Source organism: Petaurus breviceps, unplaced genomic scaffold (genome assembly GCF_028583685.1).
Source record: "Petaurus breviceps papuanus isolate PSGF00001 unplaced genomic scaffold, PetGlider_PUasm1.0 225, whole genome shotgun sequence".
Taxonomy (NCBI): Eukaryota; Metazoa; Chordata; class Mammalia; order Diprotodontia; family Petauridae; genus Petaurus; species Petaurus breviceps.
Window position 1 is genome coordinate 9,062,728 of NW_027185889.1, and position 72,089 is coordinate 9,134,816.

The 72,089-nt window shown below is 41.1% G+C and overlaps 1 protein-coding gene and 1 long non-coding RNA gene across 2 annotated transcripts; one reads left to right on the top strand and one right to left on the bottom strand.

Moving 5' to 3' along the window:
* Positions 1–2,594: 2,594 nt before the first annotated feature.
* Positions 2,595–7,382, bottom strand: DUSP6 (dual specificity phosphatase 6). The gene is made up of 3 exons (XM_069095128.1): positions 6,350–7,382; positions 5,222–5,662; positions 2,595–4,123 (listed from the first exon to the last, which is right to left on the bottom strand). Exons 1-3 carry the CDS (start codon positions 6,747–6,749, stop codon positions 3,816–3,818), a joined length of 1,149 nt encoding a protein of 382 aa, XP_068951229.1. The 5' UTR covers positions 6,750–7,382; the 3' UTR covers positions 2,595–3,815.
* A 905-nt stretch (positions 7,383–8,287) lies between these two features.
* Positions 8,288–45,045, top strand: LOC138166617 (uncharacterized). Its single transcript, XR_011169648.1, has 3 exons — positions 8,288–8,329; positions 8,884–8,940; positions 43,044–45,045. It is a non-coding gene; the product is annotated as an uncharacterized lncRNA (long non-coding RNA).
* The last annotated feature ends 27,044 nt before the right edge of the window (positions 45,046–72,089 follow it).

The following is a 72,089-nucleotide window of genomic DNA, read 5'->3' on the forward strand; positions in this document are numbered from 1 at the left end:
AACTACTTGAGCTGCAGCTGGACAGGATATTGCCAGAGCTGTTTGCAGATTTCCACTTTGAACAGTCCCAGTTTAGGGAATGCCAGGAGCGGAAACCGTTCAAAACTGGATTAACACAAGCCAAGTTTAACTGCATCCTACTTCTTCCCAGCTCATGTGCTGGGCCCAGAGACACTGACCCAGAATGAGAGGCCATTGTTTTCCTTTCTGACATACTTTAACGGCTTAGAAAGGCCTTTTGATGGACCTAAATTTCATAGTATTTCTGGTTTCCTCTAAACGTTCTGACATCCTGACATTACATATGACACTGGGATTATAGAATCATAGGTTTCTGAGCTCTTAGAGACAAATCTGGGCAAATCTTACATTACAGGAGGCATCTGGGTAAAGTGAAAAGCATTCTGGAGTTAGAGGACCTGGTTTCAAATTCCACTTGAACCTCAGATCCACATCTATAAAATGAGGAGGGCTGGCCTCTAAGGTAGGTCTAACCTTTTCATCTCTTGATATAGATGATATAAGTCATCTAAAGGGCACAGGGTGATATTCAGGATTTGAAGCTAGGTCCACTGAGTTCAAATTCACTAGGATGAAAGGCCCAAGTTTTTAAGAGGAAGAGGCTGTGCCACATGCCTAAAAAGTTAGGAGTAGCTCAGCTCTATGACACATCACACCTCTCCTTTTGAAGTTTTGTCCTGGGTTGAGGGGTGGGGGTAGAGAGGGAGAGAATATTGAGATTGGCCCTTCTTTCCACTGGGTAGTTCAATTCCTGTTCCCAGGGACAAGGAAATCTGTGCAAAGGAAGATCAGTTGGTTTTTGCCAGGTAATAGAATTCATCTGTCCTTTGTGCTGTCAGGAGGCTTCTCTTCATAGAGAAATAGCAAAATAAACCCTCCTAGAGAAGCAAAGGAAAGGGTAGACTCTTGGGAAAAGTCACCGGATACAGGGCCTTGAACTTGAAGGAATCAGTTCAAAGCCTCGCTGCAGGGGTTTCAGGGCTGCCTTCTGGCCAAGCTCAAACACAAGGCCCACTGGACTGACCAGCAGAAGCAATCTCTGAATGCAGCAGCCCCAGGCTGCAAAGGGTCTAGGCAGCCTTGACCTCTCCCCAGTGTAACTCTCCATTCTTCCTCACAGAGGATGCTGGCAGGAGGAGAAGGGGAAGCTGGCACTGTGTTTGTCCTGTTCTGTGAATAAACAGAGGAAGTCCCAGGCTATCATTTTTGGCACCTCTCCTTACTGCTATTCACTATTATACAATCCTTGATATTTTGGCAAGGTGTGTTAAGGGCAATTATTGCCATTATTATTCATTTTTTTTCTGCAGGACACTGGGGTGAAGGCCTGAGTCTTTCTATACCCAGTATACAGTCCCATGAAATGGAGAGAAGTGTAATTTCGACTTCTCTTCAGAAGCAGGTGGCATAGACTCTGGATGCTGGACATCTGGGTTTAAATCCCACCACTTTCCTTAGCCTCCCTTTCATTTGTAAAATGGAACGGAGGTTGGGGGTGGACTAAGTGAGCACAAGTTCTTTCCAGCTGGGGGTGAGGGTGGGGTATCTAGAGATAAAGATCTATGATTTCCAATGAGATAGAGCTTTGTAAACCTTTAATGCTATGTAAAAATGAGCTACTGGGGCAGCCAGGTGGCCAGTGGATAGAATGCTAGGCCTGGAATCAGGAAGATTCCTCTTCCTGAGTTCAAATCCAGTATCAGACACTAGTTGTGTGACCCTGGGCAAGTTCCTTCATCCTGCTTGCCTCAGTTTCCTCATCTGTAAAGGAAGGGAAGGGAAACCACTTAGTATTTCTGCCAAGAAAACACCAAATGGGATCATGAAGAGCCAGACTCCCTATAAAAGTTGAACAACAAATGAGCAACTATTATCATATAATGGCAGCTAAGGCAAAGTAGATAGAGGATCTGTTCTGAACCTGCCTCAGGCAATAGCTGGGTGACACCAAAGAAGAAACTAGACCTCTGCTTCAGTTTCCTTAACTGTAAAATGGGGACAACAGTAGTACCATCTCTCAAGGTTGTGAGGATCAGATCTAGTATTTTTAAGGTGCTTAACACAGTCTGGCATATACATATACATATATATATATATATATATATGGTGCTATATAAATGTTTGTTATTTCCCTGTTATTATTGTTGTGAAGACCAAAAAAGAAATAACATTTGCAAAGCAATTTGCAAACTTTAAAGGACCATACAAATGCCAACCATTATGGTATTTAGCTGTAAATATCACTGAAGCTATACCTTACCCTTTGAAAGTAGAGTGCTATAGATATCACCCCCATTTTATAAAGAAATTGAGGCTTAGGACCATTTTAATACTGGTCAAAACCTTGTTTCCATTCAGTTTCCATATGTTTGAGAGCTTTACAGTAGTGCATAAGTTAGCTGATCATCTCTCTCTACAATCAGCTGTTGGAAAGTAAAGTAACTTTGAAAGCTTAACTCTACTGCCTTTCCTATGGTGCTTACAACCTTTAAGAAATGCTGACCCCCTAAAATGTATCACCCTCTTACATGATAGAGAACTTGGTGGGAGAAGGGGAGAAAAAATTAATCAGATTTTCAATAACCAAAATAGTTATTTATTAATAACTTAAGATAACATTCTCATAAAATTCCAGCTTAAAATTTTACAACACGAACATGATCGAGCAAAGTAACTCTCCCTTCTTGGCAAACTGTGCCACTCACCTCTCAAACACAGGGGTACCCATGCTCACACACACTTCCAGTTTTTTATTTTTATTTTTTTACAAAAAAAGAAAACAAAGCAAAATATTGCATTTTGAGGTGACTCTCCCTGAATTTTGTACAGAGGTATGCACTGTTGAATACAGCTGAAAGTTAAAAAAAAAAAAGTGAACACAGATTTTCCTTGTGTGTCTTTAAAAGAAAAACCCCTCCATGAGAACACAGGCCAATATATTTACAAAAGGTAAGGCATAGTCAAACTACATCAACAGAGGGAAAAAGCACAAGGAAAAGATATATATCAGAAGATAAAGGATTGCATCACACTCACAAAATGTGAGGGGCAACATTCTGTCTTTGAATTTCAACCCAGGAGGAGTTTGCCAGAGCTGAAATAACTTTTTTAAGCATGCTGCAAAATGTACCCTTTGGATTAGAAATTAAAAAAAAAAAAAAGCTAAATGACTTTGTAATGGAGTGACACCTTGATTCTTCCCTCCCTTTGGAGGATTTCTTTTAAGCTAATCAAAGGGGAGGAAAAAAAAAACCTCACAGGAACAACCATCATCAACTTGATTTAAAAGTGAAATATTTACAACAATCAAACATCAGAGTTCTTTGCAAACAGGTAGGTAACTCCAGATTCAGAGCTGACACCTCTCTTTGGCTCCTCTAATTCAAAAATGAACCAGTCTTCACTGAAGACAATTATGTAGTATAATTCCAAATGCAAAAAAGGAAAACATCCAGCCAATCCTTAAAGAATATAGGTTCCTACCCTTTAGTCCTACTCTATGCACTTGGAAGTCCTCAAGTCTCAATTCTCCTGCCTCCGCATAGGTAGGCTGGTACATACATGGGCCCAGAACCCTGCCAGGAGCTATGTACAGATTATCTCATGTTCCTCTGTAGAGAATATAACACTTTTCTCCCTTTTTGCAATAACCAATTCCAAACATGGTAACCTTGTCTAACAACCCCGACAGCTTTTTTTTTTTATCATTTTGACACCATGGGCCACAAACAAAGAAAAGCCTGCCCTAGATGACTAGGACCTCTCCCCATCGAGGAGGAACACAGGGCCAGGTTTCACGTGGACTGCAGAGAATCCACCTGAAACACATTCTGGTTGGATGGAGTGGTGAAATAAAGCTGTTGGGCTGGTACCCGATTGTCACAGGGGCTGCTCAGTCCCAGAGTCCTCTCAAAGTCCAGTAGTTGGCCCATGAAGTTGAAATTTGGGGAGATATTGGACTTCTTCATCTTGACAATGTCATAGGCATCATTCATGGACAGGTTAAGCTTCTGCATGAGGTAAGCCACAGTCACTGTGACTGAGCGGCTGATTCCAGCTAAGCAATGCACCAAGACTCCACAATTTTTTCCTCGGGCTTCATCTGGGAACACATATTAGAGAGAAAAAGACACAGTGATCAGAAAACTGGAATCAGCCTAAACAGAGAACTATATTTTTTAATTCATCAATAATTAATTGTCTGTGGCTGGCCAGCCATGCAGACAAGAGAAGCTATATCATTGAGATAAACTGTCTCTGCTGGAGCACAATTACATATTTTAGATGTTTGCTAAAAAGAGAGCTATTGTATGAAGTTTCTGCCAACAAAAAACTCCCTTAATGTGTACATTCTTTGCCTCAGCATGTGAATACCAGAAACAGTGCAATATGACCGTGAAAGCCTTTTATACAGACAAGCAGACTGCAAAGGTCTATTAAATTATTCTCCAACTGTTGTGGAACTAACAATGGAGGTATTCAGGCATTTTAAAAGAAAGAGGGAAGTCACTGGGGACAGCCCATTAGGAGGAACAGGATGTCAACACTGCTTGAAAATGAGTTCCTTTGTAATAGGAAATGCATTACAATGGCTGGGGATTAGTTTCTCGGTGGCTTCCAGCCCACATTTCTTCCTGCAGCGCTCAGATTACCTATACTCTCTTCACTATAACCGGTATCACAGTATCATTCAACTAGATTACAACATTTAGCATTCACACAGCTTTCCAACAATTAACAGGCTGTCCTAAAATAACTTCCAGGTCTTTAAAAAAAAAAAAAGCCTGCAGCAAGACGTGAGAATTCCTGCCTCCAGAGCTTTCTATCCTTTGCTTCAACTGGGAATCACTGTGTGTGGGAGGGAAAAATTCTGTGGTCTGATTATCAATAGGTCCAATCGTTCACATGGTCTGCTTTCAGTGCCTGGCAACACAGTAAGCGCTTAATAAATGCTTGCTAACTGACACTCATAAGCAGTCTGAGGCCGTTCTTAAAAAGGCACATTTTTTTTTCCTTTTCGGCCTAAACTAGTTTTAAGAGGGAAGGGGCGAATACCCTACACTGCCCTACAAACCATTTTGAGACAGGTATTTCCAACAAATTAGCATCAGTGACAAAGATTAAAGATTAACTCCAGAGAAAAGCTGGTAATTGTTTTAGCATTTAAAAGTTATTTGAACTTATTGCTAATTAGTCTCACCTATAAAAGAAATGGCCTCCGGGAAAAACTGAGACAAGTTTTGGCTCCAGTGATCTGAGATTGGAATCTGTTTATACTTAAACTCTCCCGCATTCTCGAAGAGATTAGGCAGGTTAGGGGTTACATTCAAGATGTATTTGATGCCAAACTCTTCTAAAACGTCCAGGTTGGTGGAATCCTTAGCACACCCCAGGTAGAGAAAGGGAAGAATCTCCACGGGGAAGGAAGGCTGACTGTTGGACAAAGGGCTGCCATCCGAGTCAGTGGCACTGTTGGGGTCTCGGTCAATGTCAGATTCAATATCCGAAGAGGAATCCGAGCTGATCCGGAGACCTCCCAGTCCTAGGACTGGCAGGGGAGGCGAGCTGCTGCTGCTACCGGAGCCGTCTAAATTGGTCTCACAATGCAGAGCGAACTCGGCTTGGAACTTACTGAACCCACCTGCCAAGAAAAGGAAAGAAATAATGTAACCTGAGATGATTCAGTAGTAGTTTTCGCGGGGTGTTATGTGTTAAAGGCGAGCTCCGGATACTGATAGAACCAAATAAGCAATTATACACAGGCACAAAATCATAACAAGTAATTTTTTATATAATCGATGCCACCAACTCTCGGCTTCTACAACCCAACACTCAGAATATGCACCCAACCTAACAACTTTCCAGTTTCAAGGAGGAAAAATAAAAACCAATCTGGGTGCAATTTGGTTCCCATCCGCCACCCCCGAAGGTGCTTTGCTCCCTAACTGCAGTTTTTAAAGCAGGAGAGGAGTGCTGCGGGAAATTAAAAACATCTGACGCTAAGAAAAGCCTCCCCCCCCCCCCATAAATGTGCAATCCGGACACCGGAAGCATCAGCGCCTCCTTGGTCCCAGGCCCTGCCACCCGGGATCGGTGTTGCACAACTACACCCGGTGTATACCGCACGTGTCACCCCTCTCCCACCTTGAGAACTAGGGCAATGGTATAAGGTAAAAACTGCAACCCAGGAGTCTTTCCGGTCGTCCCCTTCTTCCCCCCGGGGCGTTGACCCTCCACCCGCAACATTTCTCTAGATCCTAACTTCCTCCCCCATCTCCCTATCCCCAGGGTTGCAAAAACTGGGAAAAGCGGTCCAACCAGTCCTTACCTTCCAAGTAAAATGCCCTGCAGCCTTCGTCCTTGAGCCTCGTGAGCAGAAGCCCCAGCACAGACTCTCCCCCCGTGTTCTCGTTCCATTCGCTGCTGTTCTCATCGTACAGGACCACTGTGTCCGTCCCGCAGCGCCGCGTGAAGCGGTCGCGGTCTTCTCCTCGGGAGAAGAGCGAACGCACCGGCAGGTTGCCTTTCTGCAGACGCCTCAGCATGATGCCGGGAATGGCCACGTTGATGGCCGACTCGATATGGGACGACTCGTACAACTCCTGCGGCCGGCAGTCCAGCAGCAGCAGCCGGTCGCTGCCCAGATCGAGCTGCTCGTTTAACCACGCCACCGTCTTACTAATCGCCATTTCCGACACGAAAGACACGGGTCTGAACGTATCTATCATGAGGATAAGCGGAGGGCCAGGGAGAGGTGCCTAACAGATGCTTCCCGCTGCAGGCATATGCTAGAAGGCGGCTCCCCTATCCGGGGCTCGCCCCCAAAGCAGCAACCCCTAATAGCACCGGAAAATGAAATTTGGATAATGAAACAGACCGGCAACCTCTAAGTCCAGAGTTGAGAGATTTGGGAGGAAAGGGAAAGTAAACCCTTGGGTTTTCAGAAGCATAGGCTTGCAACACCTCGGACCGTCGTTCAGTCTAGGTCTCCCGGTCAATGGAACTCTGAATGAAGCGCCGTAATCACCCCAGTACAGACCGATTTCTTTTCTCCCTGAGTGAATGAAATCCAATTAGTTTGGGGCCCTGCGATCCGGCTCCGGGGCTACCGCAAAAAAGTCCATTTGCTCTTAATCTCTTCTGGGTACATACCACAGTCAACCCGGTAGTCTTCTCATAATACGATTCAGTCCTTTATTTGAGCAATGTCCCTTTGACTAGGGCTCGCACACCCCCTGCGCGAGGCAGCTCCTCAATGGATACAAACATGGAACGTCTCAATGGATACATTCTCTCTGCCAGCCAATGAGCGCCCGCGGAAGGGGCTGTTGCCGTGGGGACGGGCCGGCTGGAATGGTTGTGTTGATGAATTGTTAATGAGTTTGTCATTCACAAAAACGGAAAGGAATTTCCGTTCCGGATAAAGCCGAGAGCAAACAAGAAGCCTCTGCGGCTCAGCGGGAGGAAGGAGAAAGAGGAGGAGGAGGAAGAGAAGGAGGAGGAGGGAGAGGGAGGAGGAGGTGCAGAGTACCTAAACCAGGGCATTTCTGTGTCTCGTTTTCTTCTCCTAAAGTTCACACTTAGCATCAGAACTTCTGCACACAAACAGTTCAATTATCAGACCCCAAAGCACCCCAGCCACCTTTAAAAAAATTGCTCTGACTTCTTTTTTTTCCTCAAACTCATTTGCACCGGAGGTTCCTTTTTAAGACCGTTTCCCCCATTGAAGAGGAAGGGGGAGAGGGAGGAGGGGATGTGTGTGCGGCATTTGATGTTTGAGAGCAAAGCTCTGGTGTTCATTTAGTTGGCGCTTTGTTTGGACTGGCGCTGCTCGGAATAGTAGTGTCGAATACTGCAACCAAGGTCTCCGGAAACAAAAGGAGATTTTGTTGAAACAGGATTATGTTGTTGTTGAAGCAAGCAAACGCTGGGGCAGAAAATCAACTTCGTTTTAAAGCTAATATTCAAAATCCAAAGAGAATATATAAGCGGGGCTCTCTGGAAGACGTCCCCTCCACCCTTTATAAAAGCAAACTCAAAGCCCTTTTTTCTGATGGAACGTGTGGTTTTGTTTTTTTTTAAGTTCGATGCTTCTCTCTCCATCCACCCCACCCCGTGCTGGTGGCATTAAGGTTTACTGCCCATTGTTAAGAGGAACTTAAGTCATTCGTTTCCCCCCACCCCCACCCCCTTTCCACCACCATCCCACCCCCCTGCAGTCTCCACCCCCGATCGCTACCCAGGGTCACTCTCGTTAATCATTTCTATACTGAAAATCACTGGAGCGGGAGCAAGGCTTCTAACAAAGGTGCAGACGAGTTGACAGGGGGCTGTCTGGGTTGCGGCCCCTTAAACGCCCTGGCCCGAGCATATCTTGCTACAGAACATGCAATCTCGACCCCCACCCCCTCCAGCCCGAGGAGAAATAAACCAAAAGGGAAATTCTTTAGCAGGGATTGCGGATTTTCTCTTGGAGGGGAGTGAGAAACCTGCTACAATTTTAATCAGCAGAGTGTAGGGAGTGGGGGCTCAGAGAAGCGGAGTAGCCATTGGCTACTGTAGCTGGAGGGAGTCGTGACTGTAGGAAAGCCTCTCCTCCGCCCACCCGGCTTTCACAGCCCGCCCCCCGCGGCCCTTTCTCTTTCCCTTCTCCTTCGGGCGCTAGGATCCCCCACGCCTGCGCAGAACTTTCCCTCTGCCTCCTCCCGCAGAGGGGACTGAATGTTACGTAACTGAGTAGACAGGTGCTTGGAGCAAAGGGCGGGATATTCTTCTCCTGCTGGGGGTAGGGAAGGGTCGAGGGCTACCGGGTGAGGGCGTGTCCTATAGCTGGACAGGCTGATTTTTTTTTTTTTTTGCCAGGTCTGAAGGAGGAAAGGACCCCCTAGAAATGCCTTCTTTGGGTTGCATATGGAGCAGGTAACTAAAGTGAGCTACCTTTCCCCTGCCCCCCACTTCCAATAATCCTGTACCCTGGGGCTTGGCAGAGATTGGGGGAAGGGAGCAAAGCCGTCTGGTTGGGAGGAGAAATGGGGACGGAGTGCCCCTACCTCACTCCTTCCTCCCCCTGAGGTGCATTCCAGGGGATCAGCGCTTGTTCCTTTAAAAGTAGCTGGGGTCCGCCTCATTTCTGAGAGCGCCACCTGTGTGCTGTGCTGGCTCGGCAAGGGGCCGGAGGGTTTCGAGGCTCAGTTCCGAAGGCTTGGGGCCTCCTAATTCTCCCTTTCGAAAAATAATCGCACCCCCTGCAAACCGGAGTGTTATTGATAGGGGAAAAGAATAGTAAAGCCATCCGGCATTTATTAAGCACCTTCTCTGTGGCGCTTAATAGTCGAAGGACCGGGACAGGTTTACTGCAGAAAGTGTAATTTGAGCTACTGAGTCTTGAGGGAATTCAGTAAATCTTCGATTTTAAAGCTGGAAGAATTTAGAGGTCACCTAACCCAGCTCTTCATTTTACAGATGATGAAACTGAGACCTAGAGAGATTAATTTATAAATTCCTTCAGTATAGGTATTGTTGCATTCTTTTTGTACCCCAGTTGCCCTGGTATATGGTAGGCGTCTAGTAAATGCTTGACTTGATAACCTTGGGCAGCAAATGATAGAGCCGGACTGCGAACTTAGTTCCTTCCATGTCCAATGAGGAGGAAGAAGAGGTTTTAAGCTAGATGGGAGGGGAGGAAGGAAGTATCGTAATTTACTGTTTTTCAAAACCTGGATTATTTTTGCTGTTCCTCATGAGTGGTGATCCAGTCAGTCTGGTGGGGACGGGGATTGGGGGGCTGCTTTGGCACTTGATTTCGCTCATGGCTGGTGCACTTGCTTGACCGCCTGGGTAAACAACCTGGGTCCCTTATTTCCAGTAACAGTCCTCTTATTCCTCCGTTTGCTTATTGCAGGTTGGGGGGGGGGGAGAGGAAGTCGCTGAGGTCCCCCCAATGCCATTTTTGATTTTTTCATTTAGGCAGGCTGCCCCTAAAAAGGAACACGTACACCTAGGTGGTAGTCGCAACTGTTTTGAATTATTCCTTTTTTGGGTAGCCTGGAAAAAAAGCAAACAGCAGTACATTCCGCTAAAATCATCTTCCAAATACTCCTGCCTATATATGAACCAGCTCAACCATTATGCTGTGACCCTGGGCAATGCTGTTTGACCCTTGGACCTCACTTTCTTCGCCTGTGAAATGAAACGTTTGTCTCTTAATCTCTTAAGGTCTCTTAATTCGCCAACAGCTTGTGATTCATAACTACACAATAGAATCTTTAATTCGATAGAGGAAGGAGGTTTGGTATTTACTCACCCATTAACAATACCTGTCCAGAGATGGAAGGAGGTCTATATTTACATTTAATTAGACATGCACCATTAAAAAAAAACCAACACAACCACCAAAAAAATTAGTCTATTCATGTTTTCATTCAGCCCTCCATAATCAGACTCCAACCTGTTATCTCAGAACATTGCCCATTGCATCCTCCACCTTTGACCAGATAATAACTCCCGTTTCCAGATCGATTTAAGGCTTGATCGTCCCCATGTCACATTTCTTCCCTCCCATACTATAGCTCTGGTCAAATAATAAAAATGAGTCATTTCTATATGTGTTAAGGCTTACAAACTTCATTCACAATAACCCTATGACTTATATGTAGACAAGGTATAAACAAAATTGAACTGTGTAACATGTCTTAGAATAGAGGCAGCTAGGTGGTTCAGTGGTTAGAGTGCTGTATCTAGGGGAAAGGGAGGGACCAGGACCACCTAAGTTCCAACCCATACTCCTCCGGACAATTAAGCATTTATTAAGCATCCACAATGAGCCAGTCAGTGCTAAACCTAGGGCATACAAAGACAAAAAATGACAGCCCCTGCCCCCAGCCTTTCTAAAAAGGGAAACAGCCTGTATTTATGTGTGTATGTGGACAGACATTGGGCTAGGTGGTGCAGTGGATAGAGTATCAGGCCTGGAGTTAGGAAGACTTCTCTTCCTGAGATAAAATCTGGCCTCAGACACACAACACTAGTTGTGTGATCCTGGGCAAGTCACTTTACTCTGCCTCAGTTTCCTTATCTGTCAAATGAGCTGGAGAAGGAAATGGCAAACCCCTCCAGTATCTTTAGTAAGAAAACCCTAAACAGGGTCACGAAGAGTCAGACACAATTGAAACAACTGAACAAATGAGGATAATGATAGCACCTGCCTCCTGGGGGTAGTTGTACTCTCAAATGAGATAATAATTATAAAGCCGATTAGAACACAGTAAACACTATATAAATGTTAGCTAGTATTATGACACTTGCTAGCCGTAGACACTGACAGTGAAACCAAGGCAAGTCACTTAACTGCTTACCCTCAGCTTCTTCATCTGTAAAATGAGTTTAAAAATAGCACTTATGTTCCAGGATTATTGTGATGCCTAACTACTTAAATGCTAGCTATTATTTTTATTATTATAAAGATTTGTTGAGTGTATGAATGAGTTAGAGAATGATCAAAAGTTTCCCATGTTATCTACCCCACTTTTCCTCTTCCATCCTCCTCTCTAAGACTCTCCTCAACACAAGGCTCTAGTTTTCCCCTCTTCTATTTTTACTGATTTTGCAACACCCTCTCCCTACCCCACACCCCACTTCTGCTCCGAATCTGTGGCTTTGTGACTTCCTCCACCATACCTCAGCAACTCCCAAGTAGGATTCAGAGAAGGCAGATGGGAGAGGTTACCAAGGGTTGAGGCTTATTGGGTTGAAAACTGTGGAAGAACCATTGAATGAGGAAGGCAGCTATGAAAAAGAGTACATTTCTAAAACCCATAACCATGGACTCAAGACCGGAATCATTGCCAACTTGAAGAGGAGGAGGAGTATGGCATAGTCAATAAAACTTTGGTTCCAGTCTCCCCTCAATTACACATGGGTCAAGTCACCCTGGGGAAGTCACTCAATCTCAGTATCCCCTGGCAACTCCCTAAGATTGTAAAGACCTGCATGGCTACAGGGGATTCTTTATCCAGGAGTTTTAATGATGAGAACTAGCAATTATGTTGCACTTTAATCTATGCAATACTTGCAGTCTGAGCCCAGGGCTTTCCCCCCTATTTTATGATACACAACCCTTACTATACATTATTTTACTTGATCTTCATCAACCCTGTAAGGGATGGGGATTTAGAACAAAGATTAGTCCTATTTTGTGAAAGAGGAAGCAGGTTCAGGGAGGTTAAAGCCCTTGCCTAGAGTCACACAGCTAGTGAATGTCCAGTCAGAATTTGAACCAATCTGACTCAGACCAGTGTTGTTTGCATTATACCAACACTTGGAACTGTGCTTGGTACATAACAATAAGTGGTATTTATTGAGAAGCTCCGTGGAAATAGAGTATTGGGCCTTGGAGTCAGGAAGATGAGTTCAAAGCCAGCCTCAGACTCTGACTAGCTGTGAGACCCTTGGCAAGTCACTTAACCTCTGGTTGCCTAATCCACACGAGAAAGAAATGGCAAACCATCCAAGTATCTTTTCCAAGGAAACCCCAAAAGGAAACACAAGGAGTCAGATACAGCTTAATCAATGAACAACCAATGCGCCAACCATGAACAAAACACCCCATCTCTTGGCTCCTGGCGTTGTCTCTGGCTGTCCCACATGACCTGGAATGATCTCCCTCCTCTGCTCTGACTACTGACCTCTCATCTAAAATCCCACCATCCAAAGGAAACCTTCCCCAACCCCTCTTAATTCCCGGCCTTCTAGAATTGTTATTTCCCATTCATCCTGTGCATAGCTTGCTTTGTATGTATTTGTTTGCATGTTGTTTCCCCCATTAGAATATATGCTCTCTGAAGACAGTGGCTGGTTTTTTTTTTTTTTTGCCTCTTTTTGTATCCCAGTGCTTAGCGCAATGGCTGGTACATAGTAAGTGCTTAACAAATGTTTATTGATTGATGTGCAAGGTGCTACACTAAGCACCAAGAACAGGGGAAAAGAATAAAACAAAACCCAAGAGCAAGGCAAAAAATAGTCCTTGGTCTTCCAGCAGGTCCTGAAAGCCTATAGACTAGAAAGTCTAAAGGGGTAGATGACACATGTACAACTAATGATACCTAGTATTTATACATAGTGTATATGTATTTGTGTATATGTGTTCTATATTCATATAGAGTATATATAATATATAGTGCTGTACTCATATATAGCACTTTAAGATTTTAAAAGTTCTTTACAAATATCTCATTTTTTCCTTCACAACAGTCCTGGAAGGTAAATCCTATTATTATCTCCATTTTATAGATGAGAAACTGAGGCAATTAGAGATTAAATGGCTTGCTCTGGGATCATACAACTAGTAAGTTTCTGAGGTTGGATTTGGATTCAGGTCTTCCTGACTCTGCCTAATTTAGCCACTGTACCACCGAACTACCTCTAATAAAGGCAGTTAATAAAATTTGAATGAATAAAATGAATGACCCTCACAGAAAGGAAGTAAAATCAATTCATGAGTTGATGGACTGAGAGAGTAGGGAGGCATTGAGTTCAAGGTTAGTCTTAGAAATGGAAGTAACCTTAGAGGCTGTCTGTTGAACCATACTGCTTTCTGAGAGAGACAGACAGACAGAGACAGACAGACAGAGAGAGACAGAGACAGAGAGAAGAGAAAAGGGATACAGATACACATACAGAGACTGTGGTTAGAGATAAAAGACCGTGAGAGTTCAAAACCTTGGAGGGGGAGCAGTTCTGCCCAGAGGTAGGACCAAACAAGGATATTGTAGGGGTTGAAGAGTAAAGAGGCAAGGTCACCAGTGGACAACATATATTGGGTGGAGAGGAATTCTGTAAACCAAGTACTAAAGTCACTGATGATAGTGGAAGACTATCCCACAGGTCACACACCATGATAGCACAGATCAGAAGAGGACTGAACCATCAAATGGAATGTGTGTGGCCCTGAATGGCCTAGGAAGTCTTGTCCAACTCTGAATTACAGAGGAGGGAAGATCATTAAAAGATGAGGAGAGAGTAAAGGTTTGAAAGTGGCTGCATGGAATGAGGGTTTGGCTGGCGATTACTTGGTCTTCAAGATGTAAGAAGGAATAGTTAAGTACCCAAGGGTAGATGAAGGCAGATGAAATCCTCAAGGAAAAAGGCAGGTTTTGCCTAGAGCCTGGGGGGATGAGACAAGTACTGTATAATGCGAAGATTTAGAGAACGAAAGGTTTGATAATAATGGGGGAAGGGAAGGAATGAGCCAGGAAGAAGGGGCTCTACTGGCACTGTGGAAAAGGCAGATGGAGGAATTTAGGGACTAGAAGGGGTAAGAAAGATTTTGAGGAATAAGAACAGGAGAGACCTTCTGGCTTTGAAAGTCAAAAGACCTGGTTTCAAATCCTGGCTCTGTCACTTACTTCCTGTAAGATTTGGGCAAATCACAACCCTCTTTTGTAACGAAGAGAAATAATCAAAACCAATTGACTGTGTATGCAAAATTCCGAGCCTGTAGCCACACACCCTAATTTCTTCCTAGAGAAGAGAGGGATAGCTCCTCTCCGGAAAGAGTATTGGTCATTAGAATTAAATCAGTGTTTGAGTTGGCTTACTTTTAATGTTGTTCTCATTTATTTATTCTAGTCTATACTGTTCTACTGGTTTTTCTTGCTTCAGGCTGTATCCGTTCATAGGAGTCTTCCCTTGTTTCTCTAAAATCCTCCTGTTTATCCCCTTTTTTGTTGCTCAGTCATATGCCATTATATCTATATATTACAATTTGTTCAACCTTTCTTCAATCTAGGGACACCACTTTTTTGCCACAAAAAGTATTGCTATGAATATTTTGGGCTCCATTTTCAGTCTTGGAGGTACATTGGTCAGTCTCCTTAGATTTAGAGATACAGGGAATCCTAGAGACCACCAAATACAACCTTCTCCATTTACAGTTGAAGAAATTGAGACCTAGGGAGGTGAATGGATTTGTATCACAGTTGGTCAAAGACCAACAGACAGTAGTTCCGTGACATTTATCTCATATCCAAATTGTTTTCCAGAATGGAAAATTAATATGCCTGTCTTCTTGCAACCCCTCCAAACACAGACCATTTTCTACAGTCCCTCAGTGTTGGCTAACTCTGTCCAACATTATCTCTGCCAGTTTCCTGGGGAGGAGGGAAAACCTTAAAGTTGTTTTGATTTGCGTTTCTCTTTAGAAGAATGATTTGGAGCATTCCCAATTTTTGTAAGTGACAATAGGAAGGGGGAGTGGTTGGGAGAAGATAGACTGTAATCTCTTTCCTAGCAAGATAATAAATGAGCCTAAATGAATTAACACAGCAAGGCAGCTTATCTCCCAGAAACTCATTCTTTTGATACTTTCATACTTAGACTTCCACTTGTCCCACTTCTCTATGAAAATAAAGAAGGGAAGAAGAACCTATGAGATTAGTTTTTACGTGGAGATACCTGCATCAGTTCAGACATTTTTAGTTGTTCCATTTGGGGTTTTCTTGGCAAAGATATTAGAGTAGTTTGCCATTTCCTTCTCCAGCTCATTTTACAGATGAGGAAACTGAAGTAAACAAGATTGAGTGACTTGCTCATGGTCATGCAGCTAGTAAGTGAGGCTGGATTTGAAAATTGAGGAAAATGAGCCTTCCTGGCTCCAGGCTTGAAGTTCTGTCTACTGTGACACTGTCTGCCTATACCTGCATCACTCAGTGCTAATTGAACCAAGTTCACTCACTGATTTGTTAGAAAACAGGTTACCACTCTCCCATCATACTTCCCATAGTGGCTCCCTGCCCTATAACTCAGGATAACATTCACTTAACCTGTCTTCTAGGGATTCTAGTCCTACTGTGGACCTAGGCCTGTGTGGAACAGTGCTGAGAAATGCTTAACCGTTTTATAAGAAAGAGATTTACCTAAAGCATAGGTCTGACCATGTCACTCTTCTCTTCAGTAGATTCCAGTGGCTACCTATTACCGTATACTGGGCAGTCTGGTGAAGCCTGTGGGACCCCTTCTCAGAATCATGTTTTTAGATACATAAAATACATAGGATTACTGAGGAAACTGATTATGTTAAAAAAAAAAGTTATCAACCTATTGAACAAATCAAGATGCCAAGTTGGGAACCCCTGCTCCAAGGTTCTCTAGATGGCATTTGTAGCCTTTCACAACCTGATTCTAATGGACCCTTCCAGGGTCATTGCGCATGACTTTCCTTTATGCATTCTGCGCTCTAGCCAAATTGGCTTTCTTGTCCCCCTAGTATTCTGTGTGCCTGTGTCTCTGTGTTTAGGCTGCTCCTGTGCCAGGAAGGCACTGCTCTCTTAGAACCAACCCTGAGCTTCCTACAAAGCTCAGCTGAAGCATCACCTCCTACATGAAGCCTCTCTTGATTAATCCCAACTGCGCCAGGTTATCCTCCTTTGTCTTGTCTGTGTTTTCCTCTGCTCATACAGGCACAGGTGTTTATCAGGATGAAATGTAAGCTCCCAGAGGCACAGGAGCTACATGAGTTTTGGTCTCTGGTCTCCATGGCTTAGCCCATCGGCCCCTTAACAAGTATTTAGGACCGACTCCTCATTTCTTGGAGCACACTTAGGAGCTGGCTGCTTGCCTCCATGATGCGGCCAGCGCTTCCTCAGCGACTTTACCTCTTTCACCAGGTGTCAAGGGCAGTAAATAGGCTGCTGGATCTGGAAGACTGGAGTTCAAATCTGGATTCAGACACTTAGTAGCTTGTGACCCTGGGCAAGTCACTTAACTTTTCTTGACCTCAGTTTTCTCATCTGTACAATAGGGATAATAATAGTACCTATGTCTCTGCTAGGTAGTACATGGCCCAGGGGATAGAGCACCAGGCCTGGAGTCAGGAAGAACTGAGTTTAAATATGACCTCAGGGGCTAGCTGCGTGACCCTGGACAAGTCACTTACCCCTGTTTCGTCAGATTCCTCATCTGTCAAATGAACTGGAGAAGGAAATGGCAAACCGCTCCAGTATCTTTGCCAAGAAAACACCAAATGGAGTCATGAAGAATCAGATATGAAGCAACTGAACACCTCTCTGCCAAGATAAAACATGAGATAATATTTGTAAAGTGCTTTGCAAACATTAAACTGCCATATAAATGGCAGTATATTAGTATAGTATAGTATTATGCAGGTATGTGTACAGTCTAACACCCGTATAAAAGAAATAATGACTTCTCTCAGCAGGGACAACTTCCAGCAACTCTCATTTTCTCATACCAAAAGGTGGAAATAAGATGTATGGGGCTAGGCCAGGAATACTTTGGTAAGCTTTGGTCGGGTGTCCCTAAGGTGTTGTGAACCCCTTTGGTCATCTAGTGACATCCATGGATCCCTTCTCAAAATCATATTTTCAAATGCATAAAATAGAATGCACAGGATTACAAAGAAAATAAATTAATTTTAAATAAAAATGTGGTTTTTTTTTCTCAATCCAAGTTCATAGGCCCCCTGACATCCATCCATTTAAGGCTTAGGGATCCCACATTAAGAAGTGGCTTAGAGGGTTAGTTGAATTCGTTTGAATTTGGAGATCCTACAGAGAGTTCAGGGTGCCTCTGAAACATCAAAACTGTGCAGTACAAACTTGTTACTTGGTTGGCCTCTAAGGCAGGTTTATCCTGTTGCCCAATCCCAGCGTTATAAAAGGTTTAGACTGTCTTTATTGGATAAATTTACACATATAGTAGGCATTTAATAAATAGTGACTTTGAAGTGAGTAGAATGGAGAATTTACCAGGATAAATGTGGTTCTCATTGGGAGCCCCAGGATTACAGTTTTATAGAGAAATTAACAAAGAGGGCACAGGCTTAAAAGCCATCTGGTTTTGATGTTGACTACCAAGAAATTGTGTTTTTTCTCCAACATCATGAAAAGTTTTGTTCAGTGTTTGGGAAGGCAAGGATAGTCACCCAATTTCTGGGGATTGCTAAATCATCTAGGAGTTGAATACTCCTACTTGGGTCCTCTTATACTTAGCCCTCTACCAAGCCTACCAAGAAAGAGCATTCTTACAGCCTACCTCAATATTCTCCCATTTGGGGTTTTGTTGAAGGGGACTTTGAAGTTCTGCTAACTGCTAAGGGGTCCTACAATACCAGTAGTGAACTATTCTCATCGTGAGCTCTCATTCTAATGGAGAAAGTAGAAAATGTGTGTAGGTAAGCTAAGCTTCAGGCATATGGCAGGGGCTTAGGGTCCTTTGTGGGCAGCTAGGTTGATAGAGTGTAGTGCCTGGAGTCAGGAAGACCTGAATTCAAATGTGACATTAGACACTTACTAGCTATGTGACCCTGGGCAAGTCACTTCACCCTGTTTGCCTCATTTTCCTCATCAGTAAAGTGAACTGGAGAATGAAATGGCAAACCACTCCACTGTCTTTGCCAAGAAAACCCTAAATGGGGTCATGAAGAGTCAGACAAGACTGAAATGACTGGACAACAGGAGTTCTTAGGGTGCAGTGTCAGGAAGAAGAAATTATGCTGGGACATTGTTAGGGGAGGGTATTGGGGGAAAGGGTTCCAAACCTATCCACACTTTGCCTATTTAGCACTTTTAGTGATGCCTGGGGCCATTCAGGCTGGGGCCATTTAGGGATGAAAGGTTTAGAGGATTTCTGGTCAATAGTACCCCTGTTTTATAAATGAGGAACATGAGACTTAGAGTGCTTACACGAATTTCTCAGGGTCACGGATCTACTGTCTAAAGAGGAATTTGGCTCCACATTCTCCTGACATCAATTCTAATGTACTACCCCCTAGACCAGAGATGTCAAACACAGGATTCACAAAACTCCCCATTGCCCCAAACCCTATTAACATGTAACTGGGAAAGATTAAAAAACAAACACATAAGACTACACAATACAACACAGATAATGTTAATCTGTGATTTTCTAAGTCAATATGCAACAGGGATCCTTATGTACTGTATAGGGGCTCTCATTCCTAGTTTAGTTGACTAAGTACTCCCCCAGATCCCAAGGCCTCCATACTAGGGTGAGTTCTGAGAAATCTGAGGTACAAAGCTAATAAGTATCAGGGACAGGATTTAAACTCTTCTTGGCTCTACACATAGTGTAATTTATTCAGTCATACCCCAATCAGTGGGTCCCTGCTTTGTTTCTAGTGTTTTGAATAACTTAAAATCATATTGTCCACAATACCAGTACTGTCCATGTGATTTTCTTGGCAAAGATACTGGAGTGGTTTGCCATTTCCTTCTCCAATGGATTAAGGTAAACAGAGGTTAATTGCCTAAGATCACACAGCTATAAGCGTCTAAGGTTGGATTTGGACTCTGGTCCTCCTGATTCCAATTTAGCTAAGCATGGTGCAGCTAAATTTGGAGTTGTGGGACATGAGATCAAATCCTGAATCAGCTACTTGTGTGTGACCTTGGAATTGCCTCATCTGTAAAATGAGGGTGAATATGTGTATTAGATAACTTCTAAGGCCCCCTTCCGATGCTATCTCTAGGATTCCGTGGTCAGGGATCATCTTGGGGGGGGGAGGGAGTATCTTTCCATCCAATGAGCTACTTAGCTGCCTTTAATAACATATAGTCACATGAGGCAAGACAAAATGTACATTGCTAAAGCAATGGAGAGAGTTCTAGTAAATGAACTTCATGATGGAAGGGACCCAGGTTAGGGAGAAGTAATTTGCTGGCTCATGGTAAACCTAATGTTTAAATACAGGCTTCAGGGCTGGGAGGGAAAGGAAGTGAGAAATGACATTTCTCTTCTTTCTAGAGCCTCTTTGAATGAAACCTTCCCCCTCCTAGTCTAAAAGGAGCCTATCTCTTGATAAACATCCTACTTCCTTAATTCTCTAATCTCTCCACCTCCCCTCCCATAGCACACAAATTCACTTCCTATGTCTCAGATTACCACGGCCTAGAAATGATAAACAAATCATCCTACTTCCTCCTCCCCAACCCAGCTCTTCTAGTGCTAGTTTAGGCATTTGGCCTTTCAGAGACTCAACCAATCAGCAAGCATTAATTAGTCCATGACTGGCTTCCCCCTACCCCCAACACATTTTCTATAATGGAAGATACTACAAATTTATCTTAATTCCTGTAGAGAAATTTTGAAAATGAATATAGAAGCAGTCTGGTCTAAGGGACACAGTTTCAGGTTTTTAGTCAGGAAGACTTGAATTGAAATCCCACCTCTGATCAACATGGTAGATGTTTAATAAATGCTTGTTGGAATAATATTTATTCCGCTTTTTAAGACTTATCCAGCTGGTTGTATACTACTTGTAACCTGCATTGTGATTTCTCTAGACTGAAATTACAGATAATGGCACCATCATCACCACCACTACTAATAAGAACTGCTGCTATTTTTGTTGTTGTTCAGTGTTATTCTGGTCTTCAAGACCCCGTGGACCATAGTATACCAATACTGGGCATGGAGTTTTCTTGGCAAAGGTACTAGAGTGGTTTGTCATTTCTTTCTCCAGTGGATTAAGGCAAAGAGAGGTAAAGTGACTTGCCCAGGGTCACACAGCTAGTAAGGTCTGAGACTGTATTTGAATATAGGTCTTCCTGACTGAGGCCCAGCACCCTGTCCGCTAAGCCACCTAGCTGCCACTACTGCTACTACTAATATTACTTTTACTAGTTATATGGTTTATAAGGTTTATAAAGTTATATGGTTTATAAATTACATAGTAACTAAACACTTATAAAGTACTTTATATCTATTATCTCATCTTATTTTGGTCCTCAACAGCCCTGAGAGGTAGACGCTATTAAAATCCCTATTTTATTGATGAGGAAACTGAGCCAATGAATTGGTTAAGTGATTTGACTGGAATCAAAGTTCTAGTGAGTGTCTGAGGCAAGATTCAAACTCAGGTCTTCCTGATCCCAGGTTCAGCATTCACTCTGCCACCTTCCAGTTAAGTCTCTAAGAAAAGAGAAAAAGGGAAAAACCATGAAGTATTACTCATTTTATAGTTTCTCCATTACAGAGTCGAATTCATAACCACTGAGAGGTAGTATGTAATTAAAAAGCTGTTGGACTGAAAGTCTCTCCACTTCCTGACTTCCCTGGTTTTCTTCAGTCCAAGCTAAAATTCCAATTTCTGCAACAAAGCCTTTCTTGATATCCAGTATCGGATACAACTGAAATGAGAAAAAAAAATGCTAGTATCCCTTAATGGGCAGCTAGGGGGTGCAGTGGTTGGAGCACCAGGCCTGGAGTCAAGAAGACTCATCTTTCTGAGTTCAAATCTGGCCTCAGATACTAATTAGCTGTGTGACCCTAGGAAAGTCACTTAACCCTTTGTGCTTCAGTTTCCCCATATGTCAAAAGAGCTAGAGAAGGAAATGGCAAGCCACTCTAGTATCTTTGCCAAGAAAACCCAAAAATGAACTCATGAAGAGTCGAATAGGACTGAAATGACTCAACAACAATAGTTATGTGGTTTGCAAAGTGCTTTACATATGTTATCTCATATTTTTACTAAAATAAGATATCAAAGGAACATGTATCTAGTAAAGAAGCCATATTAAAAATGTATGTATTTATTTATTTATTTTTTGGTCTGGAAAAATCCTCATTACTTTTCCCACATTCTAAAATTTGTTTTTTTAGAAAATTTTGTTGATATGTTTTATATCATTTTTATTTCTAATTACAACCTTGTACACTGTGCTTCCCAGAAAGACATGCCTTGTAACAAATTTTTTTTTCTTGCTTTTTTGTTTGGAGGGGAGAGGGCAGGGCAGTTTGGGTTAAGTGACTTGCCCAAGGTCACATGGCTAGTAAGTGTTAAGTGTATGAGGCTGGATTTGAACTCAGATCCTTCTTACTCTAAGGCTGGTGCTCTGTTCCCTGTGACTCCTAGCTGCCCCAACAAATTTTTTTAAGGAAAAAAAAAACAGCTGAGCTCAACTAACCAACACATCTGCTGAGTCTGATAGCATATGCAATATTCCATACTTGTAGTCCCCCACCTTAGAAGCACCCATTTTAACCAATATATGATCGTCACAATTAACAATTACTACTCTGAAGTACAGTATTAGCACACACATTTAGCAAAATATTGTACTACAGACAGTAAGAAAGTATGGTGTGGCCATTGGGAAGAACTTTCAGCTTCCCATCTCATGCTGACTAGCCATGTGGATAAATTTACTGAACCTGTTTTGTGGGGATTGAAGGAAGTTCCAGCATTGAAAAAACTGACCAACAGAACTGGTCTCCAAACAACAGACATTCAGTCTACCACTGAGTAGCCTTAGATCCATAGCCCAAACCTATTTTAGTCAACAGGCATTTATTAAGCACCTACTACATACCAGGTGTTGTGCTGAGCAATGGAAATGCAAAGAAAGGTAAGAAAGCAGTCCCAGCTCTCAAGGAGCTCACAGTCTAATGGGGGAGACAACATGCAGGCAACTATGGGAAAAAAATGGGGTCATGGGGGTAGTCTCAGAGGAAAGACACTAGTGTTGTTGTTTAGGTGTGTCTAATTCTTCATGACTCCTTTTTGGGGTTTTCTTGGCAGAGATAGCAGAGTGGTTTGCCATTTCCTTTTCCAACTCATTTTACAGATGAGAAACTGAGGCAAACAATGTTAAGTAATTTGTCCAGGGTCACACAACTAATAAGTATCTGAGGCCAATATAAACTTATGAAGATGAGTTTTCCTGTTTCCAAGCCTAGCATTTTATGCTCTGCACCACCTAGCTACCCATATAAATGGAACTGCTGATCCAATGGCTAATCCGGTCTACCAGAATAAGAACTCTTTTATATCATCACAAAGAAATAGGGCTATGATATTTTGATATGCAAAAGTTGTTTCAGCTATAGAAATTGATCTGTGCCTAGTTGAGGAGTAAAGATGTCTACAGAATTTATCAAAGATATGTTCCAAGTTTCTAGATGGAAGGCGTAGACCCCGGGGAGATTTCATTGAGTTTGAAGCCTGGCAAATGCAAGATAAATGCTTAAATGCTTTCTCTGCTCATTTGGCAAAAGCTTCTCTCACTCACTCTGCACGAAGTATTTGACTCAAATTGGGGATTACAAGAGCTTTCACGTTTGTGGAAGAGTGAGTAGAATTTTTTTTCCCAGTGACTGTTGGGGGTGGACGGTAAGGTGCTGGTGGCCATTGAGTAATCCAGTTTGCAGAAATTAGTGCTCCCATGAGGGCTGAGGTCTTCTTAGGGTGAGGAAGCACGTTCCCTTCAGGTGTCAGTATCGGAGGACAGATCCCCAGTTGGGTTATCCTAGTTATAGCTCTATAAGCTTGTAACTACCTGGCTTATAATAAGATTGGTTTCTTAAAATTACATTGGAGGGGCAGCGAGGTGGCACACTGGCCCTGGAGTCAGGAGGACCGGAGTTCAAATCCGACCTCAGACACTTAACACAAAACTAGCCTTGTGACCTTGGGCAAGTCACTTAACCCCAATTGCCCTACCTTCCTCCCTCCAAAAAGCAAAAATTTAAAAAAAAAAAATACATTGTAAATGGACTTTTCCATTCCCAACTGTTCTTGGTGAGTTTCCTATAATTATAATCCATTTATAGGGAAATGTTTAAAGTATTAAGTGTAACTGTTATTAAGATAATTCTGCTCTAACTGGCATCCTCAGATAATGATTAAGACAAGTTTTTGATCTGTTCTAGTGGAGAGAGGGTTGAGTTGAATTTGGAGTCGGGAAGACCTGAATTCCAATCCTGCCTTAGATTCTTATTAGTATGATCCTGGAAAAGTCACTTAACCTCCCTCAACCTCCATGTCCTCATCTGTAAAGGGAAGGGGTTGGACTTAATGGCCTTAAAGGTCCCCTTCCAGCTCTCAATCTATGATCCTAAGAAAGATGAAGGGGAAAGTTGGCCTTGAGGATAGAGCTACAGACCTAGAGTTTAGAAACCTAGGTTGTAACATTGCCTCAGATAGTTATTTGTAGCATATGATTATGGGCAAATTACATAAACTAGCTTCAGTTTCCACATCTGTAATATAGGGATAATAATACTTTACTAACCTCACTTACTAGCTGTGAGACCCTGGGCAAAGTCATTTTACCTTGTTTGTCTCAGTTTCCTCATCTGTAAAGTGAGCTGGAGAAAGAAATGGCAAGCCACTCAGTATCTTTGCTGAGACAATCCTGAATGGGGTCATGAAGAGTCAGACATTCCTGAAACAACTCAACTACAACCTCACAAATCGGTTGTACAAAAAGTGTTCTTTTAAGCCTTAAAGTATTATAGATGTGAGCTGCTATTCCTCCTCTGTAAAAAGAGGAGGATGGACCAGGTGATTGATGAGGGCCCTTCCAGACTAAAGCTACAATCCCCTCGATCAAGTCTTATTTATTCATTTTTAGGAAGAAGGAAATTTCTCTCTCCCTCTCTCTCTCTCTCAATGTCCCTATCCTTCTCTCTGTCTCTGTCTCTCCCTCTACCCTACACTGTCTCCATCTCTGTCTTCTTTTCGCTCTCCATTTCTGTCTCTGTCTCTCTGCCTTTCTCTCTCTTTCGCTCTGTTCCTGTCTGTCTTTCCCATTCTCTTCCTCTCTCACCCCCACCCCCCACTCTGCCCCCAAACAAAAAGCACTCTGACTTGGGCTTTTTACACTCATCTTACAGAGCTCCTGAGGGTTAGAATACTCCTTTATCTCACTGTGATTTCACTTTCCTCTAAGTGAGAGTGGCAGTAAGTGCTCTTTGGAGGAAAGCCTCCATGGAAATGCTGAGCACTCTCAGCTCAGAAATGTCATTTCTATTACAGTTTTCTAAGTAAAAGTATTTTAGCAATGTTGGATGTAAAGCAACGTTCTTTACAGAATTTTTAAATTTTTAAAGAAATGAACCCCAACTTCCCGTTGTCTTCCATTATAAAAATAGAGCCAGATTTACATGGAAGAACAGTGCTTGGTGCTGGGAATACAAAGGCAGAATTGAAATGACATCTTGCCTGTCCTCAGGGAGCTTCTATTCTCTTAGGGGAGATAATTGATACACATATATGTATGTGCAAAATATATACAATGTTATTTTGTGATGGAGACACTGACAAAAATGGACTTGTTCTGTGTGGCACCAGAAGACAGAACTGGGTGAATGTCACAAATAGATAAATTTGGATTTGAGGTCAAAGCAAAAAATACAAAACAAAACCCAAACCAAACAAAAAACCCAAAACTTCCTAACAACTAAAGCCATCCAACTTTGGGAGATAGTGCATTCCCCAGCTGGGGAGATCTTCAGACAAAATCCTGATGACCACTTGACAGGGATGATGGGACTAGGTAGTCCCTTATAAATCTATAATTTTGTGAATCCACACAGAAAAACAAAACAAAAGAAGTAAATAAGGAATGCCTGTTGCTCAGATAATGACTTCTCATCGGCTAGGCGATCCATTGAATTAGTCCAACTGCACATTGATCGTAGATGGGATTGCAGAGGGGAAAAGATGCCAAGCCTTGAAATGAAGAGGTTTGACAGTGGACTTTGAATAGCATTTGTAAAATTGTATGGTGATTTCAATGATCCTAATGTATTAACATCTACAAATACCCAGTCTTTAAAAACACAAAACCAAATAATTGTTTAGGCTCATTTTTAAACTACAAATCATATAATGTTCTCAGAAGAATCAAAATTACAGGCAACTCAAAAGTCAAAGATAAATACTAGTATGATGCAGCATATTAAATGCACATACATATGACTGGGAAGGCAGGCAGACTGGGCATATAGCCGGAGGAAGGGATAACAGATGTCCAGTGTGATTGCTACATCTAGGGGCTGTGTGATATAATTGAAAAGAGCATTAGAGTTAAAAGACAAGTGTCCAAATCCTGTCTCTGATGAGGTAAACCTTGAACAAGTTCCTTAGGGTCTCAATTTTCATATCTGTAAAGTGATATGATTGGGCTAAATTGCTCCTGATGTCTCTCCCAGATCTGGTTCTAGGATTCAGGGTGTTCATGAAAATATCAAAATTACCAGCTGAAGACCTCCTGTGTGATGGGTAAGTCCTCTATGGAAATATATAGGCAAGAATCACTCATGATAAAAAAGCTAAGATGCTTTCTGAGAAGACAGCCCAATTGAAACATCCAAGAAAGGAAAATGCTTTCAACAAAGGGCCTTGGGGCACCTTCCTCCCCCTCTTTTCAGGACACTTCCCCCAAGAGAGTAGAGTCAAAGAAACTTCCTGGTGGGTCATGTATTGATTTAGTAAATTCTTGTAACAAGTATTTCTACTTAAGCAAAACAAATTCATACATTTTCTGTGTCTAAAAATGTGTCTTATTCTGAATCTTTGGTCTCTCGCCCCTGAGTCAAGAGATAGGTACTGTTCATCCTCATCAGTTCTCTTGACTCATAACTGGTCATTTCATTAGTCAGAGTCTTTCAAGGCTTTTTTTTTTCTTTATAATGTTATTATATCAATTGTCTTCCTGGTTCTTCTCACCTCACTCTTCATGACTTCATATAGGTCTTCCAAGATTTGTCTTACATACCATCCATTTCATTATTTTTTTTAAAAAGTGTGTGTGTATGTGTGTATGTATATACCAGGTAGATAAAGTGCCTGCACTGGAGTCAGGAAGATTCATCTTTATAAATTCAAATCTGATTTCAGATACTTAATAGATGTGTGACCCTGAGCAAGTCACTTAACCCTGTTTGCCTCGTTTTCCTCATCTGTAAAGTTAGCTGGAGAAGGAAATAGCAAACCACTGTAGTATCTTTGCCAAGAAAACCCTGTATGGGGTCACAAAGAGTCAGAAATGACTGAACAACATACATACATATAGCTAGATATAGATATGATATGTATCATGGTAGTATAATATACCACATGTTATAAAATAATATTTCCTTGCATTCACATACTATAATTTGTGTAGCCTTTCCTCAGAGATATAGTTAAATAAATTCCCTAAATTTCCAGGTCTTTGCTATGACAAAAAGATCTAAGCAAACTATTTAACCTCTCAGTCCATTAATTTGCATTTCTCTAATTAGTAGAGATTTGGAGCATCTTTTCATACGTTTGATAGTTTAGATTTCTTCCTTTGGAAGCTTGCCTGTATGAGTTTTTTTTACCATTATTTATGGTGGAATGTATCCTTTTGGCGAGACTTGGACTGGCTATCTTGTCAGGGGTGCTAAGGGACTAAAGGCTTGGTACCCCCTTCAGAAGAGATGAAGCTATGACAACAGCAGAATTGGAGAGGGGAGTTTTTTCTGTTGCAACAGCAGTGTTAAATCTCTTTGGAGGAAGACTCAGGGAAAGAGTGAGTGGTGGTAGAAACAGATGGAGGATTATTTCCAGGAGACAAGTCTTTAGAGGCAGCTGTTGGTACAATGGATAGAGTGCTGGGGCAGGCGTCAGGAAGATCTGAGTTCAAATGTGACCTAAGGCACTTATTAGTGGTCTGACCTTGGGCAAGTTACTGAACTCTGTTTGCCTCAGTTTCCTCATCAGTAAAGTGAGCAGGAAAAGGAAATGGCAAACCACTCAAGTGTCTCTGCCAAGAAAACCCCAAATGGGGTCATGGAGAGTCATACATGACTGGAAAATGACTGAACAACAACAGCTGTGTGGGTCCTGGTTAGTTACTAAATGTTTCTCTGCTATCTTAAATTTTGCTTACTGAGTGTTCATATTTTTAATGATGGCTTTTCCAGATAAAGATAAGATCATTTTAATTGCATTCTGAGTTGGCATTTTTAGCTGATAATGTTGATAAAGGGGTGGGGGGAACCTATGAGCAATTCATTAAACCAAATTTAATTGACCAAGGAAATCTTTTTAGCCTGGTGATCAAAAGAATTGCCTGGGGGTTCAGAGCTTTATGAATTTTATTAATAATCTGCATTTTGAAGTTTTATCATTTTGTGGAGCCTGGCCCCTTTCCCTGGGCCAAAAACCACTAAATCCTAAAAGCTAATCTATCTCCCAGCTCTCAGATCACTGCATCAGGAGTCATCGGATTTTTCTCTCTTTCCTGTTGCCCAGATTAAAAAAAAAACGGTAGGGGAATAGAGTCCGGGACCCCCAAAGAAGGCAACACCCTGCATTGGCTTTTGTAGCTGAGATAGATCAGAGAGAATCAATTCTACTCACTCCCCAAAGGTTGGATGGGGAAAAACACTCCTTATCTTACTGCCCTCCACAATAGTATCTCCTGGGAAACAAGAATAAACTCAGAATTTGTGGTTTATTTTGAAAGCAAGTTAGAGACCATAGAACACAACCTTCACTGCATTTTAGTAGTTTTACATTTTAAAGCTTTTTTTTTTTTCCTGAAGAGCTAGAGAAAAATGGTTGACAAATGAATGTTTGTTTGTTTCCTAATTAGGGAGTTGGATTTGGTTGAAGAGGAAGAAAGAAAATCTGAGGGAAATTGTTTTTGTATCTATGAGTCTATCTATAAATATCTATAAATTACTTTTGATATGATAGTCTCAAGTACCGATGGGATACCTCAGTCACATCATCCAAACTACAGAGCCAGGCTTAAGCATTAGGAAGGAAGGAAACAGACATTTCTTAAGAACCTGCTATGGGCTAAGTGATTTGCAAATATTATCTCATTTGAACCTCACAACAACCCTGGGAGGTAGGTGCTGTCATCATTCCCATTTAATAGTTGAGGAAACTGAGACAGACAGAAGTTAAATGACTTGCCCAGGGTCACACAGCCAGTGGATATCTGAGACAGGATTTGAACTCAGGTCTCCCTAAATCCAAGGCCAGTGAACTATCCCCTTTACCACCTGTGCCTGATTTAGAGCCAAGAGTTGTCCACAATTTATTCATTAACAAGAGGCCTCAGAAGATCTAAGATTTCATTGGTACAGTTTTGCTAACACAGAGAAACATGATACAATGGAAGGACTGCCTTGGGAGGCAGAAGACCTGGGTTCAAATCTCACCTCAGTCAGTTTTGGTTTTTTTTTTGCTTTTTGGAGGGGGGAGGGTAGGGCAATTGGGGTTAAGTGACTTGCCCAAGGTCACACGGCTAGTGTGTGTGTGTGTGTGTGTGTGTGTGTGTGTGTGTGTGTGTGTGTGTGTGAAGTGTCTGAGGCCAGATCCGAACCCAGGTCCTCCTGACTCCAGGGCCAGTGCTCTGCTCCCTGTGCCACCTAGCCACCCCTCCGTTACTTCTTGCATAAAGGCCTTGGGAAAGTCCCTTAATTTCTCTTTCTGTCTTAATTTTCTCAACCATCAAATGAGGGGAATGGGCTAGGCTTCTGTTCTTTCAGGTTCCTTCTTAATCTGTGCTCCTGGGTTAACCATAACTTTTCTGCATCTTGGTCAACAACTTAATGAGTTCCCAGGACCAAAAACATTAACTTACTGACCAATCTTCTACTGATGAGGCACTATGAATTTAATGAGATTGGTCCTTTTGACCCCTCAGACAGTCCATTTCCAGGCCTGTACTGGAGGCCTTTACATTGGGTAAGTACATCAGTAGTTGAATTTCAATTGTCAGTACTTGAGTTCCATGGGTTACCTCTATATCAGGATGAGGCATGACAATGTCCTACAGTTTCATGTAGGATGACTTCCCATTTTAAAGCTATGATCATGTGAACAAGTACCAAGAATGAGGAGAATATAGTGGTCTTCAGGGAGGGGAGTTGGCGTTACTGTACCTAGATGTAGACAGGTTTAGCTACTGTATCATCCAGTGGCCAACATCGCCAGTAGCCAGTCCATGCAAAGAATCAGAAGGTCTTATCTCATTGAGTGACTGGAACTCCCTGGCCAGCTGATCAGTTCTCACTCACCAATGTTAGGAAAGATTCAGAGATTGTGTTTTTTCAACTAAATGGCAATTTGCCAAAGTAACGTCAGTTAGCATTAATGGGAATTATATATTGCCCATTCATCACTAGTTATCAAAAGGGAAATAGACTGTAGGCAGGAAGCTGAATTGAACAAGAAATGCTTTTGCTTTAAACTAGCTAGTTCTATATTATAGAGTATCCCAAAAAGTTTTAGTGCAGAAAGCTTTAACAGCTTTGGGACACCTTGTATTGTTATCATATGATATCATGTCACATCATAGATGTAGACCCAGAAGGGGACTCAGAGGTTATCTATGTGATTCTTATTCTGATTGTAGTATTATATATCATATCACCTTATATAATATTATAACAATTAATATTACTGCTACTAATAAGAACATTTACATAAGCACTTTAAGGTTTGTAAAATACTTTACAAATATTATCTTGTATCCTCACAATCCTGGGAGATAGATGCTATTACTATTCCTATTTTACAGATGAGGAAACTGTGGCAGATGGTAGTTGCCTTGTGTGACTTGCCCATGAACACACAGCTAGTAAATGTTTGCATTCAGATTTGAACTCAAGTCTTCCTGACAGCAGACCCTGAGTTTTCTCTGCTCTGCAGCTTTGGTGCCAAGGATGTAAAGTGACTGGAGGATAGTACAGAAAGAGTATGCAAATTTACTTTGGAAGGTCAGTTGGAGACAGACTATGAAGAACTTTGAAAAACAAGTTAGGAATCTGTATTTTATACTAGAAACAATAAGGAAACACTGAACATTTATGAATGGCATGTTCAAACCTGTGCTTTACGAAAATTATTTTGGTAACTATTTGAATTGGAGACAAAGTAGGGAGACCCATCAGGCAGCTTTTGTTGCAATCTAGGCAAGAAATGATGGGCCCAAAGTAGAGTGGTGCCTGAGTCTAGAGAAGGATTTGAGAGATGTGGAAATGTAATCAAGATTTGGCTGCTGATTGGACATAGCAAGAAAGGAAGAGGAAAAACAGGAACGGTTCTGAGGTTGGAAACTTGGGTGACTGATTGTAAACATGATGGTACCCTCAATAGAAATAGGGAAATTTGGAGGAAGGTCTGCTTTGGGGGAGTAATTAAAGAGTTTTGTTTTAAAGTGTTGAGTTTGTGATGGCTATAGGCAGCGGTGAGCTGGTAAATGTTTGACATCTGCTGTTATTCAGTTGTTTTTTGTCCTGTCTGACTCTTCATGACCCCATTTGGGGTTTTCTTGGCAGAGATACTAGAGTGATTTGCCATTTCTTTCTCCATCTCATTTTACAGACAAGGAAATTGAGGCAAACAGTTAAGTGACTTGCCCAGGGTCACATAGCTAGTAAGTGTCTGAGGTTAGATTTGAACTCAGGTCTTCCTGACTTCTGGCCTGGTACTCTATTTACTGGGCCATGTGGCTTCCCTTAACCCCTTAACATCTAGCTCTCCAAAAAAAAAGTTTTAATCCATTGCATTATGAACATTTTCGCTGCATTTTTCCTAAGTCTGCACAGTCATAAAAAACAATACGTCAAGCTTCAGTTTTCTGATTTTTGAGGTAGAAATTCTCATGCTGAGCATTTAACAATCAAGGAGGCAGAAGGATCAGAAGGCATAGGGATATTCAGGTTCTATCCAATAGGCAGTTAATGATATAGCACCAGAGTATAGGAGAGAGATGAAGGATAGATATATAGATTTAAGTATCATCTGCATAGAGATGATAATTAAATCCATGAACACTGATGATTTCATCAAGAGTGAGGGTAAAGAGAAAATCTAAGTGGGCCTAGAACATGGACTTGGGGATACCCCCAGTTGGGAGTGGGGGTGGTAGATAAATGATGGTTCAGCCCCCCAAAATATATATGAGAAGGAGCCGTCAGATAGCAGGAGGAGAACCAGAAAAGAACATTTTGACTTTTGAAACAATAACGGAGGCAGCTAGGTATACAGACCCTGAAGTCAGGAGGATGAGTTCAAATCTGGTCTCAGACACTAGCTGTGTGACCCTGGGAAAGTCATTTAACCCTGATCCACGTGTGCCACCGTCCCTCCCCCTGCCAATCAATAGATCTAAAACCAAAATAATAAATTAGCCTGTAGGAAATTATTAATGATAACTCACATTTATATAGTTCTCACTATGCTCTGGTCACTGTGCTAAGTGCTGGCCTTAGAGTCAAGAAGACTGCAGTCTGAATTCTGCCCCTGCCTCTTGGAAGCTATATAACACTGGGCAAGACATTTGATTTCTCTGGGTCAGTTTCCTCTTTTGTAAAATGAGATTAATAATAGTATCCACTTCCTAGGGTTGGGGTGTGTGTCCAATTAGATAATAATTGTAAAGTGCCTTGTTCACCTTAAATTGATATAGAAGTGCTAGCTATTTTGGTGATCACTGAAGAGTTCATATGTTTCACCAACCTGCCAAAGGGGTCTATAGGTTAAAACCCCTGCTCTATACCCACTAAGAACTTTATCATTACTAGGGCAATTAAAAGGACTTTACACAGACAGAGGGTATGGATGTGAGTCACTTTGGAACTATCTCCAAAAAAAAAAAATGAAGGGGTAAGAAAGATGAGCTGGGAGAAGGGGGAAGGGAGAGGTAGAATGGGGAAAATTTTCTCACATAAAAAGAGGAGCACAGAAAGGGTTTTTACAGTGGAGGAGAAAATGGGGGAGGTGGCAGGCAATGCTCAAACCTCACTCTTACTGGAATTGGTTCAAAGAGGGAAGACTACATATACATACTCAGTTCTGTATAGAAATATAACTTACCTAGTAACAAAATAGAAGGGAAAGGGAATAAGAGAAAGGCAGGGGAATGATAAAAGGAAGGACAGATTAAAGGAGGCAGTAGTTAGAAGCAAAGTAGACTTTGAGGAGGGACAGGATAAAAAAAAGATGGAAGAAGAAACAAGAAAATGGGATAGAGGGAAATACACAGTAATCATACTGTTGTAGTTTCTTTCATTTTTTTTTTTTTAAAGCAATCAGGGTTAAGTAACTTGCTCAAGGTTACACAGCCAGTTATTTCTGGGTGTGGTGCTAAGTATCAGAGCCCAGGTTATCCCAACTCTGGGGCCGGTGCTCTTACTCACTGTGCTACCTGGCCACCCCAGTTTCTTTCATTTTCAAAAAGGACCAATGACATTGGTGATGATGCCTTGACTTTTTTTTTTTTTAATTTGGAGGGCTGGGCAAATGGGATTAAGTGACTTGCCCAAGCTCACACAGCTAGTAAGTGTTAAGTGTCTGAGGCTGGATTTGAACTCAGGCCTTCCTAATTCCAGGGCTGGTGCTCTATTCACTGCACCACCTAACTGCCCCTGATGTCTTGACTTTCGAGTGATTGGATTTAAGAATGTTGTCATGATGGTCGACTTCACAGACTTGGCTGATCTGATGAGTACAGTGATCCAAGACAATTCTGAAGGGACCATGATGAAAAACTGCCATCCACCTCTAGAGAGAGAACTGATAAACTCTGAGTGCAGATTGAAGTATATAATTTTCTCACTTTCTTTATTTTTCTTGCTTCTTTAAAAATTATGGCTAATGGGGAAATATGGTTTGCATGATTTCACATATATAATTTCACATATATAATATATAACAATATAATATAATATATTGATGATATATTGCTTGCTTTCTAAGTGGGTGAGGGAGGGAGTGAAAGGAAGGGAGAGAATTTGGAACTCAAAATTTAAAAAAAAGAGAAGAATGTTTTAAAATAAATAGTAAAATTAAATTTTTTTTTAAGAATCCACAGAATGATTCCAGTAAAACAACAATTTTAAAAAAGCAAACCAAAACCAAAACCCTTTCTAGAGGTCTGCCAGTCCTCCTTTCACAGGCAGAGAGAGAAAAGGACTAACTATACTTACATACTCTCAGATCCCCCAATCTGAATAATAGAGTAACACAATGAGATTGATTAATGCCAGGAAAGTGATTAGAATCATTCAGATGAAACTTGGGGGGATGAGAGGGAGGGCATTTACCTTTCTAATGGGATATGGGTCTGGTGGGGTCGGGACAGGGTAGGGAAGGCAGCAGAAAGAAAGAGTCCTAGTAGATTTACCTCAGGTTACCTGAAAGGCAGACACAGCATCCCAATGCTGAATGAATGGATGCACAATTAGAAAGGAATTGATCCCAGCCAGTCAGGGAGGGTTTAGGGTTCCAAGGAAACAACCCTTTCCCCCATTTTTTCCAACACACATATTTCCTGCAGATGATTCATCCCTGTTCATTTCCACCCCCCCCCCCCCCCCCTTCTAGTAAAGGCATTAGGGCAAAATGTCATTAAACAAAGTGGAGCCCAAGGCTATGGGAATGAGGGAGGACTAAGCACTCTGGAATTTCTTAAAGCAAACACAGAGTCTTTCAGTCACAGGGCCAGGTCACAGGATCAGGTGTTTAGAGCTGGAAGGGGCCTTAGAGGTGTAATGCGAATGTAAATTTTAAAGATCTTCCCTGCCCCTAGGCTAAAGTGCACCAGAAGCCTGGGGAGGGAGGCTTGTTTTTCAGTAGATACTTTTTGATTGGCCAGTGGGTCAAAAAGGTTGTTACATTCTCTGAGCCAGGAGAAGGCTATATAAGCACTGATGTGTAGCTTTGTTTTGGGACTCACTTTGAGAAGTGTTCTGTGATTTGATCTGAATTCTGGGAAGCCGTTGTTGAGAGTCCCCCGGCTTTGAAAAACCCAGAATGTGGAAACCCAGATGTTGACTGGATATGGATGTAATGGTTGGACAGTTTGGAAATCTGTCTACTTGATGTTTCTGTCTTGATAATTATGCCTGTATACTTTGAGGTTCAGGGTGCTGACCTTTTCTTTTTGAACAAGGTAAACGATATATGTCTGACTGATTAAAGTAAGCTTGTTAACCCATTTTGAGTTGCTTTCCTTTAACAAAGCAGATCCAAGAACCTGTGGTAGCTGCAAACCCTGAGGACGCTTGGGGTGCTTGCTGCTACAAGAGGTCACACAGTCCAGCCTCCTCATTTTACAAATAAGGAAACTGAGACCTCTGGGCAGCCAGGTGGCACAGCAGATGGAGTGCCATGCCTGGAAATAGGAAAAATTAGGGATTAGCTTCATAAATTCAAACCCCGTCTCAGATACTAGCTGTGTGACCCAAAATAAATCAATTTAACCCTGCTTGCCTCACTTTCCTCATATGTAAAATGAGCTGGAGAAGGAAATGGCAAAGCATTTTAGTATCTTTGCCAAGAAAACCCCAGATGGGGTTGAGAAGAGTCAGACACAACTCAGCGACAACAAGGACAACAAACCCTGAGACCCAGAGAGATTGAGTGGCTTATCCCAGGTCACAGAGTCAGGAAGTATCAGAAAGAGCGTTCAAACCCAAGGCCTCTGACTACCTTTAATGCTCTCAGGTACATCATTCCCAAAAATTAATAGAGAGCTGGCCTCAAGGCAAGGAACGCTTGGCCACAAGCCCTGCTCCTGACGCCTACTGGCTTTGTAATTCAGGGCAAGCTCAAGAATTCTAGGCAATGCTCTACAACTATAAATTGCTGGCCTGCATTGGTGGAGGGAGTTTCTTCACCTGGGAGTGCCCTATATCAGTAAATCACAGATATACTCTTTATTTCTATCATTACTACTATGCCCGTGCATAAAGAACATTGGATTTGGAATCAGAAAACCTAAATTTGGGTTCTGACTCTGTTTTCTCTTGTGTCATATGTAGTCATGTGTAAATATATTTCCTTACTACCAGACTATAAGTTCTTTGAGGGAAAAGTCTGTGTCACATCTGTTGGTTCCCCACTCCCCCCAACACTTAACATCATGCCCTGTCCCGTGTAGGCTTTTTAACAAATGTTTATTATTGAAATGATCTTGGGAAGTCATAAACACCATGGGATCATGGAGCTAGAAATGGTTATCCATTTGAACACTCTCATTTTATAGGTGTTTTAGATGTTAAAGAAAGATGAAAGGGACCTGTCCCAAGTCATACATGCAGTAAGTGCATTTAGACTCAGATTCTATGGCTCCTCCCACCCCCAACTTGATTTTAAGAGACAGCAAAAACATACACACACACACACACACACACACACACACACACACACACACAAAACCTGAAGAGATTGAGGGATAACCCCTGCTTCATGGCTAGGCCAAGCAAATATAGGGGAAATGTCAGTCTTTCCCAAACCAATTTAGAGTCATTTTCTTGAATGTTTCCTCATTTGCCAAATGGAGAATAATAACACTTGCCATTTTAGCAGGACTGAAGTCCTAACTAGTGACCCATCAAGGCCTGGAGATGACCTGGCTTCACCAACATATTTCAAGCTCTGGTAGGCACTTCAAGATGTACTTCATGAACAGACCATGCCTATTAATAGATTGTGGGTCTGTGTTCTGAGGATCAGCCTGTCTAATTTAGAGAGGTGGTTTTTTTTTTTTTAATCAGGTAATGAATTTTTTGGGTCAAAGTAACTTCCAAATAATAATTTGTCAAGTAAGTGTGGTTTCATTGGTGTGGGTATTCCATGCCCTGATACAGATAGAAACTCCTTTATGACAGGATTAATGAGTTTTGAAAGTTGCTGTGACCAAAAATATTTGCCTCTCTTTAACTAATCTGGTCATCTCTGAGCCCCCTGTACTTAAAGCTTTTCCAGGATCTGTCAGATCTGTTGAAGTTTATGTTCCACTAAGAAAAGCTTTCACTCACTCAGTCAGCAAGCTGACCATGTACCACTCGGGATACAAAGGCACAACCAACCAAAAATAGTCTCCGTTCTGGAGGAGCTCACAGACAAATCAAGGAGATTTGGAGAACCCAGAGAGAATCATCAACAAAGCCCAGTGAGCTATTGGAAAAGGAATTAGTGAGATTTCAAGTATTATGAAACTATAACAATACCTATAGCAACCAGAGCTGAGGTTTACAGCTAGAGGTTGACTGCTTCTCTTTCTACTTATAGTTATTGCCTAGAGTACTAAGGGGTTCCTTTGTCCAGGATGGCACAGCCAATATGGAATTGAACCCAGGCCTTCCTGGATATAAGGCTGGTTCTCTTCTACTATACCAGGCTGCTTCCAACCACATGAAAGATCAATGAAGATTTTCTTTTTCCAGAAGCAGGTCCCTGGCATCTCCCATATGGGTTCATCCAATCTTAGGTAATATGAGCATTCACCAAAGCCCCATTATACTTAGGATGGAAGAAATAGGAAGATTGGCAGGGGCTGGGGGGTGGCTAGGTGGCACAGTGAATAGAGCACCTGCCCTGGAGTCAGGAGGATCTGAGTTCAAATGTGACCTCAGACACTTAACGCTTACTAGCCATGTGACCTTGGGCAAGTCACTTAATCCTAATTGCCCTGCCTTCCCCCCTCCAAAAAAAAAAGAAAAAATTACTAAAAAATCATATATAAAAAAAGATGATGAAATAGGAAGATTGAGACCATGAAGACTATGCTTCATGGTAGTAGTGGCTAGCAAAATACTACAAGGCAGAGGAATATAATGACTAAGCTGGATTAATGAATTCCAGGAACCTCTCAGAGACCACCAAGGCATTTTCTGACTGTCTGTAGAATGTAAGTTTCCTGAGGGCAAAAGCTATTATTGTCATTTTATAGTTAATACCTTGCCCAGCAAATAACAGATGCCTAACTGCTGAATTGAATTGCATTGAACGTAGTGTTCTAGTTCAGTCCACAGCTACTATCTATCTGAAGATAAGGTCATAAATAAATAATTTATGAATTTTTCAAGAAATTAAACAGATTAACCCTCTTTGTAAATGTTCTGATGAATTATATCTGCTGGAGAATACTCCAAGAAGGGACTTCATCCATAAGCATTTATTAAGTTCCTTCTAAACACTAGGCACAGAGGAGATATAAAATTCCCCTTCCCCACCCCAACCCCAGCAAAAAGAAAGAAAGAATGAAGGAAGAAAGATAGAAAAGGTGTCTGCTCTCAAAGAGCTTATTTCTATTAAGGAACATATACAAATATATGTAAATGCAAAGCATATACAGAGTAAATACATGGTAAGGGGGTGGTGGTGGGAGGCACTAGCATCTGAGGGGTCCAATAGGCCTCTTATAAAAGGTGGCATTTGAGCAGAGCATTGAAGGACTTTAGGGATTCTGAGAGGTGATGATGAGGAGAGTGGATTCCAAGAATGAGGAGACAGGCTGTGCAAAGGAATGATACCAGGAGATGAAATGTCTCATGGAAGGAGCAGCAAGAAGGCTGTTTTGGCTGGAGGATGGCGTGTGTGACGGGGAGTAACATGTAATAGGCCTGGAAAGGTAGTTTGGAGCCAGGCTATACGGGGCTTTAAGAGCTAAAGAGGGTTTTGTATTTGATCCTAGAGGCAACAGGGCACTGGTAGCACTTAATGAGCAGGAGAGTTATGTCTTTGTTTTGGGAACAGCACATTTCCTAAATAGATTAGCTAGAGTGCAGAAAGGTGGGACTCCCAGACCTATAGGATGTGGCTATAGTGTATGTGTGGGGGGATGGGGTGGAATGGGGAGAATAGACTAAGGCCAGTAGTGGAAATGATTCTGGGATTTTATGGTCAATTCTAGTCTAGTTTACAATTACACATTAGGATATGGGAACAAAGAAAGATCCTCCCAGAAACAAATGTCAGTGAGAGCCCCTTGGCCTGCTGTGACTTACAACAGGAAGGGTATGGATACAAAGTCTAACAACATATATCTCCAAACCCTTATGGGGTTCGTCGAGGCATGGGAATGGAGCAGAGGAAGTGAGGGGTCTTGCCTAGTGCTACAGCAGTGATTATTCTTAGAGGTGACAGGGGCTCTGAGATCTCTAAGGCCAGCTTCCTCATTGTATGGATTAGGTCGTGTACTGGGTCTAAGGTCTCACCGTAGAGTTGTTCAGATTGCTAACAGTTCTAGGAGAGCAGCTCATCAAGGTTCAAGATGAGGCACCAGCCATCTCCTGACAAAGCATGGAAGATATTGGTCCCAACTCACCCAACTTAATGATAGTGGCCATAAAGTTGGACTTGAAGGGATTTCATTGTCCATTTAGTACAACTTGCACACAAAAGGAATTCTCCCTGTAATGCCATTTGTTCTTACTTCTTGAAGAAGACCATGACATCAGGAAGGTTGAGGTCATGACTTGCAAGTGGATTAGATTTAAGTGAGGGAGGTTGTACAGAGTCACCAGCCTCACTCTTTCCTCTGGAATCATCTGGGTCCAGTGGCAAGATATATATCAGAACGACTGGAGATGGCCCTGATGCAGTGGGAGACCTTAGCCTTTTTACCAAGGTCTTTCCCTGGTCTCAGTTTGACTGAGGCAATGCCTATTCAGTGATTAAGGCTAGGTAAGAAATGAGGCAAAGAATGGCCTCTTTTACCTATTAAAAAAAAGAGGAGGGAAGTCTGAGGGGGGAAGACCCTCAGTTTCTGGCCAAAATTAGAAACAATTGCTATTTACATTCACTCTGAGCCATCAGAGCCCAAACAATGACCACATGGGGCTTGGGCTAGGACTTATTATTGACCAATCAGTGAGAGTCACATTGATTTGGGTTTAAGGCATGGTCCTTAAGAAAGAAATCTAGCCAGTAAACCTCAAGATATCTTGTGAGGTTTCAGCGATCAAAATTTACATTCCTTTGGGCAGAGCACTGGAAGGTAAGGGTATGATACCCTATGTTCCTGTAACATGCCTGACAAACAGCTGTTCAGTCTCTACTTGAAGATGTGCAAGGAGGGAAAAACCACCATCACTAGAGGCATCATATTCTGCTTTTTGTATTCTTGTTCATCCAGTTCTGTCAGACTCTTCATAACCCCATAGACCAATTGTCTATGGGATTTTCTTGGCAAAGATACCTGAGTGGTTTGCCATTTTTTTCCTCTAGCTCATTTTACAGATGAGGAAACTGAGGCAAACAGGGTTAAATGACTTGCCCAGGGTCAAAAAGCTAGTGTGTATCTGAGGTCAGGTTTGAACTCTGGTCTTCCTGACTTCAGGACCAGTGCTCTATCTACTGCATATCTACTAAAATTCTGCTTTTGGGAAGCTCTAATTGTAAGGAATTTTTTCCTGACATTGAGCCTAAATTGGACTCTAAGTAGACTTACATCCCTCACGATCCACATAATAACTCATTTTCTCAAACAAGCAGAGCAAGTGGGGCAGTAGGTCTGGAAGTGAAGGCATTTACTTGGTTGCTCCCCAGTCTACAATAGCAATTTCCCTGCCAAGTCTAAGGGAATTATAATTTCTTCCCTGAAAATGATTTAACAATAATTCCATGCTGTTAGGCATTTTCCATAATTGCAAATGAAGAATTCTATGCATACCAACCCTTTTCAGTCTCTTTCACTGGTCCACCTTCCTCTTTCCACCCCCTAAGAGTGGGTATCCCCAAAGATTCATTCATCAGCCCTATTCTCTTTCTCTGCCTCCCTTTTTCTTTCTGTCTTTCTCTTTCTCTGTGTGTTTCTGTCCCTGTCTCTCTTTCTGTCTCTTTCTCTCTCCCCTTCCTTGACAACTTCATTCTTTTCCATGGATTCAGTCACCTCTCCTTTGACTGTAAATCCTAAATCTATAAATCCAGGCTTAGTCTGTCCCCTGAGCTCCAGTTCCACATTTGGTGGGTTGTTGGTGGTGGGAGCAGTGGAGCTCCATACCTGAGGTTTCATGAGGCAGTGAAGTGGCACAGTAGTAAGAACCAGGAGTCAAGGCCTGGAGTTAGGGATACCTGAATTCAAATTTGGCCTTAGATACTTACTAGCTCAACTGTAAAATGGGGATAATAACAGCACTTATTTCCCAGGCTTGTCATAAGGATCAAATGAGATATTTACAAAGCACTTAGTGCATAGTAGGTACAACATAAATGCACGTTCCCTTCCTTTCATGGAACTCCTAGTGTAGACACTCCCCCTTTATGCAATCACAATTTTATGCAATTCTTTATTTTTCAAGGCTTCTCCCTGCCTACCCCCTGCCCCCAATGATAAATCCTTTGAATCCTTATAGATTACAGTAGATGGCATTTCCTAGAGTCCATCATTCCTCCCCCCACACACCCCATTCATCTTCTACATCGTCTCTACTCAGTAGGGACCAATCAGGAGTTGTGCTAAAAGCCTGGCAAGATGTAAGTCCTTCATCAGGGAGCCAGAGTCTATTCTGTGGGAAGTACCTCTGTCCAACAAATCAAGTGTTCTCTGTTCCTTTCAGATCTGCCTACAACACTTCTTCATTTCTCCCTTGAGATTCTACTCTGCTTCCCAGACTCAGATCAGGTATCACCTACATCCTCCATGAAACCTTCCATGATCTCCACCTCTCCCTCTCTCCCCCCAACCTCAGCCCCCTTAAATTTTCATAGATAATGTTGTCTGTGCCCCTCCTTTGCCCATATTGATTTCTACCTTGTACCTTACTGATTTGTGTGCATACCATAACCACCCCCAAACTAGATTATAGAATCTTTGAGGAGATTATATTTGTAATAGGGTCTGTCATGCAAAGGATGCTTCTGATGGTATCTCCCCAGAAGGAGGAAGCTGGGGAGCCTATTTCTGGGAGAGCTGTGATGACATGTAATGGATATGTCTTGGAGAGATATAGGAGCAACATTCTCTGGTTCCAGTCAATTCACTACATGGTGAACTGGGACTCTGTAGCACCAATGCAATATTTACAGTGCCCACGATCATGATAAAGACTGTGACTGTAAGTATCTCATGATGTTTGATTGCAAAATATACCAGATTCTCCAGATAGAGGATAGAACTGGAGAATTTATTTAGACACCAGAAAACTGAATCCCAAAACCAGTAAGCCGATTCCATCATAGTACCAAAGACATTAAGAACCCATAACACTGAGAGCCACAGTATCCTTCAGCCTTCCCACAAACCAATACAAGATCAATATTTACTCACAAAACTCTATCTCCTTTCCTGAGTTCCCCTGTCCCTCACTGTCTGGCTAGCTGTGACCAGATTCCTGTGGGCTCTGCTCCCCTTCAGCAAATGCAGAGTTTATCTTCATAGCAGGGAAGCTTCCTGTGGGCTCTGCTGCACCCTTCAGCAAATTCCCTCTATCACAGGCTCTATGTGATTACATTCAGCCTATTGGGGGGGCAGAGTTTACTTTCAAAGCAGGGGAGGTCTTCAAACTCCCTCCTAGGTGTATTAAGGGGCAGGGAAGATCTTCAAATTCCCATTCACATTACAGGCTCTTTGACTGGCAGTAGAGGTATTAAAAAAGAATTATCTAACAGGACATCAGGAGTTTTCTCTTGGACAGGGAGTTTCATGAATCTCTTGGACTCCACTTATGGCAACTGATGAGAGAAAATGCTGAAATTGTAGTGAGCAACATCACTAGTGGGGGCTCTAGCTGATGTCCTGAAAGAAGAAACACATGAAAACCCTTAAGATATCCCTAAGACCCTGAGAGGAAGATGTAGCCAGGCTTTCCTTGGAGAATATACTTGCTTTCTGTTACCTTTTTCTCTAGCTTTGAACAAACTTTAGTTTTCCTTCATCTTCAAAGTGAATAGAATCACATTTATAATACTTTGTCAGTCTGTCAATAAACATTTATTAAGCACCTACTATGCACCAGTAGTACGATGCTAAACACTGGAGGTACAAAAAGAGGCAAAAGACAGTCCCTGCCTTCTAGGAACATACAATCTAATGTTGAGTGACTAACCCCCATTTCACCATCTTTAAAGTGAGGAGAAACACATGTGTAATACTTTCTTCATCAAGTAGCTCGAAATCTAAGAGATGAATGAAGGTCAAGAAAAGCCAGTGGATCTCATCTTTTATATTCCTAGTTTTCACGAGGCAGCATGCTTTAGCACAGTGCTTCATATCACCCAAGAAATGTTTGTTGAATTGAATAGAATAGAGTTACATTAAGCAAATGACCCCAGGGGTACAGATCGTGTCTTATATTTCCTTATCCTACCTAGCAGTCACACAGGATTAAACACATAGTAGATGTTTGCTTATTGATACCTTTTCTCTAGATTTGAATCTGTATTCACCCAGAGTGACTCTATACTAAGTGAAATATTTCATGTCTTCTGTTGTATTTCCTTTTTTTATTCTAAAGAGACTGATTTATCATTCATATTCTTACAGCCTGTGAGGTGCAACAAATGATAAGGATAGAGAAAGGAATTTAAAAAATCAGCCCTTTAAAAGAAGACCTAAGAGGATGAAGATCCTTTTGGAAATTGAAGAGCTCTCAAGTTCATTTTGAGATATTCTTTCCGAGAATATTTCAGTTTCAACCTGTTCTCACCCATCTGGCTGCTTTATTAACAAAAGAGGGTAGCAATTGAAAAGACTTTCACTTGAGGCAACAGACTTTCCGAAAAATCACAGAAAGAACTTTTTAGATGCTCTTTATCATATTTTTTTCTCTTTCTTTTTTTTATTATTTGGAAAAAAATAAATCCCAACCGGAGGGAGAACATTTTATGGAGAGTGTGTGCATAGAAACTCTGAGTGACTCATACATGGTGTTGTAGGTCTATTCCGGTGCGTGGGTGTTTACAGAACAATTACATAAGTGGCAGCCTAGCAAAGGACTTTTGACATTTGTGGCAACTTAATGGAGTTCTTTTCATCGCCGAAAATGTCCTAATTGTTGTTTCCTCAAATCTAAAATGCATAAAACCAGTGAAGCATCTTAAATTGCTTCTTGCATATTTCTACCAAGTATTTGCTTTGTTAGCAAAGGAGCTGAAGAAATTTATTTTTGAGAAAATACACAAGATTAAGTTGGAAGAAATGTCAACAATTTGATTATTCAACTTACATTTCTGGAAGCAAAGACCATCTTTGAAAAAAAAAAAAAAACAGCTTACACCCCATGCAGTTCATTGCAATTCTTCTGGTTAAGGGTTAGCATTTCCTTTTGCAACCTACACACCCTTGGCCTTCACCCAGGAGCAAGGTTACCTGGCCTAGTTTACATAGGTCTGTCTTGGAATTTTCCAACCACGTATCTTGGTAAGCACTAGGATTCTAGATTCCACTCCCTTCATAAACAGCAAGAGGCATGCCATTTTTATTGGCAAAAATAACATTCAGAGAAGAGCTGGACTATTTCTTGGAGAACTAATAAGAATGTGCTGTGGTATAGTAGAAATGTTGCTGTATTTGGATTGAAAGATCTAGTTTCAAATCCTGGCTCCTCCATTTAATACTTATGGGGCCACAAGTGAATTGCTTTAGTGCCTTCATTTGTAAATGTTGGGTCTGGAGTAGATGGCCTCTGATATTTTTAAATCCATGATTCTATGAAATATTGCTTTTGAAAACAGATAACAAAAAATACCTTATTAGGCTTATTATATATATAAAAATATCTTATTAGAATGATGAAAGGGATAGCTTCAGAGAAACTTTAGACATTTTATATGGACTGATTCAAAATTAAGTGAGCAGAATCAAGAGAATGATTTATGTAACAACTTTCTTTTAAAAAAACCTACGTTAAAAAGACTTAACTTTGGTTGATGTGATGACCAGCCATAATTTTGGACTAACAATGAAACAAGCTATACACCCCCTTACAGGAGTCCTGATGGACTTGGGATGCAAAATAAGAAATATTTTTTTCAACATGGCCAGTGTGGTAATTTGATTTGACTATACATATTTGTCATAAGGTTCTTTGTTACTTCTTTTCTTTTTCAATGGAGGAGGAAGCAGGAGATTTTTGTTAACTGAAAAAAATTTAATTTAATTTAAAAAGTAGGCCCCTAACTAAATCTCTAAGCTATCCTCCAATCTGAGGAAAAGAGACAGCTGACTAAGGGCTTCTTACATCTATCTTCTTCCCCCTTTTTTTTTAACATGTGGCTCAAAGATCTTGGGGTTTATAACATTATAGATAGTAATAGAATTGTTGAATATGGAGCTAGAAAGGATTTTAGAACTTATCTAGTTTAGTAATTTCATTTTACAGATGAAGAAACTGAGAGACATAATTGTTAGTATCACAAAGCCCCAGTGGGTCCTTAGATTTTATATAAATAGAGGTTGGCAAACTATGGTCTGCAGGCCAAGTCTGGCTTGTTATCTGTCTTTGGGTGACCTATAAACGAGTGATTTTTACATTTTAAATAAAGTGTTACTGTATCTAAATGTCTAGATTCTAGGAGAAGCCTTTTATTTTATAGATGAGAGGTCTAGAGAGGTTAGGCATATAATATAATAAATTTAGAAATGGAAGGGACCTTAGGAACCATAAAGTCCAGCTTCCTTATTTTACATGCAATGGAGAACTGGGATTATAAATCCTTATAAGCATTCCCTACTTAACGCAGTTGCCACATGGAGCACGTACAAATATTGTTTTGGTCTGCTTATCATCTGACAGTAAATGAAATGCTCTGTAGAGTGACCTGTGGCACCCAACCGAGCAGTGAAGACCAGACAGACAAAAGACTTTTCTGCAGCCACTGTATCCATTAGTGGTCCCATGTTGGGAAGTGAATGCTTGTAACAAGGGCATTAACTCTGAGACCACCTTTTCCTCCAGTCTCCAGGGACTGAGGGTGGTGAAGGACAGAGGATGCCCTGATTCAAGGAAATGGTTCCTATTTCCGTTCTTGCTATATCTTCTTAGTGATATCTTCTTTTCTTTGTAAAAACTAATCAATGTTAATTGTTGAAATGATACAACGGTACTAATCACAAGAGGGTGTCAGTTATATAAAGGAGATGCCAATTCTAACTGGAGATTTACATCGGAATGGTAGCCTCAAGCTGATAGCATTAGAGACAAACCACAAGAAACTCCTGTCATCCAGAGGGAAAGATATTGCCTTCCTCTGGCAGACCCAATTCATCAGTTCAAATGGAAACTGGAATAAGGAGTTTATAAAACTGAGTCCCAGAAAATTGAAATGACTTGCCTGAAGTCACACAGGCAGCAAGTAGGACTGGGATTGGAATCTATGTCTTCTGACTCCGAATCCAGCATTCTTAGGACTTTGAATTTATTGATGTTTGTTTGGCAGTCCTGAGTGATTTCTTGGCAGGTCCCTGGGTAAAGATGGGAAATTGAAGTTATGAGGGTGGTGCTATTCACAGGTTAAAAAGAAACAGAACAAAGGTCAAGGCAATAATCAGATGGGCTTTGACTCATAGGGGTCAGTTACTGCCCTGCTAACCCCCTTTTAAAGGAATCAGCACAGCCAGAGCACACCCAAGTACAGCTGCAAATACCCAAGTGTCCTTGGATTCTTTCCACAGGACTAGAGCTCTTGAGCAAGTTTCTTAGGCATTGGAAGGGAAGCAGCAATGCCCCAGGGTTCTCTGCCTTTATCATTAGGAGAGGGGCTGGGCTCTCTGAACTTTGTTGGCCTTGGGCAAGGAGTTGGTGATGTAATGTTTCTTATCAAAGAGCTATTGAATTAAATTCTTGGAGTCTCTGGCTCAGCTAGAGTCACATTCATCCAAGGAGCTCATCTACATTAAAAAACATCAGCTCAGTCTTTTTGATTTTCCATGAAGAAGGTATGTAGAAATATTATTCTCCTGACTGAGGGTGGAGGAACTGAGAAACTAACACATGGTCAGAAGGCAGCTATATGGCATGGTGGATAGAGTGGCTGGAGTCAAAAAGACTCATCTTCCTGAATTCAAATCTGGCCTTAGACACTTACTAGCAGTGTGACCTTGGACATATATCACTTTAGCCCTTCTCAGTTCCTCATCAGTAAAATGGGCTGGAGAAGGAAATGGCAAACCACTCCAGGATCTCTGCCAAGAAAACCCCAAATGGGGTCAGGAAGAGTTGGACAGGACTGAAACAACTGAACATGACATGGCCAAAGTGACAGAGAAGCACAGTGATTGTGGAATTCTGTAAATAAATATGTACTCCTATAAAATAATAATCCTCTAGTAAGGTTGGAAGAATCTTAAAGGTCATCTTGGTCCAGTCTTCTCATCTTACTGATAAGGAAACTGAAGTCAAGGGGATGTTATTTGAATTGCTCAAAATCACACAGATAGTAAGAGTCAGAGGTGGGATTTGAACCCTGGTCAAATGACTCCAAACCCAGCTCTTTTTTAGAGGCAGCTAAGTGACCTGGAGTCAGGAAGACCTGAGTTCAAATTTGGCCTCAGACACTAGCCATGTGACAATCCAGGAATTCACCTCATCTAAGTCTGCCTTAGTTTCCTCATCTGTAAAATGGGGGGGAGGGGTTGGGAGGAGAGAGACACAATAGCACCTATCTCCCAGGAGTGTTGTAAGGATAAAAATGAGATAATATTTGTAAAGTATTGTGAAAACCTTAATGTGCTATTATAAATGCTAGCTGCTATAATTATTATTAATTTTTCACTGTTTCTAGGTCTTTTAGATGAAAAATTAATGTTAAAATATTTATTCCACCAGGTACAGTGTATAAAAATGAGAGTTCTTGGTTATTTATTTTTAAAATGTTTTATTAATGAATTTTAATTTAAAAATATATTCATTTTCTGAAAATACCATAATACCCTTCTTCATAAATGAAAATAGAAGAGTTAATTAAAACTGACTGATATAGCAAGTGTGACTGAATGAATATATATCATTCTGCAATAGTAGTTTCCCACCTTTTTTACTAAGAAAAAGGTGGTGTGTGCCAACAGTTGCAACATAAATTATCTGGCTGCATTATGTAAATGGTTGTCTTTTGCATTATGTTCTCTTTTGTTTTTGTTTTCTTTTATAGGAGTGCAGTAGGTCAGTGGGTTGTTGTGTATGCTGCTCTCCTGGTTCTACTTTTGGGTTGTTTATTAGTGAATCTTATTTTGTCTGACACCTCTGAGCCACAAGAAGTCTATCAAATAATCACCAATCCCTTACCATTAGCTGTTCTTGCTTTGGTGAGTGTGCTGTAATGGGTTAAATTAAATTCTAGCCTGTAAGATCCTCAAGCCATTATATCATCATTCTTCTCCACCCCCCTGCAATTATTCCTTCCTGGAGATTTAGACTCAGGCACACTCAGGAAGCCAGTGGAATTATGGTTATGCATCACTTCCTTCTCTGTTGGCCCTTACTCCAGCTGCATGGAACCTGAAGGCCTTCCCAGTGACAAACACTCCCCTAAGATGAGTCTATTGCTAGATTCTTGGTTGTGGTGCTACTGAGTGAGATGTGTATTGTCTGATGAGTCCCCAGGTACATAACAGGGGTTTAAATGGAAAGGTTAAAAAAAACAATAACCCACTGGAGTAGACTGAGTTTGCTTATTCCTGAAACCAAATCCTACATTATTTTTATTCAGTTACATACAAAATAATCCCAAGTCTTCTTACACCATTCTGTTTTTGTCTTTGTATCCTTATACCCTAGTGTGGTGACCTGCACGTAGTAGGTGCTTAAAAAGTGTTTGTTAAATTAGATTGAATGCTATCCAATGCCTTTGTTTTCTACTGGGTGAAGAAACCTGGTTTATTTATTTATTTTGAAATATTTATTATCTTAAAGATGCTATTTTTCTAATTAATCATTCCTGGTCCTATCAGAATTCTCATGTGGCAGATTGGTGGTGGTATGAGTTAGATTTACCATAATTAGTGAAATGAAAAAGAAAAGGAAGATCATCGTAAGGAACACTGGGCACTGGCAATCAGGAGATCCATGGCCTCGTATCATAGACTCTCAGAATTTGAGAGTTGGAATCTCAGTGGCCATCTGTTATTGTTGTTGGGTCATTTCAGTCATATCTGACTCTTCATGAACCTATTTTGGGGTTTTCTTGCTAAAGATTTTGGGGTGCTTTGCCATTTCTTTTTCCAAGTCATTTGATATATGAGGAAACTGAGGCAAACAAGGTTAAGTGACTTGCCCAGATGTCACACAGCTAATTAGTGTCTGACTAGATTTGAACTCAGGAAGATGAGTCTTCCAGATTCCAAGCCCAGTGTGCTACTGCTCAGTGGCCATCTAGTTCAACCCACACACAGAAGAGATCTCACTGTAACATGTTTCTTTATTGGTTATTTGTTTTCCTGCAGGTAGTCCACCCAACCTTCTAGGAGCCTTCCTCTCTTTCTGTTGACATCTTTTTTTTTTATTATTTTTACATTTTTTAAAAATTAATTTGTTTGTTTATTTTTAGTTTACAGGATTCAATTCCACAATTCCTTGAGTTTCATATTTTGTCCCCCTCCTTTCCCCCCCCCCCATGGCGGCATATAGTGAAGTATAGGATCTGTAAATACTTTCACATTTACATTAGTTAGGTTATAAAGACGAATTGTATCAGATGGAATGAAAAATGGTAAAGAGGACATAAAACCAAACAAGAAAAGGAAAAAGATCAGGTATTTTGCTTCTGTCTGGATATAAACTCAGTTCTTTCTAGTTCTTTCTCTGGATATACACATTTCTCTCCAACATGAGTCTTTTGGGATTGACTTATATTACTGCATTGCTGAGAAGAGTCCAGTCTGTCAAAGTTGGTCATCACACATATATTGTGTCCGTAATTGTGTACAAATTTCTTCTGGTTCTACTCTTCTCACTCAGCATCAGTTCGTATAAGCCTCTCCAGGTAAATATGAAGACCATCTGCTCCTCATTTCTTATAGCACAATAGTATTCCATAACATGCATATACCACAAGTTGTTCAGCCATTCCGCAATTGATGGGCACCCCCTTAATTCCCAATTCTTTGCCATTCTGTTGACATCTTAAGGGTACCAGTAAAGCACAGGGTCTGCTCATCTTTGCTCTCTCTTTCTCCCCATATAACTAGAGCGTCTTTCTCTGTCGTATGCTCCTTTGATAACACACAGTTGTCACTTCAAAAGTATATGTTGAATGGAACTGAATTAGGCTGCCCAAGTTCCCATAAGTAGGCAGGATGTAATAAGCATTTATGAAGCACCCAGTGCTCTAGAATTGGAGAACCTGGGTTCAAACTCTACCTCTGCTTCTTACTGTCTGTGTCTTCAGGTAAGTTACTTAGTCTCACTGAGCCTCAGTTTCCTCATCTGTAAAATGTAGTGATTGTATTAGATGGCCTCTCATATCACTGAGATATGAGTGATTTATGAGGCAGACAGGTGGTCCAGTAGATAGAGCACTGGACCTGGAGTCATATCTGGCCTCAGACCCTTCCTAGATGTGTTACCCTGGCTAAGTTACTTCATCTCTGTCTTCCTCAGTTTCCTCATCTATAAAATGGGAATAATAATAATAGCCCCTACCTCCCAGGATTGTTGTGAGGATCAGATGAGGAAATAATTTTTTTTTTTTGCTTTTTGGAGGGGAGAAGATAGGGCAATTGGGGTTAAGTGACTTGCCCATGGTCACACAGTTAGGTTTTTTTTGTTTTGTTTTGGGGTGTGTGTGTGTGTATGTGTTAAGTGTTTGAGGCTGGATTTGAACTCAGGTCCTCCTGACTCCAGGACCAGCACTCTATTCACTGTGCCACGTAGCCACCCCATGATGAGATAATAATTGTAAGCTGCTTTGCAACCTTAAAGGACTATATAAATGTTAGATGTTGTTCCTATTATTATCGTAAGAGCTGTTAGCTTAGACAGTGGCTAGAATACCAGACCTGAAGTCAGGAAGACATCTTCCTGAGTTTAAATCTGACTTCAGACACTTACTAGCTGTGTGACCCTGGACAAGTTACTTAATCCTCAGTTAAAATCCTAAGTTTGCCTCAGTTTCCTCATATGTAAAATGAGCTGGAGGAAGAAATGACAAACCACTCCAGTATCTCTGCCAAGAAAACCCCAAATGGAGCCATGAAAAGTCAGATACCACTGAAGCAATTGAACAACAACATTGTTATCCATTCCCTTCCAGATTGAAAATTCAGTGCCTCCTGGTACATAGTAGATACTTCCAGTACTCTCTGAACCTGTGGTCTCTGGCTATTATCACATGGTTAACTGGGTCAGAACCATATAGCTCTATGGGCCCATTGATGCTGCTGTAGCAATCTGTGGAGGTGAGCCTGGTTATTGAAGCCTCTCCTGTCAGTGGCAGAGACCCTTAACCACCAAGGGGTCTGTCATTATCAGCATGGTAGTTACATGCCAGATCTTGCAGAAGGGGCCCTTTACTCAGGCTGACGGGTGTTTTCTTAATCACTACATAGGTACTTGTTCAAACCACAGCCACTTCTTAAGGAGATTGCCTTTCCCAGATGAGCCTCCTTCCATTCCAGACTGAAAGACAGGCACAATTGTTGTCTATCTGTCCCAATTCTCTGAGAAGCTTCGGACCATTTCTTTTACTTTGCTGTCTAGTGTGTCTCCTGGGGTCCAAGTGTTTTGTGTTTGTACGTTGCAGTTGGAGTTGTCCTTGCTCCTGTGACTTTCTCTGGAAAATGGTCATTTCTGTTTGTTTGAAATATACCATGAAGCAGTGATGCCCAACTTTTTTTTAATTTAGTGATACTTTTTGTTTTTATGCTACCCTCACTTCTAAATATATCATCTCTTCTCCTCCCCATAGAGCCACCCCTTATAACAAAGAATGAAAAAGAAATAGAGAAAAAGGCAATCAGCAAAACTAACAAATATATCATCAGTTCTTTTGCAATCTGTCTTTGGGATGTTCCATACCCATATTCTTTCATCTTTGAAAAGAAAGGAGATGAGTTTTCTTCTCTTTCAGGTCATGCTTGATTATTATAATTTTATAGGTTGTTAATTTTGCTATTGACATAGAGGTAGCCACTGTGTATACTGGGTCTGCTTACTTCATGTTGTATGAGTGCCTACAAGTCTGCCCATGTTTCTTTGTATTCTTCATATTTGCCGTTTTTGTAGGGTGTTAATATGTTTCATTAAATTCTGGTTAATTCTCCAGTCAACCAACCAGTTCTTTCCAAGGGAGACTTGGGAGAGTGGAAAAAGAGTAGTATCTGTCACTACCACAGCAACAATAATGACAATAACACGTATTGCCACTTTAAGGCTTTACAAAATGTCTTACAAATATAATCTCATTGGATCCTCACACACAGCCATCTTGTGAAATGAGTGGTAATTAATTAATAATAATTAATTATTTAAAAAGTGGTATTAATGAATAACAACTAACATTTGTGTGATTCGTACTATGTGCTAGGCCCTGTGCCAAATACCTTACTATCATTTTCTCATTTAACCTTCAGAACAACTCTGTGAAGTGTGTGCTGCTATTATAATTATTAAATGAATAAACTTTGTGAAGTGGGTGCTATTATTATCTTCATTTTCCAGATGAAGAAACAAAGCCAGAGAGAAGTCAACTAACTTGCCTAAGGTCACACAGGTATTAAGTGTTTGAGGCAGAATTTGAACTCGGGTTTTCTTGACTCTGAACCCAATACTATACGCTCCTTCACCTAACTATATTTCAATCACCAGTTACCTATTGGAAATTTCAACCTGGATGTCCCAGAAACATCTCAAGCTCACCATGTCCAAAACAGAACCCGTTCACTTTCCTTCAAAATCCACCCATCTTTGAAACATCCCCATTTCTGTCAAAGGTATCACCATCCTTTCTAGTCGGCAGTCACTGATTTATAGCCTGAACAGGTCTAGAAATCAATACGCTCATGATCATTCTGGTCTCCCAGGTTCACAACGTTGGGGTTATCCCAAGCTCTCTTTGGCCCCCAAATTCAAACAGTTGTCAGATCTCATCATTTGCTCCTTTGCAACTTCTGTTACCTCTGACCCCTTTTCTCTAGTCACACAGATACCACCATAGTTCAGGCCCCCTTTATCTTTTATTTAGATCATTGCAATGACATCCTAACTGGTTTCCCTGCCTCAAGTCTATCCTCCAGACTCTCTAATACATTGCTTCCAAAGTGATTTTTCCTTAAGCTCAGATCTGATCTTGTAACTCCCCTACTGGCCACCTTTTTCTTCTGGAATACAATATCCTCTGTGAAGGTTTTTAAAGCCCTATACTTGGCTTTGACTTGGCCCTGACTTCTTTTTCTAGCCTCCTTGGGTGTTATTAGGTTTGAGGGCAGCTAGGTATTTCAGCAGATAGAGCACTGGGCTTGAAGTCAGGAAGACCTGAGTTCAGTTGTGACCTCAGACACTTAATAGCTGTATAACTCAAGGCAAATCACTTAACTTCTGTCTGCCTCAGTTTTCTCACCTATAATATGGGGATCATAATAGCACCTACTTCTTGGGGTTGTTGTGAGGATGAAATTTGTCAAGTACTTAGCATAGAGAAGATATTTAATAATTGTACTTTTCTTCCTTCCTTCCTTCCTTCCTTCCTTCCTTCCTTCCTTCCTTCCTTCCTTCCTTCCTTCCTTCCTTCCTTCTTTCTTTTTTTCCTTCTCCTCCCCTACTCTGTGCTCCAGTTAAATGTCCTTCTCTCTCTTCTTTACACACAGCATTCCATTGACCATCTCTGTGCTTTGTATTGGCTGTCACCCATGTCTGGAATTCACTTCCTCCTCATCTCTGATTCACTGGATCCTTCTTTTTCTTTAAAATACAGCTCAAGTATAACCTTAGACCTAAAGCCTTTCTGGTCCTTATTAGTATCCCTTCTTTTCAAATTCCTTTTTATGGGGGCAGCTAAGTGGCGCAGTACATGGGCCTTGGAGTCAGGAGGACCTGAGTTCAAATTTGACCTCAAACACTTAACATTTATTGGCTGTGTGACCTTGGGCAAGTCACTTAACCCCAATTGCCCTGCCTTCCCCCCTCCAAAAAAAACAAAAAACAAATTTCCTTTTTATACATTTGTTTTTCTTTTATTTTTATTCTTCATGTATATGTGTATATGCATGTATACCTGTATGTATGTATGCATCCTTGTCTCTCCCATTCAAATGTAAGAACCTTGAGACTAGGGATTTTTTTTTCATTCATTGTAGTTGTTTCCACAGCACCTAGTATAGTGCCTGGCACACAGCAAGCACTTAATAAATGCTTTTGGAGTGGCTGAGACAAGGTTTCTAAAGCGTCTCTCAGCTACTACTTGTAATAGTAGCTGGTTTTGATGTCGGACTTACAAAGTACCTCGCGTACATTATCTCATTTGATTTTCACAGTAACCCTGTGAAACAGACCCTGTAAGTGTCATTTCCCCCATTTTACAGATAGGGAAAGTGAGGCACACAGAAGCTAACTGGCTTGCCCCATGATCAAAAAGCTGTTAAGCATTAAAGGTGGTATTTGAATCTCTGTCTTTCTTGGCTTCAGGTTAGGCATGTTTCCCACACCAGTGTCTTCTCTAGTCCCTGGCACATCATAAGGGCTTAATCAATGTTTATTGATCCATAACTAATGTGGAAATGTTTAATATGATTGTACATTATAGCCTATGTCAGATTGCTTTCTGTCTTAGGGAGGAAAAAAGGGAGAAAAAAAATTTGGAACTCAAAATCTTATGAAAGTGAATGTTGAGAACTATACATGTAATTGGAAAAAATAAAATACTATTAATTGGGGCAAAAAATAAATGCTTGTTGATCTATTTATAGTGACATTGAAACATTTCCCCATTGTCAAAGGAGCTGGGGCTGGGTCCTGGCTCTCTGACTTTTAATTTGCATCATCTTGGGCAGGTCATTTTAACTTCCCTGGGTCTCAGTTTCTTCATCTATATGACAGGACTTCTTAACCTGGGGTCCACTAATCTGTCAGGGGTCCATGGACAGATTTCAAGGGGTCCATGAACTTGGATAGGAAAAAAAGTGACATTGTTATTTCAGTAAATTGTTTTCCTTTGTAATGTCTGGTAATTTTATACATTTTAAACCCTGATTGTAAGAAGAATTCCCTAGGTTTCAGCAGGTTACCCTAGGGATCGGTTGCAATACAGAAAGAGGCTGAGGACCCCTAAGGTATAAAATGAAGTCACTGGATTAGATGATCTCCAAAGCCCTTCCAGTTCTAGTTCCTATGACCTTGAGAAAAAGGGCAGCATAACTGCCCTTGCAGTTGAGATATTAAACAAAACAAATGAAGAGAATGTGCAACAGGGATTCTAAATGGCAGGGAAATATCTTGCCAAGATTGTGAGCAAAGAACAGGAAACAAAGCTAAAAACTACAGGCAGGGAGGACTCAAATTGGTTTCCTTGTCTGTGGGTGGATGAGGAGGATGGAGGACTACAGCAGGAAGGCTTAAAATGACAAGATGACAGGAAAGAATACTTTTTATAGAGGGAGAAGAAGTGGCTTGGCCCCTGGGAGGGGAGTGAGCTCCTCCTCGTTTGGGGTTTTCTAGCAGAACCTAGACGCCCACTTGTCAGGCATTTTGTGGACAGGAATCTTGTACAGGCCTGGGTTGGATTAGATGTCCTCCGAGGTTCCTTCAGACTCTGGGGTTCTGCATAGTCTTCATATACTCTTGGACACTGACTCTGTTTTTGAGGGTTTTGCTTATGCTAACCCTAAATTCTCCAGGGAAGCAGTTACCACTGCTTGACTATAGCTCCTGCTTGTCCTAACAAGGGCACCATATGCTCCGACTCTCTCTTTTAAAATCAAGCTAACTACATCTTTCCCTTGGGATCCGAAAGTGGCTTGAGGGGTCAGAGGGTCTCTCTTCTCTACTACCATTGACTTGACTTGAACCCCCATTGACTGATAATATTTGTAATGTGCTTAGTGCTCAGTGCCCCACACATAGCAAACACTGAATAAATATTAGTTGTTGGTGGTGGTAGTTTTGTTGTTATTATTATCATAGCTGTTGTTGTTAAGGGCTAGAGACTAGGACACCAGCTCCATTTAACCACTTAACATTGGTTAGCTTTTTTCAAAGGAAGATTTACTTCAAAGTTATAGCCAGAATAGATGACCAAGTATTTTCTCCTCAGTATCTCCAGGGCATGCACTTCTTTATACAATCTCAGTCTCTTGGGGAGTAGGGTCAAAACTTAGCTCAGTTTCCACATGGCAGGTTAATATCTAGATATAATACATCTGCAAGATGAACCCAAGTCACAGCTTATAGGAAGGAAGGAAGGAACAAAGGAAAGAACGAAGGCGAGAGGAAAGGAAAGAAAGATGTATAGAAAGAAAAAGATAAAAGAAGGAAGAGGAGGAAATAAAAAAGGGAAAAAAGAGAGCAAAGAGAGGGAAGAGAAAAAAAGAAAATTAACTGAGTGGTTGAAGACAATTTTTTTTTGTTGCTTCAGTCCCATTTTAAAACATGTTTTATAGATGATTTTTTTTAAGTTAGTATTAAGCTCCTACTATGTACCATGCCTTGTGCTTGGAGACACAAAGAATAAAACACTTTCTGCTCGCAGTGAGCTTACATTCTGATGGGGGAAGTAATAGCACGAAAGCATCACTGCACTGAAGATGAACATGGCCTCGATACATACGTAAATACTATTCTCCTTTGGACTTTGTGGATAAATCTCAGAAAGCAGACATGGGTCACATGACAGCCAGTGTGTGTCAATTGTCTGAGGGCCAACCTGCCTACCTGTGGAGAGACTGGGCACCAGATGGAGAGCCACCAGGTGATGAATGCTTTTGGCCAAGGCAGTCTATAAAATGGGTAAAAATACAAAAAGAAGAGTCCATTGTGGATATGGAGAAACTAGTTGGAGAGAAAACTCTAGGGGCAGAGGTTGTGGAGGGAGGTGGGGATCATGGGAAAAGCTTCTAGAGCTGGAAGAGACCTCTGAGTGTACCTAGTCTGACCTTTCCTCTTAAAGATAAGCAAATCAAGGTTGCATGATTTGCCCCAGGTTGCTTTTTCTGCTGTACCACAGTGTTTCCAAGAGTGGGAAGGGAAAAGAAAGTCCAAGAAATGACATTCCCCTGTTGCCCCACCCTGGAGATCCCACCAGGGCCTGGCAAGTTCATAGCTGTGTTCATTAATTTAAAAGTGTTGTGCAGCCCTCTCTAGATGGGTTAGATAGTTCAACCTCAAAATAGGAAGTGGCATGTGAGCCTAGCACAGGGCTGCGACTTGTCAAGAAATCATCCTGTTACAAAAATTCTCCGTGCAACTCAAAACTGACTATCTCTGCTTCCTCCTTCTTGCAGCTACTCTCACCTTGTATCAGGGGACTGAGTCTCAAAGCACAAATTTATAGATGCTAGTGTGAACACCAACCATAACAGGAAGGAAAGGGAGAGTAAAAAAAACCATCACTGTTCTCTAGTCTTTGTCTGTCAGAAGTGCCAGAGCCAAAACTATCATGGGATGACTGGGGCTGGGGCCCCATTTCTCCCCCCAGTCCCCCAAATTTGGGGACTGGGATGGGAAATGTAGGATTCCTGGCCCTCCCCCATCTCCCAGTCCTAGCCACCCTATACATTTTTTGTTCTCTTGCTTGATCAAAGCTACTACTCCCCTACTACTGCTATTACTGCATGTCATATTCCCTAGCTTTGTGCTGTTGTTGGTAAATTGCCACAGCTAGGGTCACCAGAATCAAAACTAAAACTCAGCCATGATATGAAGCATCATGGTGGGGTGGCAAAAAGAATGGCTTATACTTGAGGAGATGGAGATGCAGATCTTGGCTCTAACTGTTGTCTGTGAGATATCAGGCAAATTACTCCAAATTGCTGGGCATCTACTTCCTCACCTAGAAAATGAGAGGGCTGTAGTAGATAAACTCTAAAGTCTTTTCCAGCGCTAAGTGTATGACCCTAAATAGGTTTAGCTGATATTTTATTATAGAAGCTCCTTGCTTACTTACTGATGGGAACAGAGTTTGAACCTGGAAGAGGCCTCAGAAGTCATCTGGTCCAACCTTCTCTTTTTATAGATGAGGAAACTGAGACCGAGAAGGGTGAATTTACTTGCCCAAGATTTCACAGATAGTAAGTGGTTAAGCCAGGATTTTAATCCAGGTCCTCTGTCCTCTTGAGGGTTTATGTGGGGAAATTTAATGCCATGAAAAAATCCTCCAAAGACCTCTACTCAAAGTTTAATCATTTAGGTCTGTAGCTAATCATAGGTATCATATTCTAAAAAGAAACCCCCACTTCCAGGGAGAATTTTGATAATATTGAACTCGATAGAGGAATAGTGACATTTGTCTGAAGAGACCAATATAGGTGCACCAGAAACTTGTCCACCAAATTAAATTTTTTAAAAAGGTATGTATGGATGTGTGTGTGTGTATGTATACACACACGCATGGAAGATGGAAGCACAGGCAAATAGCTGAAGATGTATATAAGACTATGACTCAGATGGGTAAAAATGTGTGAAGAATGCTGAAGTTTAGAATGAGCTGAGGCTGACAAGTGAAGCAAAGAACAAAAAGGGATTTTCGTGGCAGCTGGGCCTGGCGTCAGGAAGACCTGAATTCTAATCTGGACTCAGACATTTACTAGCTGTGTAATCTTGGGAAAGTCATGTAACTGCTGTCTGCCTCAGTGTTCTCACCTGTAACATAAAGATAATAACAGCATCTACCTCCTAGGTTGTTACGAAGATCAAATGAGGTAATAATTGTAAATGAGATAATAATTATAATAATAAATATAAAACACTTAGTACAGTGCCTGGCACATTGTCAGTGCTATATAAATGTTGGCTACTATTATTAGGTTGTTGTTTTTTTTTTGCCTTTTGGAGGGCAATTGGGGTTAAGTAACTTGCCCAAGGTTACACGGCTCATTAGTTATTTTTTAAAAGCTGTATTGGGAGAAAAGGAGATTCCAGGAAGGGAAAGGAACTTCATTTGGGGGTGGATAGGACAGTGATAACAGAGAAAGAAGAGCTGCTTAATTTGTGTGTGTTTGTGTGTGTGTGTGTGTGGGGGGGGGGGGATTGGTTTGTTTTCTTTGAAAATGAAAAGGACCTTTACACTGGAAATGATAGCCTGAAAATGATTAATAGGTAGCTGATATTCAATATAAGTAAGGACAGAGAAAGGGAACATCTAGTTGCCCTGGATGAATTCTAGTGACCTAACTAATATCCTGAAAGAAATGGCTGGTGTGATTCTAGAACCATTATCAGTGAATTGAAAAATCATGAAAAATGGAAGAGCCAAGATTGGACAAGGGCAAATGTGCTGACTTTCAAAAGAGAAGGGAATAAAGCCTGTAAGATACAAGCCAGTGAGCTTGACTTTGATTCCCATTTCTAGAATGTTGTTCGTCCTTTGTTTTCAAAGAGGACCAATGACATGACAGGGTGATGTCTTGACCCCTTTATGAATTAGATTTAAGTGAGGCAGAGTTGTGTAAGTACAAGATGAGAGTGGCCTAGATGTATAGCAGTTGTTCTGAAAAAAAATCTGTGAGTTTCAGTAGACCACAGGGTGAACCTGAGTACAGCATTGTGACAGGGCAGCCTGATGAAACTAGATTATCCCTGTGGAATTTAATCTGATGAGAATTAGCCCAATACTCCAGCCTAGAAGCTGGTAAATATGACCCAGAGGCCAAATCTTGTCACTGCCTGTTTTGGTGGTGACCCAAGAGCAATGGATGGATTCTACATTTTTAATTAAAGTTTTACTGTATTTAAAAATATTAAATTTTTATTTTTTTACTTTACATCTATAGGAAAGCAGGCAGCTTACTAGATTTGACCCTTAGTTTGCTGACCTCTACTGTAGACTGTCAAGATTCCTTTGTGCCTAGGCTCTGCCATCAATTGTCTTAGCTAAATCCCTCAGTTTTGTATAATATGAAAATGTAATGATGTACCATTTTAAATTAGCCTAAAAGCTGCATTAAGAGTGTCATATCCTCCAGGACTTGCCTGGAGAGGTCACATAATAGGATCATAGATTAAATTTTTTTTCTTTTAAGTGGTATTTTATTTTTTCCAATTATATATAAATATAATTTAACATTTTTTTAAAATGAAATTTTCAGTTCCAAATTTTCTCCCTTCCTCCTTTCTGAGAAAGTTAAGCAGTTTGACTATAGTTTTGACACATATATATATATATGTGCAATCATGGACAACATATTTCCATATTAGTCATGTTGTATAAGAAGACAAAGAACAAAAGGAAAGAAAAACCCACAAAAAGATAAAGAAAGTGAAAATAGGATGCTTTGATCTCCATTCAGACTCCATCAGTTCTTTCTCTGAAGGTGGATAACATTTTTCATCATGACCCTTTTGAAATTGTTTTGGAACATTGTATTGCTGAGAAGAGCTAAGTCTATCAGAGTTGATCATCATATAATGTTACTGTGTACAATGTTCTCCTGGTTTGCTGACTTCACTTTGTATCAGTTCATGTAAATCTTACTAAGTTTTTCTGAAAGGATCATAGATTTAAAGCTAGAAGAGCCCTTAGAAGACATTGAGTCCAATCCCCTCATTTTATACATAAGGCAGTTGAGGCTAAAAGAGGATGTGACTTGACCAAAGTCATATAGCTAATAAGTGTCTGAGGTAGTGTTTGCACACAGGTCTTTCCAGCTTAAACCCAGAACTCTTGCTGTGCTACCTAGCTGCCAAAGTGGGTGGGGGAACTCTCCCTACTTAGAGGTTTTTTGAGAAGAGACTATATGACCACATGTGGGGTACAGCTATAGTGGTGATTTCCTTGTGTATGAAGTAGGCTAGATGACCCCTGAGGTCCCTTCTAGTTTTCAAATTCTGTAATTCCTTGAACCTAGAGCTTGATCTCATCATTTAAAAAAAAAAATCAACTTCATTTGCTTTTCATTTCCAGATTCTTTCCCTCCCACACCCATTGAGAAAGCAAGAAATACAAAACCCATTATAAATATGAAGTTGCTCCTCTATTTGAAAATGAAATATATCTCACAAGGCTTCAGGGGAGTCAGCTTTTAATAATTTGAAGACAGGAAGTCAACAGCTATAATTACTGAGTATGAAGGGTTTATTATTATTGTTATTGTTATTATCAAAGAACACAGCATCCCCCTGCATGTTAATGAATTGCAATCAGCTCTTAGGGAGACAAGTTTTTAGCTCCCAGAAACCGCAGCAGATTCTCCGAATCTGAATGAGAGCACTGGGAAACACCAAAGCTCTGTTTCATGAAGGGATGCTGGCCTGGCTTTACTAGTTTCCGAGACATTAACCCCATTGATCTGAAGCACCTGTGCTCCTGGAAAAATTCGGACATTATCAATTTTTACCATTTGCCTAGGAAGTAGGTCCTGAACTCAATGTTATTTGTACAGCTGAACACATTAACTCTCTGACTATGGAGATCAAAGCAGACAAGTCGGGAATTTCATAATGTTTTAGATGTGTCCTGGATGATTTCCTGAGGCCTAAAACCCTGATCGATGAACATCGGTGCCAGATTACAAAATACCGCATCATACTCATGATTTATTAAAAAGATAAAGATAAAGGAGGAAACGTTAATCGTGGGGTCTGACATATTTTAGTGGTTCCTACTTCTCCTATGTAGGCAGATGTAGCAGCAAGCACCCCAAGCATCCTCAGGGTTTGCCGCCAATACAGGTTCTTGGATCTGCTTTGATAAAGGAAAGCAACTCAAAATGGGTTAACAAGCTTACTTTAATCAGTCAGACCATATATCGTTTACCTTGTTCAGGGCAAAAAGGTCAGCACCCCGAACTTCAAAGTATACAGGCAGAATTATCAAGACAGAAACAGATCAAGTAGACAGCTTTCCAAACTGTCCAACCATTACATCCATACCCAGTCAACATCTGGGTTTCCACATTCTGGGTTTTTCAAAGCCGGGGGACTCTCAACAACGGCTTCCCAGAATTCAGATCAAATCACAGAACACTTCTCAAAGTGAGTCCCAAAACAAAGCTACCCATCAGGGCTTATATAGCCTTCTCCTGGCTCAGAGAATGTAACAACCTTATTGACTCACTGGCCAATCAAGAAGTATCTACTGAAAAACCCACCCCAGGCTTCAGGTGCACTTTAGCCTAGGGGCAGGGAAGATCTTCCAAATTTGCATTCCCATTACAGCAGATTCTGAAGGTTTCCTTAAAATTCAGCACACTATACAGGAAGGATGTTTGTAACAGCTTGAAGCTACAGTTTGCAGTTATCAGGTCCCTGAGAGAGTTAAAGGAAGGACTGATAAATAATTCTATGAGAGGGACCTCTTAGATCTGTTTCCTCCATTCCCTCTTCCTCTGAATCTTTTCCTTTTCTTCTGCAATGCTAGCCAAGGTAGAGAAAAAGGCAGTAAAGGCAACATGGGGTGAGAAACAGATTATCCAGGACCGCAGAGACATCTTGAATCTTAGGGGCAGAAGGAAGTCATAGAGGTCATCTGTTCCAACCAATGACCGAACCAGAATTTTCTCTAACATATGTCAAGGTGTTGTTTAATCCCTGTTTGAAGACATCCACTAAGAGGGCAGCCATAATCCTTTCCAGGTGGCCTGATGCTCTGTTGGATAGTTATATGGGGATAGTGACTGGATCGAAGTTATATAGAATCATAGATCCCAAGATCAAAGGTCTAGAGTTAGGTAGCTTATCAGAAGCACCAGTTAGTCCAATTTCGATATGGAAACTGAGGCCTAGTAAATTACTTCCCTTAGAATTGGAGGGGACCTCAGAGACCATCTGGTCTACCCCCCTCATTTTACAAATGTGGAAACCAAAGATCCAGAGGTTAAAGTCACTTGCCCAGGCTCCCATGGGTGTTAAATGGTGATGTTAGGTTGTTTTTCAGTTTTGTCCAAGTCTTTGTGACCCCATTTGGGGTGTTCTTGGCAAAGATACTCAAGTGGTTTGCCATGTCCTTTTCCAGCTCATTTTACAGATGAGGAAACTGGGGCAAACAGGGTTAAGTGATTTGCCCAGGGTCACACAGCTCAGGTGTCTGAAGCCAGATTTGAATTCAGGAAGATGAATCTTCCTGACTCCAGGCTGAGCACTCTCTGTACTGTGCTGCCTAACTGTTCTAAATGGCAGGGCCAAGAGTTGAACTCAGGTTCACTGACTCCAAATACACTGCAGTTGCCACTATGACAGACTAGTGTTAATTTTCAGTGTAGTCATGTATCAAATTTCCTTTTGTGCTCAATAGAAGCATAAGGAAGGGGCACTAGGTCCTTTACCCAATTGATTTGATGTAGCAACCAGGATATGATCAGAAATGATGAGGTAATTTGTGGTAACAAATTATTAGTGCCTAGTGATCACTTGATACAATACAAACACTTTTCTTTGACAGAATTAAAGTAGTCATGGCCATTGGATGAACAGTAATAACAACAAAATAATAAAAAGACCCTGTTAGGGGCTTTAAATAGATATGTCTCACCCAGAGACAATATAATCCCCAAAATTCAAATCTGGAGAGCTCAGTGAGTCAGTACTGGGGGAAGATATTCTCTCCTGTCTTTGTGGATTGCAGCACTTGGCAAAAAAGATGCTCTGTCTAAAGGGGACACTCCATCCAGAAGTTAGAGAGTCAGTTTGAGAGAGTGTGAGGGAACAGAGATATCCTTTAGACAGAGACAGAGACAGAGAAGTAGTCACTCAAAGCAACTTCAAGGAGAGTGACTTCTGGCAGCAAAGAAAAGATTGGTTAAGGACTCAAAAGAACACTATCCCATATAATAATGAGTTAAGTTATAGAGGAATAGGCTGTTGGGAACCCAGCTGAGTTCTCCACCCTCCCAGCAGAAATGCTATTCCCAAGAAGATTCTTTGTGAGGATTTTATAGAAGAGAAAGTATTTCAAGGCCCAGCAATGCTGTAGGGATGAATAGCTTTGGACACATGTACTGCTTACATATGTGCCTCTAAGTTTGTGTCTGCTATTCCCATACATGCTATACATATTTATGAGGAGTCTGCTCTAGATTTTCAAGGGAATATTTTGTAGCTTTTACTAAGAGCTAATTGTATCTACTGCCTGATTGCTAATGGGAAGCATACTGGTGGGGACCCATGAGTTATTAGCAGTAGAAAGTGGTACCCACAGGTTACCCTGGAACTACTTTTCTCTACCAGAGACTGAACGAGCAACTATAGATACATGTGAAGAGAGTAACACAGAAGAGAGGCTACAAAGGGCTTATGATAAAGAATAGGAAAGGGAAAGTGAAAAAAGAGAAAAAAACCCCAGAGATGGTACAGGAAGAAAAGATGGTACAGGAAGGAAAAAAAGGACCCTCCAAACCCAAACAGGATTAACCTGGGAAGTGAAAGGCTAAAAAAGGCTTTTAGATATGGGAAATACATTCAGAAACTCCTTCATTTCCCATCTGGATTGAGGAGGCAGGAGGATTTCCCAAATATCAGTTCATAAAACCAGTCAGCCTCCAAGGCTGGGAAATTATTGTTACCAGACTGATGCTGGGCTCCATGAATCAGTTTGAAAATTAGTTTAACAAAGGTAGGAGGGAACAACTTCAGAACAGCACTGCTGGTGTTCTTCCTTCTCTTTCCTTAATTATAATGCTGCAGAGCTCTTGAAAAGTTAACTGCTAAAATTAATCGAGATTCAGTGATAGAAGTGAAGGTGATCTTATGCAAAATGCACACACACACAATGCCTAATGTGCTCCATGAACATCAACTTCCTTACAAGGCAGCTTCTCAAGGGCTCTTAGGTGAGTCTTCTGAAAATCAGTGAACTGAAAAGGGAAAGAATAAGAAAGCCTGATTTAGATTGAATAGTCACCTTCTTAAGATTTTCTCTTTTCTTTCTTTTCTAAAGTTAATTTTGTTTTACTTAAAAAAAAGATTTAGGGGTGGCCAGGTGGTTCAGTGAGTAAGAGCAGCGGCCCCAGTGTCAGGATGACCTGGGGATTGAATCCGGGCTCAGATACTTAGCACCTCACCCAGAAATAACTGGCCGTGTAACCTTTAGCAAGTTACTTAACCCCAACTGCTTAAAAAAAAAAGATTTATAGCTTCTTTAAAAAAAATAGTCACTCATTCATTTCCCTTTGAATTCTACCCCTTTGCCATTGGACTCCTCCTTGTAAAACAAAAAGAATTAAGAAAAGCCAGTTGAAAGAGCAACCATATCCAACAGTGTACTAGGGGTGAGGAGCCTGCAGCCTCAAGGCCACATGCGGCCCGCTAGTTCCTCAAGCATGCCCCTATGACTGAATCCAAAGCTCACAGAACAAAAGTTTGGATTCAGTCAAAGGGCTGCCCTTGAGGACCTAGAGGGCCACATGTGGCCCCGAGGCTGCAGGTTCCCCACCCTTGGTAGACCACATCCCCTATTTATAGCCTGTTTCTATCCTGAGAGGAACAAGGTAGGTTCCCCAGGCATCTGGGTGGCACACTAAACCTGTAGCCATGAAGACCTGGGTTTAAAGCCGGCTTCAGGTCCTTCAGCTGTCTGAACCTCAGCAGTTCATAACTTGGGACTGCTTCAATTTTCTCACCCATAAAATAGAGGTAGTAAGAGCACCTACTTTCCGTGGTTGTTGTAGGGATAAAATGAGATAACATGTGTAAATGAATATATAGATGCTAACTACCATTATTGGTTCTGGGCAGCTGGGCAGCACAGTGATAAGAGTACCCAGCCTAGAGTCAGCACTTACTGTGTGACCCTTGGCAAGTCAGTAAGCCCTGTTTACTTCAGCTTTCTCATCTGTAAAATGGGCTAGAGAAGGAAATGGCAAACTATTCCAGTATCTTTGCCAAGAAAACTTCAAATGGGGTCATGGAGAATTGGACATGGCATAAATGATTGAACAACAAACAACAATTATTTGGTTTTCCATAAGTATAATTGTTGACTCCAATTATTCAATGCTTGATGGTTTTAGATTTTTTTTCTTTTTTGGTGTTATTATCCCTTACATCAACAAATGGTTCTCTTGATTCTGCTTTCTCTGCTATGCATCACTTCATAGCTGTCCTTCATATTTGTTTGAATTTCTTATAGTCAATTCTATTTTACAATAATATGCCATTACATTCATATACCATAATTTGTTCAGCTATTCCTTAATTGATGGATGCCCGTTTTCCCAAGTTTTTTTTTTTTTTACCACAAAGAGTAATACTGTAAATATTTTGTTACAAATGGGATCTTTCCTTTTTTTTGTCATTAACCTCTTTTTGGCATATATACCTAGCGTTGGGATCACTGAGCCAGAAGGAAGAAACAGTTTGATCATTTTTCTCTCATGATTACAAATTAATTTATAGAAGAGTTGGTCCTGTCCAGTTCCCCCAGCTATGTATTAGAATACCTCTCTTTTTAAAGTCCCTCCTCTTTCCATTTTGTCCTCCCTCTCTCTCTCTCTCTCTCTCTCTCTCTCTCTCTCTCTCTGTCTCTCTGTCTCTCTCTCTGTCTTTCTCTCTCTCTGTCTCTCTGTTTCTCTCTCTGTCTCTCTCTCTGTCTCTCTCTCTGTCTCTCTGTCTCTGTCTCTCTCTGTCTCTCTCCTATTTGGTGGATGGGAGGTGAAACCTCCCTCTTGGCATTAGTCATGTTAAAAATAAGTGAGGCTTGAGGTATTTTCATTGCATGCCATACTTTCCCCCTTTCCACTCCCACCCTTTTCTAAGCTTTGTATTAATTTTGGTCTTTGCTCTAACAAGTTAGTGGTTTGACTGTACACAGACAGCTGATTAAGAAATGACTCCCACATTGGTAACAAGTCATTTCCTGTCTGTTAAAACATAATTTCATTTTTGTAATTTTTTTGATGCTGTGTCCAACAGCTCCTGATTCTTTTCTCAAAGAAAGTATTAATGATGTTTAAGTGAGAGGCTTCTGTGTAATCACCAAGTCCTTGGCTTTTCTCTTTCTTTTCTTCTGATCCATATGTTCTAGTATCTTTTTCACAAAAAGATTAATTTCCAAAAGAATTTTTTACCACCGTATTTAGCAGAGTGTCCTGGGTAAGATCCATAGCCACTCAAAAAAGTTTGTTCTGACTATCCTTTCAGTAAAAGCCAAGTGAATGGAGAATAGCTGTTGTCCAAATTATAATATGCAGTTCTATAAACAAACCATAGAGCTCATTCAGCATGCATATATGTCTTGGACAGACACAGCAAATGGACGAAAAGTTGGGCCCAGAACTGAACAGGAGGTGAGTGGGCTGAATTGCCTTTGGGAAACTGCTAAGTTCTTTTAATGATCTCAAATTTCTTCCTGAACCCAAGTCCCATCTTTTTATTACCCAAGAGACAATGTGGTGCCATGTATAGACAACTGGCTTCAGAGAGAGGGAGATCTGAAGTCAAGTCCTATCTCTGTCCTATACTGGCTGTGTGGCCAGAGGCAAATCACTTAACTTCTCAATGTGTTGTAGGCAACCCTCTAAGACTTGAAGAGAAGGTGCCCATCTCTGGAATTTCCTTACCAAGGACTTCTCTATCCAATTCCAGTCCCTATTCTCCTGTGCTGTTGTTAACTAAAATACATGGAAAACTATGATGTATAAGAAATTGCAAATGAGTATCACTCATAGGATAATGGAGAGGTGAAAAATGGGGGGAGGTGTATAAAGAGCTACAACATATTGGAAACAAGGAATTATGAAGGAGAAGCAGAGCAAAGTAATATCATCAAAGAAATGTAGACTTGAAAAAGATGAGCTGATTGTATGGAAAGCACAAAAGGATAATGGAATTATGGCTTGTATAATCCACTGGTGTCCTGGGGATGTCAACAGAAATGGAGGAAAGCCTCCATCCTGGTGGGTGAACCCAAATAGAGTCTGCTACCCAGTTATAGTAGGCCTATTGTGCCCTAAGCCCAGACATAATTCTCAAGACAGATGTCAATTCCTTTCTTAGATTCAATTTCAAGATGTTAAATGATAAGGATATTTCTATATTAATGGGGAACAGGCTGGCCAGATAAGGCGTATTTCAGCAGCTCTACAGCTGCTGGATATAGGTTTTGACTCCACAAATCTCACATCTCATCCACATCTCATCTCATTCAATTCTTGCCCTTTGTGGTTATTGTTGGGTTGTTTTCAGTGCTGTTTGCCTCTTTGTGACCCCATTTGAGGTTTTCTTGGCAAAGATACTAGAGTGGTTTGCCAGGTCCTTCTCCAGCTCATTTGACAGATGGGGAAACTGAGGAATCAGGGTGAAGTGACATGCCCAGTATCACACAGCTATTAAGTGTCTGAGGCCAGATTTGAATTCACAAAGAGTCTTCCTGACTCCAGGCCAAGTGTTCTATTCACTATGCTACCTAGCCTCTCTCAATTCTTGCCCTAGCCTTCCCATAAATCTTCTAAGGAGGGATCCATAGGAAGACTTCCTGACTGACTGAGGTCAGTGTAGCATTTGGGCAGTCTGGTGCAGTGAACACTGTCAGGATGACATGACTGGAAATCAGGAGTGTGCTAGAGCCAGCTTGTATGACTTCCAAGAGCTGACGGTTAAATTTTCAGTATAAAGATTTACACCTTAGAAACTGGCAAAAGCTACAAATCAGAGCTTGATTTATTTTTTTGTTGTTTAAATTTAAGGAAGTGATGGTAAAAAAAAATATTAATTCAGATTAAACCTAAAAGGCAGGCATGTGCACTTTAAAAAAAAATAGCTGATTATTAAACATTTATTGTCACACCACTGGTTCTAATTAGTCCTTAACAGTTTGTGGAGCCCTGGGTAACCCTTCCCTCCTAGGTCTCACTGTCTTCATCTATAAAATGGGAGAGGGGGTTGGGCTCAATGACCTTCCAGATGCCTTCCAGCTCTAAAGCTGTGAGTCGATGGTGTCTTATCCCTTAATTCTGACCAGCCCACCTCCCCTTCCAGTCATGAATTTTTAATTAATATAACCATGTGGTTTATATTGTTCTTATTAATATGATCTGTAAAGTTTATGTCTTTCTTTTTAATTTTTAAAATCTGTACTTTCCATATCCCTCCTTATGCTCCATTGATCATTGATTGTGCAATTGTACAAGTAGCCATCCTTGTCGCTCATCCTTCACCAATGACATCATGAGGGTGATGTCTTGACTTGCTCGTGAATTAGATTTAAGTGAGGCAGAGTGTCACAAAGTCATCAGCCTCACTCTCCGCCAGTGTCATCGAACTCAAATAAAACCATCAGGAGAATACTGGTGTGGAAATAATGATTTTCTGCATCAGAGAGCTGAATTAGACTGGTGGAGGGGGCAGCTTGAGACAGCGGAAAGAACACTGGCTATACAATCCAAGGATCTGGCTCCAAATCTCATGTCTAATATTTACAACCCTTGTACCCTTAGTCAAGTCAAGTCTCTTCATTTAATTTTTTTTTATTTTAACTAATTTCTTTTTTTTCTTTTTTTAAATTAAAAAATTTTTAAAAAAAATTAATTTGTTTGTTTCCTTTTAGTTTACAGGATTCAATTCCACAATTCCTCCCCCTCCCTCCCCTCCCCCCCATGGTGGCATATAGTCAAGTATAGGATCTGTAAATACTTTCACATTATACATTAGTCAGGTTATGAAGACGAATTGTATCAGATGGAATGAAAAATGGTAAAGAGGACATAAAACCAAACAATAAAGGGAAAAAGATCAGATATTTTGCTTCCACCTGGATATAAACTCAGTTCTGTCTAGTTCTTTCTCTGGATGCACATATTTCTCTCCATCATGAGTCTTTTGGGATTGACTTATATCACTGCATTGCTGAGAAGAGTCCAGTCTATCAAAGTTGGTCATCACACATACATTGTGTCTGTAATTGTCTACAAATTTCTCCTGGTTCTACTCTTCTCACTCAGCATAATTAACTAATTTATTTTTTTAAGCAATAGCAGTTAAGTGACTTGCCCAGGATCACATAGGTACTAAGTATCTGAGACCAAATTTGAACTCAGGCCCTCCTGCTTCCAACACTGGAGCTCTGTTCACCGTACTAACTAGCTGCTCACAAATTACTTTATTTCCATGGACCTCAATATCCTGATCTATAAAATGACAGGTAGGATTTTAAACTGGAAATTGGAAGTCACCTAGACTACCCTTCATTTTACACACTGAAGCCCATTGAAATTAAGTGACTTACTCAATATCACATAGGATAATGTAGTCAAGTTGCAGGTTGAACTCAGGTAAAATTTTATCTCTGTTAGTCTTTTGACTAAAATATTTGAGATTAATATAATCTATTGACTGTTTTCAGCTTTTTGCGAAATCATTCTTGACTGTCATGGGTAGGCCAAACTAATATAAAAATGACAAGTCTACCTGAAAAACAATGCCAGGGTTAGACTAGTGGGCCCTTGAGGTATCTTCCAGCTTTAGATTCTATGAATACTTTCCTAAATGCTATCCAGACTTTTTTATTCTCTCTCTTAGTCATTGTTTCATTGGGGAAGATCTGGTAGGCCAATCTGGCAGCATCATAGAACTTAGGAAGGGCAGTAAGGTATGGTAAGCCTGGGAAAGTACTTTGATGAAGAAAGCCTTTAAATGCCAGAGAAGTTTATATATGATCCTACAGGCAAGATGGAGCCTCTGGAGCTTTCTGAGTAAGAGAGTGACCTGGTCACAGCTGTGTTTTAGGAATGTCAATTTGGCAGCTATGTGGAGGATAGTCCAGAGAGGGAAGATATTGGAGACAGGAAAACCAGTTGAGAGACTATTGAACTGGTCTAGATGAGAAGTGATAGAAAGCCTAGCCTAGGAAACTTAGCAAAATGGTAGTGCTTGAGCTAAGACTTGGAAAAAAAAACACCTAGAGATTTTAAGAGGTAGAGGTGAGCAGGAGTGCATTACAGGCATGAGGATGGGCAGTGCAAAGTCTTGAAAAGAGGAGATGGAGTACTGTATGTAAGGACCAGCAAGAAGACACTTTGGCTGAGCCATGGAGTGCAGTTAGGGGAACAATGTGTCATGAGCCTGGAAAGGCAGATAGGGGCCAGACTGTGAAGGGTTTTAAAAGTTGAACAGGGACTTTATATTTTATTGTCAAGGCAGTTGGAGCCATTGGAGTTTACTGAGTAGGAAAGAAAGGAGAATGATCAGTTGATCATGGTCCTGGAGATGAGAAGGGATGGGGTGAAAGGGCATTTTTTCCCTTCAAGGATTTAGATTGATTGGAGAAAAGAAATGTCAAAAATATTCAAAATGTATAGAAAAAATATTCTTGGCAGCACTACTTTAAAAAAAAGTCATTGATATCTTGTTTTATGTTGCCTTAATTTCTGCAGCTAGGTGGTACAGTGGATAGAGTGCCAGGCCTAGAGTCAGGAAGACCAGAGTTCAAATGTGAGCTCAGATACTAGCTATGTGACCCTGGTCAAGTCATTTAACCTTGTTTGCCTCAGTTTCCTCATCTGTAAAATGAGTTGGAGAAGCAAAAGGCAAACTATCTCCTCTCTTTGCTGAGAAAACCCTAAATGGGGGTCATGAAGAGTCAGACATGACTGAAGTGACTGAACAACAACAAAAATTGAATAGGTTCCTCCCTTTGTATAGCCACCAAGCCATTCCCTTTAACATTAAAGAAAAAAAAATGGCTCAAGAAAAACAGCTAAGAAACACATCAACTAAATCTGATAAGTTATAGAACATACCACCCACCTCTGTAAAGAAGAAAGGGGGAGTTTTATGGGAGGGGATTTGGTTCCCCTCCCTCACCCCCGAGGGATATAATGTATAAAGCAAGATGTTAACACCTTGTTGTCCTTCTTCAAAGTATGACTGAGGGAGCAATGTCATTGGAGGAGAACTGATTGGCCATGCTCCGAGATGACCCTTAAAAGACATAATCAGGCAGTTTGGAGGGGTAATCCATTCCAGGAAACCTCAGGAGTTACTCCTGAGAGGGACTCACTGTGTGGGGAAGGGAGAGGGAGGGGAAAATTCCCCCGCCCCCGCCGCTGTCCACCATGGCATGCCAGTTAGAGAGAGTGCACAGTATTGTTGAGCAAGCTGAGACACAGGCTATTTAATCTTTTGTTTATACATCATCTTCACTTTTCAATATATCCCTTACCTCCCCTACCCAGAAAGCCATCCCTTTTTACAAAGAAAAGGGGAAAAAAATCTTCAGCAAAAACTAATCAACGCAGTGACTGAGCATGACAATATATATGCAATATTCTGTACCCATATTTCCCACCAGGGCAAAGAAGGCAGTTGGATGCTTGTCTTTTTTGACAGAAATGAAAATAATATAAAAAAAAAACCACCATCAAATGAATGGGTGAGCACCAAGTACAAGAGGGTTAGGGTGGTAGTCTGAACCCCAAGAAAAATGACCTCAGTTTCCTCATCTGTGAAATAAGGGCATTGGACTACATCTTCTCCAACATCTTTTGCAGCCAGCTTTAAATCCCATGAAATATCTGGGGTAA

Bases quoted from the DNA above. Each gene is read 5' to 3' on its own strand.
- DUSP6 (XM_069095128.1), bottom strand. From the start codon at position 6,749: ATGATAGATACGTTCAGACCCGTGTCTTTCGTGTCGGAAATGGCGATT. The intron at 5,663-6,349 runs GTAAGGACTGGT...TTTTCTTGGCAG, and splicing joins CAGGGCATTTTACTTGGAAG to GTGGGTTCAGTAAGTTCCAA. The intron at 4,124-5,221 runs GTGAGACTAATT...ATGTGTTCCCAG, and splicing joins GGAGGCCATTTCTTTTATAG to ATGAAGCCCGAGGAAAAAAT.